The sequence below is a fragment of the Xyrauchen texanus genome, chromosome 6, assembly GCF_025860055.1.
Source record: "Xyrauchen texanus isolate HMW12.3.18 chromosome 6, RBS_HiC_50CHRs, whole genome shotgun sequence".
Classification (NCBI taxonomy): domain Eukaryota; kingdom Metazoa; phylum Chordata; class Actinopteri; order Cypriniformes; family Catostomidae; genus Xyrauchen; species Xyrauchen texanus.
Genome location: NC_068281.1, coordinates 14,005,372 through 14,061,127, shown reverse-complemented (window position 1 = coordinate 14,061,127; position 55,756 = coordinate 14,005,372). Strand labels below are relative to the sequence as shown.

General features: G+C 37.9%; 2 protein-coding genes and 1 pseudogene across 2 annotated transcripts; 2 read left to right on the top strand and 1 right to left on the bottom strand.

Annotated features, from left to right (window-relative positions):
• Window positions 1-3,457: 3,457 nt before the first annotated feature.
• prmt5 (protein arginine methyltransferase 5) lies at window positions 3,458-27,522 on the bottom strand. The gene is made up of 16 exons (XM_052128811.1): window positions 27,402-27,522; window positions 25,472-25,590; window positions 24,762-24,847; window positions 21,322-21,456; window positions 18,264-18,376; window positions 17,990-18,039; window positions 11,004-11,167; window positions 10,762-10,923; window positions 10,568-10,645; window positions 8,419-8,477; window positions 8,185-8,307; window positions 7,907-8,082; window positions 7,602-7,805; window positions 5,024-5,134; window positions 4,869-4,933; window positions 3,458-4,406 (listed from the first exon to the last, which is right to left on the bottom strand). The coding sequence occupies exons 1-16, from the start codon at window positions 27,497-27,499 to the stop codon at window positions 4,254-4,256; spliced, it is 1,896 nt and encodes a 631-aa protein (XP_051984771.1). The 5' UTR covers window positions 27,500-27,522; the 3' UTR covers window positions 3,458-4,253.
• A 2,481-nt stretch (window positions 27,523-30,003) lies between these two features.
• On the top strand, window positions 30,004-31,114 carry LOC127645112 (proteasome subunit beta type-11-like; annotated as a pseudogene).
• A 1,782-nt stretch (window positions 31,115-32,896) lies between these two features.
• LOC127645200 (proteasome subunit beta type-5-like) lies at window positions 32,897-43,205 on the top strand. The gene is made up of 3 exons (XM_052128740.1): window positions 32,897-33,143; window positions 34,765-35,071; window positions 42,441-43,205. Exons 1-3 carry the CDS (start codon window positions 32,928-32,930, stop codon window positions 42,725-42,727), a joined length of 810 nt encoding a protein of 269 aa, XP_051984700.1. The 5' UTR covers window positions 32,897-32,927; the 3' UTR covers window positions 42,728-43,205.
• Window positions 43,206-55,756: the final 12,551 nt, after the last annotated feature.

The following is a 55,756-nucleotide window of genomic DNA, read 5'->3' as shown; positions in this document are numbered from 1 at the left end:
ATTTAGAGTAATTAATAATCTGATACTTAGATTACTTACAAATTTGACCTGTTTTTAAATACAAACAGAATCATGGTTTATATTTAGCAAAATTACAACCAAAGGGATATTGCAAAAAAGAGCATTTATTACTGAAAAACACATCCATTGTCAGCATTGTCAAATTAACATTGCGCAGAACTAGAAATGACTCTCTCTCTCGTGTGTGTGTGTGTGTGTGTGTGTGTCAGGTGTGCACTAAACAGTTTTGGCAGGATGTGTAGGTGTGTGTGTGTGTGTAATACCTGAAAATGTTAACCCTATAAAGCTGTGTGTATCATATTTGATACAAGATTTACCAAAGCCAATTACATCATCAGTAGGACGAACACTTTGCCAGTTGCATGCCTACTGCCACCAGGTGAAAGTTTCTGTGCTCTTCTGGAAGTAGAGGGGCTTGTAATATAATTTATATAATAGCCACCTTCATCATATTGTGATGCACATGTCTTTTAACTGTGAAATGTTTGCTGATTTTGATAAAAAATAACAATAACGTTTATATATTTACTGATATTTCAAAATGAGTATTTAATGAATTGAAGCAGCATTAGCTTGGTTAAAAACTCAAAATAATCTTATAGAAAAATCTTTTGTGTGTGTGTGTGTGTAGAGAGAGAGAGAGAGAGTTAGAGAGATAGTGACACCCTTCACTCAAGATAAGCTTCAGAGCTCTGCAGGTTAATTGGCTCCATTATGTTCAATATTCAATAAAAAGATGCCATACACATGGGAATTAGGAGCACATTCGGCAGTAGGCTGATCCATACTCGATGTGACAAGGAGCATTACAGAAAGTCATTCATGCCTCATAAGAGTATACAGTTAATATAGCATGTGCAAAGAGTGCACTGACATTGTCTTCTGGCATTACTTCTGGTGACCTTTGACCCCACAATATGTGAACTTTGTTATTTTAATTTTAATTACTGTATTTTTGGCTCTGGCTTTCACAAACCCTCTTACCTACTGACAGAATTTCAGCTCTTTGACACAATTGGAAGAAAATATCTAGACAAACATAATTTTAATTGAAAAGGGTCTCTAAAAAAAAGACCAAAATTACTGTATGTTTGAAAATTGATTATTTTGCCACAGAGTAAGTCTTTTCAGTCAGCCAGGAAACAAAGTTTGGGACAAAGAATCATTTTCCAGCAGGTTAATGACTAAATCACATAGCAAAGCAATGATGAAATGGCTTGGAAAATTAAATGCTTTGTAAAGCTTCAGAATATTTATACTTCTGTAAATGTGAAATACCAAGTCTTTTATTCCAAAGAAATGACTGCTCCTGTAGAAATCATTCATAATAAAATACAGCTGTCTAAAGCTATTGATGCTCACACAGGCAAGAACTGGAGCTACACAAATAACTGCGCTTGTGTGAGGCTATTTGTGAATATTCCCAGCATGATTCTAGCAAATAGGTTTAAGATGTCTTAGCAACACACTTGGAGAAATTGTTTACAGGCTGTGCTCTCCTAATAAGTGTGTTCATGAGTAAATGGGAAAAAACAAACAAACCACGTTCTCCAGTTTTTGGTGATTCACATTCTTCGCGCATATCACCCCCCCACTGGTCAGGGAATATCATTTATGATAAAAAATGACTTAAATATTGATCTGTTTCTCACCCACACCTATCATATCGCGTCTGAACACATGGATTTATCTAGAGTCATATAATTACTTTTATGCTCCATTAATGTGGTTTTTGGAGCTTCAAAATTTCAAATCAGAACCAGTGCAAAGTTCACTTCATAATTCCCAGTTAGGCCAAGGTACGTGCACGTGATTTATAACCCACTCCTCCCCAAAATAACCAAATATGGAGCTTACAATGCCTCTTTTTACTATGCATTTCCTAATCTGCATGTAATTTAGATATGCACGTTGCCATCCACACACGATACTACCACGTTTAATAGTACGAGAAACAATGGTATCTTTTCACAGCAGATTTAATGTTTCTCATGCAATCGTTATTGCTGTATAAATGCTTTAATGCCTGCTCTGAGCAGCTTTAACGGTCTATGTAAATGCACCTATATGCCACTTTAGATGCAGTTTCTGTGCCACCTTTGCAGTGTAAAGATGGCTATAGAGAATAGACAATAGTAGACTGTAAATGTCAAATTTGCCATGAAGATAGACTGCTTTTGAAGATAATTTTTTAATCTTTGTCTCGTTTATTAGTAAAAAATACCTAATAATTCTTTAAACAAGATCAATTCACCCAAGTAAGATTATTTAAAAATATATTAAAGACACATTTTCGTAGAATACATCTTGAGTAGACAATAGATATTATTCTCACATTATCAAATTATTTTAGTTTTGTATGCATAAAACAAACCTTAAGCAATTTTGATTAGCAGGTCATTTCAATCGTGTGGCAGTGCAATGCATAAAATCATGCAGATACAGGACAGGAGCTTCAGTTAATATTCACATCAACTATAGAATTGTGCTAAAACCAAGAAACATCCAGTGAGCGGCATTTCTGTGGACGAACACACCTGGTTGACGAGAGGGGTCATCAGAGAATGGCCAGACTGGTTCGAGCTGACAGAAAGGCTACAGTAACTCACATAATGCTCTGTACAATTGTAGTGAGCAGAATAGTATCTTGAGGTAGATGGGCTGCAAAAGTAGAAGACCACGTCAGACACTTTGTTAGGGCCATAGTGTTCCAAAAAAATGATTGGTGAGTGTATTTATCTATATTCAAATGCTGTCCTCAGAATGTGATTTCTGTATTTTCTGTACAACCTTTGGGAACCGAAAATATCAAGAGCCAAGAAGTCCTTGCGGTCAGTAAAAATATATTTGAATTACTCTACAAAGGCTTGTTCTAATTTTTTCCCGTTTATACCCATTTCACACACATTAGTCATTTCATAACATTCCAAGCTCTGAGCCATTCATCTTGGAATAATTACCTTCACTTATAGGGTTAACGTTTGTATTATTTCATTGCCCTTGAAAGTCACTAACTGTGCATGTCATAATACAGTCCACAATTTCTACTGAGACAAGAAGGAACTGTGAAAGAAGTCTTCTAAAAGCAGCGCACCACCAATATTTCCTTGCAACACTTAATATTTGATTGTTTTTTTAATAAGTAATTTACAATAAGGAATTATTGAACAAGTCATTTTGGCACTTGGTTTCAACAAATGCTCTTTTTACAATGAAAAACATTTGAGTCCTGAAGCTTACAGTATTTTTTATAGTGAAGGGACCTCTTCTATGTTAAAAGATCAAGACAAATTAGATTTCTCATGCTATGACCCCTTTAATGCATTCAATAAATCTAATTTCAAAACAAACTAATGGCCTTCAATCAAACAAGCTGCATAATTGTTTTTTATAAACTTCTATTAGAAGTTTTCATGTGATTGTATGACAATAAAAGCGGTCTCTCTGCCGGTTGCAATTTCATGTAATTATTTTAACTGATTCTGCCAAACACTTTATTTTCAGTTACCACCATATATTTTACACTTATGACATGACATTGAGAAGCCTTAAGTCAAGTTTCAACCTCATAAAGGAGCTAAGGGAAACTCAAAAAGGTATCATCACAAACGTTTTGTATACTTTATTCATGTTTTGTGACAATACATTTTCATCAGAAAAAAACAAACAAACAAAAAAACTTATAAAAGTGTGGAATATATTTCCTAACCTGGCCTGACTGGGAAAGTAATACTATGTATGAATGATCTAACCGTGTGGCATTTCAAGGCTCTGGTGGGCTATAGGGTATAGAGCTGATGCTATTGTACAGTGTCAAAAGAGACTACCTGACTCATCAGTTCTATAAAATAAAGTCTCCAAAAACTGACAGCTCTTATGTTACTAATATGAACCAAAAATCCAGAGTTTGTTTTCTGAAATTATATGTGGACTTTGAATAGAGCAAGAGCACCAAACACTACTTTAAAAGTAACTTGCAAGTGCAGTTTTAATTTCCATCCTTATGAAGATAATAGAATACAGCATATGTGTTGCAGATTAATCAAACTTACTTTTAATGTCTGCAAGGAAGTTTGATGTACTTCGATGAGTGTAGTTCTGTAATTAAAAATGGGCCCTGGAAACAAGATACTCAAACCTGCCACTTGACCGGAAATCAGATTGTTATAAAAAAATGTCAGTGTAACCCCATGTATGCAAGTAGACGTGAGTCAGCGAATGTGCGTGTCTTCCTACAGGCCGATGGTGTAAGAACGCCCAGCTGGGTTGTGAATAGCAGAGCATATAGGCTCAGTCACAGCCCATTCATACCACACCTTCTTCCCATTGTTACACCTCCAGAATCTCACACTCACGTTATCGCCACAGGACAGCGGGATTGGCTGCTGCGCAGGGAGAGAGGTAGAGCAAAGGGTGTTAACTCCTGATATAACTATATGCTTCAATGCATAATCTTTGAAGTTGATAATCCAAAAATGCTTTCACAGTGCATAGCTTGTTTCTTTCATTCTAAAAGTGCTGACTACCTTTATATATTTGTCAAACTCATTAACCGAAAGGACGTACATGAAAGTGCTTGTATTGTGCGATTATTCGAGGAGTCAGCCAAGTATACCAAGAGGAAACAAAGTGTCAATGAGAATACACTACCATTGCAACTTGAAATGTTCGATAGAAGTTAATCAAGATAAGCTGACCACTAAGATGAAACAGCATTAGCACGCTTTCATCGAAGTCTGTTCAAAAAATTAGGTAGCAACATTATGCTACCTTTTAAGAGCATCTAAGAAATAAGAAGCTAAAATTTTGTAGTATGCATGTAGTACTGCAGTGCTTGACAAACTTACTTTCAAAGGGAATAGGATGGGGAACCAGGAGAACATTCCAGGTGAGTGCGTTTCAGGTTTTATACCTGCAAATATCAAAAGATCTTCAGTGATCAGAATGCACTATTTAACAGCCATAGTCTCCACCAAAAAAACTGCTACTCCATAAAACTTACTGAGTGTAACATCTTTGTAGAGTGTGGCCTCAAAGTATCCGGCAAAACCATGAAGCACTGAATTACAGCGCACTGGGAAGCGTAGACATTGATACCGGTTGTTATTCATATCTGTGCAGGGATAAGACCAAAGAGTTGATTGCATCAAATATATATCACATCAATATTATAATTAAAATCATTCAAATACATTACATAATATTGTGACAATACTAAAAAGTGTCTTTAAAATGGAAAATATTGTTTGTTATATTTCCATATCATTGAAAATAACCAAATTATTGACCTACTTCCCTCTGCTCTATTTTTAATTGTAGGTACGTACACATGCTTCAGACGGACACCTTAGTTTAAAACTTTAAAAACCAGTCTGGAGATCCATGCATTGTATTGTGCTCGGTCGAGTTGTCATTGAGTGCAAAAGTGAATCTGAAGAAGGTTCATTGGTTTGACAAGACGTGCTGCCGGAGCTCTGACCGCCCCTTACTGTTTAAGTTTGAACTGCTCCGAAGGAAAATGTATTACGGAATTTAGGTTAGGGGCGTAATTAATTGTGTTTTTGTTCATTTTATAACTTATTATTTTTCATATAATTAATCGCACTAAATGAACGTGTTAAATGGACAGCTCTAGTTAAAATACTTTCTCCTATTCTAGCTTAAAGGAACAGTTCACCAAAAAATGAAAACTCTCATTATTTACTCACTCCCATGCCATCCCAGATGTGACATCCTTTCCTTTCTGCTGAATACAAATGAAGATTTTTAGAAGAATCTCTCAGCTCTGTTGGTCCATACAATGCAAGTGAATGGTGACCAAAATCATGTAGCTCCAAAATGCACATAAAGGCATCTTAAAAGATATCCATAAGAGTTCAGTGGTTAAACATATATCTCCAGAAGCAATGTTATAGGTGTGGACAGGGGCAGACTGAGACTATACTCTGGCCCTGGACTTTCTGGTCCAGAGTGGCCCACCAAACCCGGTCCGCACCACACCACAATTTATTACATTTTCTGGCTCAATTTCAAATTTTTGTGTTTTGTGTAATAAACAAATAAAAAAATTCTATTGACTGCTAGTTTTATATGAGCAATACATTTTGCAGAGTAACTGATCCTATTTTCACTCTGTGAGTTTGTTGTCTTTATACTGTATCTGCAGTGTTTTATTTCCTTCCCCAGATTATTCTCGAGAAAAAGTAAAACGCCAATGCTTTGACAAGCACAGTTTCAGCTATCCATTAAACAAAGTTAGTCTCAAAGACTCAAATATTTTTTATGACTTATTTTCTGCAATTTATCAGGCATGTGCATTTTTCAGAGCTCATATTACATGTCATGTTAATATGTTGTTTTTGGTTGTGACCATTATTGTGATTTGTATGTCAAATAATGAGGTCCACACGAGGTACGAGTTGATGCGCTCATACAGATATGTGCTCCGATGAGCAAGCAATTTCAAAATAAAAGCCATTACAACCATTACACCGGCCCAAATTACCCGATGGCCAGTCCGCCCCGGGTGTCAGTGAAAAACAGATCAACTTTTTTTTTTTTACAATAAATTCTCCTCCCTCCCCACTAGGTGGCGATAAGCACAAAGAATGTGAATCACCAAAAACAAAAAAAGAATGAGACAGTGGAGATAGATTGCAAAAAAGGACTTACATTTAGATCTGTTTCTCATCCTCACTTATTGTATCACTTCAGAAGATATGGTTTTAACCACTGGAGTCTCATGGATTACTTTTATGCTGCCTTAATTTGCTTTTGGAGCATAAAAATTTTGGTACCCTTCACTTGCATTGAGGATCTACAGAGCTGAAATATTGTCCTAAAATCTTTGCTTGTCTTCAGCAGAAGTCATACACATAGGGCTGACATGATTATGAAATTTGGCTGACGATTAATTATCAAACAAATAACAGAGATTATGACCATTGTCTGTTTTAGGACAGTGGCGATTAATTGTCATGGTACATAAATATAATGTTCTAAATATCAAAATACTTTAACTTTCAACTCATATTTTATAATTAGTTTACATAATAAAAAAAAAAAATCTATTTTATTATATTATGAAATAGTAAAATATTTCATGTCCTGAAATAGTCCTGTTCATGGCATTTATACAGTATATTTGCTTAAATAATTCCCTTATTTGGGCATTAAAATGTGATTGGAATATGAATACCAAATAATCGCGGATGTTTCAAATATCAAAATAACCGCAATCAAATGGTTATTTAATAATTGCGACAGGCCTACATACACATGTGGGATGGCATGATGGTGAGTCAATAATGTGAGAATTAAAAATTTTGGGTGAACTATTCTTTAATATGCAGAGACAACTGTAAGTAAACCATTTACAGGTTGATTTCCCCAAAAATGGTCAAAATCAAAACAATGCTCTGTTTGTATGAGCATCCTAAACACCCTAACACAGCAACATCAGCTCTACCAAGAATAAGAGTTTAGGGCTGTACTATATGTTTAGTGGTCTAATTTCACAAGGAGTGTTCAGAAAACCTGTTTGATCATTATTTTTTCAATTCTGTTTAATGATCCTTTACCTGACGTGGGGTGTATGAAGGTGAAGCAGGGCTTGGGATCTGCAAGTTGGTGGAAGTTGTGTAGTCTGACAACGTACGGTGTCTCAAAATGGCACTCGGGGTCTTTGTCTCGCTCCCGACAGCCTCTGACTTCATTATATAGTTTAGATGAGGACAGTGGAGCCAGGAAAGACGTGTAGGAGCAGGGAATACTCACCCCATCATCTAAGAGTAAAAAGGAAGACATATGAGATGAATTAACTGTCAAACAGGAGAAAATTATTCATAATGGAATTGCAAAAGAAGAGATGAAGCTGATCTCAAACCTTTGAGGAAGTGCTGTGCTCCATCAAGGCACTCAGGGGAAAGCTCATTGTCCCCAAACGAGCCTAAAAGCTCGCTAACAATGATATCGGCCTTCTCTGGGGCCGCCCATTCCCTCATGTCACATGACACAACAGTCACCTGATCGCCCCACTCCTCAAACTTCCAGTTCTCTAGACTGTGGAAAGAAGGGGAATACCAAACCAGATGATTTCCACAGAGATGTCCTCAAACCTTAAATCATGCATTTGAATTTACACGGCATTCTTGAGTTACTTACGTGACTACAGCATTGGGGTTCTTCTCAACGGCATATACGAGCAGCTTCCTCTTAGCCTGTTTTGCCGCACGAAGTGAGGCATTTACCAGTGGACCACGACCTGCACCTAGTACCATCAATACCCTGAAAAGAAAAGTCAGTACTAATGAAGTCCAACAAGCAAACAAAAGATAACTCTGCATAGATGATTAAGAACAGACAACAGGACACATAAATATGTGAAAAGTAACATACTGTACATTGGTTTCCATCTGTTCTTCAGGAACTCGGTCTAAAAGACATCTATAAACAGCCTGTAAGGAAAGGTTTTTTTTTTTTACTGCATTTACTAGATAAAACAGTGGTGCTAACAACAACAGTTTAAACTGGATGTTAGTGCATTGCTATGTGGTTGCTAGGGTGTTCGCTTACTGGCCCAAGTCAAAAGGACCCATCCCAAGTATCTATGATATTCTGTGCACAGTTACAATAAAACACTTAAATTAAAGCTGAGGTCCAACACTATCATCACCAAACGGAACCGCAAAAATAAAGTTAATTTTTAAAAAAATTATCTATCAGCTTAGAAGGGCTTGTTTGAGTATTTCTGTAACTGCTGATCTCCTGGCATTTTCACTCACAACGGTCTCTAGAATGGTGCCAAAAACAAAAAACATCCAGTGAGTGGCAGTTCTGCAGATGGAAATGCCTTGTTGATGAGAGAGGTCAACAGAGAACGGCCAGACTGGTTCGAACTGATAAAGTCTACGGTAACTCAGATAACCGCTCTGTACAATTGTGGTGAGAAGAATATCATCTAAGAATGCTCTTCTGAGATGCTGGTTGGAGCTGTTTTGGCAGCACGAAGGGGACCTACACAACATTAGGCAGGTGGTTTTCATATTGTGGCTGATTGGCGCATATTTGGTTAAACTATTTTATAGAGATATTTAAGCCATTTTATCACTTGCATGCAAAACAGAAGAAAATATTTCAGTACTCATGTGAGATGTACATTATTTCCACTCTCGCTTTGAGCTGCAGCAGTTGCAGGCATTGTTGTGCGTGTGCTATATGCAGATCACAAAAGGTTTTTGCTTGCCACATACTGTGTAAAATACCATTAAGCACCTGGACGTTCAGTTCCTTCCGGAGTAAAAAAGTAGTAATTTCACATGCGGATATAGCCATTTCTCCCTCAGGTAAGCCAAAGTTTTTTTTATTGCATCTGTGGGGCACAAGACGCGCAGCTGTGTCTTTAACAGCAGACTCACGTTGAGCTTTGACTGACAGCATACAGACAGACCTGCGGTTTTATTCAGTAAATAAAGTTCTCTGGATTCCCACATTGAGTTTTACCTGTATTAATGTAATGGTGACATTTATCGGAAGTGGGGCATTGTGAACTATTTTTTAAACAATCATTACAAAATATAATTTACATGAGGAGAAAGATCACATTTCATTCTAACGGTAATTGATTTACACAGAACAGAACTCAAATTTGCTTAAAATATCCTTCTTAGATCATCTGGATTCAGTCAGATTTATTGAACAGCTTGTGTTTGTGCATCGTAACTGCGTGTGTAACTTTAATCAAGTCTGATGGACATCTTTTTCTGCTCACCTTTCCATGACATTATTTTATGTTGCTTCATAAAAGCCTATAATGCAAAACTACAGTGTAGATAAATAGAGTGCATTTCAGTGTTCAGTGTGTCCCGCGTGGTGATGAATTGCTCAACTTCTCTCGCGCATCTAGACACGTAGCACCACAATAGCATACAGATGAGCTTACCGCGCGTGTGTCCGGCGGGTTTGTGAAAACTGGATGTCATCTTTTCAAGTGCGGTTGCATTGCTGAATTTATGTTTTTAAGGTCCTGCATAGTTTTTCAAATCTAAAGTGAAGCGCTATCACACAGCTGACAACTCTTGTTGTTGTGTTCGCACCCTAGTCCATGAACTGAGTCACTTCCGCTTTATTTTTGATTTGTCGATTCAGCAATTATTTAATCGAGGATTTTTTCTACACGAGTAACAGAATTAAATGGAGTAATTGTGACAGCCCTAATTACCTCCATCATGGGCAACGGAATGCATCATATGAGAGACCGCTTGAACTCCACCCACTCGTGTAGCTTAATGGAAGCGATGATTTAGAGTAAAAAAATACTTAAATACCGTATTTATCTTTTTTCACAACAAGAGTGATTGTATCACTTTAAAAGACATTCATTTAACCACTGGAGTTCATGATCATACACACCTGGGATAACATGAGGGAGTAAATAATGAGATCATTTTCATTTTTGGGTGAACTATCCCTTTATAAGAATAACTAACTGGGTTCTACTTACCAACTAATACATTCTACATTCCATTAGCTAGATATTTCAACTCACCTGCTGGTACTGAGAGTATTTGATGGGATCTTTTTCAAAAACTTCATACGTCTGCGATTCCAAGTTGTCCATCAAAGGCTGACATAAAAAACAATAATATATATATATATATTTTTAAACCGAGGCGTCAAATCAGCGTGATATAAATCAAGAATTAAAGTGAAAGTTCACACACAAATATGTCTTCAACACACCTGTAGTGGTGACTGTAGGTAATCTTCATAGCCTTTGGCAAAGAGTTCGTAGGCATTAGGTGCCGGACTGTTCTGGTTGAGGTACTCTAGATACTGCAGGTATGAGCGCAAGTCTTTCTCACTGTGGCGGTTTGCCCCTGTGAAAATGAACTGAGCCTCCAGCTAGGGAGACCACAGCATGTCAGACAACCGCATAGATTAGAATGAACATGAGATCTAGTTAACTCATCGGGAATATTTACCTTGAAGAGTCGGAAGATGACTCGCTGGTGGGCTTTTGACAGAACAGGAAATCCTTTTTTATTGGTTAGAAATATGTTGGTGGGGAGAACGGCTGCTTTGATTGGCTCCCCAAGCCACTTGTCAATCACAGCATCAGATGGCAGGTCTGCTCCGACCTCAACAGCTTCACACAAAAAGAATGAGTGTAACTATTTGTGCATAAATGATTGCATTTGACCAGCACATCTCGGAGTGAAAGCCTATTAGAATCTGGCAGCTTGAGACATCAATTGCTAATGTAGAAACACAAATGTGTGAAGCCCATCTGGGGGGGGCGGTTTTTAACAGTCACAAATTTTACAGTACGTATGAAATGGTTAAAGAATAGTTCACCTAAAGATGAAAAATCTGTCATTATTTGCTCAAACTCATGTAGCTCTCAAATCATGTTAAATCTGTTAAAACAGACATAACAATATTTTATAAAAAGGCAACTTTCACTACGTGTTTTGTGAATAACAACATGTGAAATTATAAAAATATGACAGCATATAGACATTAGACTCAAAGATTATATACCGTATGTGCATACCCCAATGCCATCATTATTATATTCTATGAATATAATTTTTTTAATTAATGCATTTTGTGATTTATAGACAATTGGAAGAGTTTTTGGGGTAGACATGACCTGCTAAAGGGAGACAGACTCAATCCCTAAAGGGAAGGTGCTGCTCTTCTCTCTAGTAATTTGGCTCATAGTCTTAAATGTGATATTACTTGACTAATTGGGGCCCAGGTCAGCAAGCAGACAAACTGGTTAATCCGCATATCTGCTAGCTGCCTCGAGACATCACATAGGGCACATAAACTACAACACAAAGAGACTGTATCACCTAGATATCATATAGAGATGGTCTGTTCCCCGAAATACCAAACACAACCCCCTCACTAAAAACAATTTAAGATCATATACAGGTAGGGGTACTAAATATTAGATCTCTTTCTACCAAAACACTACCGTAATTGTAAATGAAATTATTACAGATCATAGTTTGAATGCACTCTGTTTTACTGAATCCTGGCTGAAACCGAATGAATATATGAGTTTAAATTAACCTACTCCCTCAGGTTATTGTTATAAACATGAGCCTCATCTGAAGGGACGAGGAGAAGGTGTTACTACAAGTTACAGTGAAGTTTTTGGTGTTACTCAGAGGACAGAATATACTTTAAGTCTTTTGAACGAATAATGCTTAATGTGGCACCGTCAGATATAAACAAAAAAATCGTCTTTTGCCCTTGCTATAGTATATAGATCACTCAGCCCGTACCCAGATTTCCTTGGTGAATTTGCACATTTTCTATCAGATCTAGTAGTTAATGTAGATAGAGCTTTAATTGTTGGTGACTTCAACATTCACATAGATAATGAAAATGGCACATTGGGATTAGCATTTATCAATATTCTCAACTCTCTTGAAGTCAGACAAAATGTAACAGGACCAACTCATCGCCAAAATCAAACTCTAGATTGAATTCTGTCATATGGAGTTGATACTATAGAAATTCTGTCGCAGAGCGATGACATCTCAGATCATCACCTCATCTCTTGTTTGCTGCGATCAGCTAATGTCACTCAATCTACACCATGCTATTGTTCAGGTAGAACAATTATTACGACCACTAAAGATAGCTTCACTAATAATCTTCACATATTCAGCAAGCCAAAAAGTCTAGAAGATCTTGGTGTAATAAAAGAAAATATAAATACAGTCTTCTCTTGCACTCTTGATAGTGTCACCTCCTTTCGATTAAAGAAAATTCAAGAAAAAAGCCCTGCACCATGGTACAATGATCACACTCATGCTCTTAAGAGAGAAGCTCAGAAAATGAAGCGCAAGTGGAAGAACACAAAATTAAAGGTATTTTGCGGTGCATGGAAGGATAGTGTCTGTAGCTACAGACAGGCAAAAAAGCTGCCAGGTCAGCATATTTATGCAAACTCATAGAAAATAACCACAACAATCCTAGGTGTTTATTCAGTACTTAGGAATTGGTTAGGAATAAAGCATCGACTGAACGAGATATTCTGTCGCAGTAATGACTTCGTGAATTTCTTTACTGATAAAATTTAAATAATCAGAAATAAATTCGTAACTATGCAATCAACTATCACAGCACCTCAGGAAACAGTGTCTCATAATTTTCCTAACAAGCAACTTCAATACTTCGCTATCATAGGTCATGAAGAGGTAACAAAACTTCATGTATGTCACAACATGTATGTTAGATCCAAAACCAACTAAGCTGAAGAGGTATTACCTGTAATCTCAGAACCTCTTCTTAATATTATTAACTCCTCGCTATCCATAGGGTATGTCCTAATAAACTTTATTATGGAAGTTATCAAACCGCTTATAAGGAGCTACAGCTTGATCCTGGAGAATTGGCCAATTATAGACCGATTTCAAATCTACCATTTAGGTCGAAAATACTAGAAAAGGTAGTGTGCTCCAAACTCAATTTCTACAGAGAAATGGTATGGTATATGAACAATAAAGACGAGAGAACGATTAGATATTTAGATATTTTTAAACAGGCATACACCTAATTTATCCATCAATTCACAATTAGGCTGCTTTACTAGGTCTGCCAGAACCAGAAACATCTATCATGTTCTAGAACTCTGCATAAAATTTAATGACATCTACGCAAATTTTATTCTATTTGTTTCTGTGTCTCAACCTCTGGATATTAATAAATAATAATAATAATAGAGCCGGCCAGATCCAGTTAAGTTCCTTCTTGGTGTCGGACTACACTGCTATGTGTCTATGAGAATCACAAAGGGCAAGGCATCTATGTGAACTTCTGCAGTTAATCCAGGATGGACTTCAAAGACATTAGTCATTAATCTTACAGTTCAAAAACAGGGCTGAAACTAATGATTATTTTGATATTCGACTAATCTAACAGTTATTAGAACGTATATTCGACTATTCAGTGATTATTGCAACTATTAATTATTAGCCCTCAACCGAATATTCAGCTTGTGCCCCAACTTTAAAGGTTGTACTTAGAAGTCGACCGATTAATCGGCCGATTTTTGGAATTTTTTTAACAATTTGCATCGGCCAATATCCAAGTATATCAAGCCGATTATTAGGCAGGTGCATCTGTGGGCAGCCTAGTGTTGTTGTGGAACACGTGTTCGACGCACGCTGCCCCTAGAGTCATTTTCCAGCAGAGTGAGCAGACCTCATCCAGTGCCTAAGGAAGGAGCTAAGTTCCTTGGAGAAAACAGTAAGGATTAAATTTGTATAACTTCTTTATATTTAATTAAAAACTTTTGATATGTTACTGCCAACTTCAAGAAAAAACGTGACAAACGCGATAGGCGACATGACGTTCGGCTACTTTGGATATTGATAGCATAGTTGAAGTTGCATCATCACAGCAGAAGGGTTGCTATCATGTCACAATAAGTAAGCAAGAATTTTGCAGTTACAGACAGTGAATCTGAGACTTTTATTTGTTCTGTTTGTGTGTCTTATATTTGAGAGGGTTGTCACTCAATGCAGAGAAATAAGTAATAAAAAAAGATACCAACGCACTATAGGCTAGTGAAGGACTGGCTTTGGTAAGCTCAGACGTTATCGGTTCTGCTGTCGGTACTGGAGAAATTAAGAAAATACATTTATTATTGCTATAAAGAGAAAGTTACTTTATCTCGCCAGCCATTTCTATGTATAATAATATGAAACCATTTGTCTGTGATGCAATTTAGCTATTCGCAGTCAGACAGAGAGAGAGAGAGAGAGAGAGAGAGAGAGAGAGAGAGAGAGAGAGAGAGAGAGAGAGAGAGAGAGAGATCGATCGATCTCGCTGGCGCGGTGCCACAGCGAGCACAACATGAGCCCTGCTTAATGAGTGACGACGGAGGACAGAACTAAACATTGAAACGTAGCCTGGTTTAGATCTGTGATATTAGTCTGATTTTATTTTAGATTTTGCCTTCCAAAGATTATAAAAAGAATATTTATACATATACATTCTGTCTAGCACAACTTTCTTTCCTTCACTGCGGTGCACTGACATTTCTCCCTAAAACTCAAACTTAACGTCAGAATCAGCACGATAGGTGATTGTTGTAAAATGCAGTCTAGCTACTGTTGCTAAATTGCAGGATGCGTTTAATAATAAAAAGAGCGCAAGAGATACTGTTCCCAAGGCAGCGCGCACTCCGAAACACAACGCAAAGAGACAAGCAAAGTATAGGCTACTTTGGGTTTCATGTGCGCGTCTAAACGATCAACTATACACAAAAATATGTCAAAACGACCGGCTTGGAGATTCGCTTAAACACAGTTTATGTCTTAAATGGACGTAGTTATGGAAATAGTTGGGAGAAAATATGCTGCATCAGGAGCCTATTAGATCTGAACTCGTTCTTAAAGGGGAAGCAGTCTAATAAACATGCTGACGATTGAGCCATTACTGTGAATCAAACAACAAAAGGCAAAGAGAAAATCACTTACAGCTCTTGAATGAATAACTTCAGCATTAATCTATCTATGATAAACTATGCAGTGTTATTTTACAATTGATTACTTTATTAGATTTCTTTTTAGACCACACCTGAACAGTAATCAGTATGCTAATTTTTTGAGATAGGAATTCTGGGTTTTCATGAGCTGTATGCCAAAATCATCAGTATTAAAACAATAAAAGACCTGAAATATTTCAGTTGGTGTGCAATGAATCTAAAATATATGAAAGTTTAATTTTTATCATTACATTATGGAAAATAATGAACTTTATCACAATATGCTAATTTTTTTGAGAAGGACCTGTACTTGCATTCAAGATCTATTCTCTTCAAGTCAAAATATATTCTATGCTGCTTCTCAGGTGAATGCATCTTTCATTCAACATTCTCGGAAAAAGAAAATTTCAGATTATTCTGCAGTGTAACTGCTGAAGTAAATGTACGTTGTTTTAAATTCGTTTTAAATATTATTTTTGGAAAACAAGCCAAAACATAAACAAATCAAAAACATATTTTGTTGCAGTGTATAATGGGGTGAAGATTACCCTCTCTCACCTTTTTGTTCACTTTAACTATGAAAAAACCTCTCTCTTATTAATAAAGCTGCGTATTGCCAATTTCCTTCACGATAAGAAATGCACAGTGACATATATACTGTATTATAATAAGTTGCGAGCCATCACGTTATAATCTAGCTGCAGCAAGCATGCACGCTTCAGGGATGAGCGTCCCCGCGACAGTGTGTGCCTCAGTCAGGTGCAGTTTCTTTTTTTATCATCCCCTTCTCTCCCCAATTTTGGTATGTCCAAATCCACTACTTAACTAGGTCCTCATGGTGGCACGGTTACTCACCTCAATCTAGGTGGCGGAGGACAAACCTCAGTTGCCTCCACTTCTGAGATAGTCAATCTGTGCATCTTATCATGTGGGTCACTGTGTCTGACACCACGGAGACTCACAGTGGAGGCTCATGCTATTCTCCATGATCCATGCACAACTTACCACGTGCCCCACTGAGAATGAGAACCGCAACCACGAGGAGGTTAGCCCATGTGACTCTAGCCTCCCTAGCAACTGGACCAATTTGGTATTTAGGAGACCTGGCTGGAGTCATTCAGCACAGCCTGGATTCAAACTCGCGACTCCAGGGGTGGTTAGTCTGCATAAATACTCGCTGAGCTACACAGGCCCCCAAAGCAGGGTGGAGATTCAATTTCTCCCCCTTAGATCGGGACACTTCATGCCACTCATAGAAGGTGACTGCACAGAGAAATTACAGTTACTGAGTTTGTAGTTATTTACATGACCTGCTTCCTTATTATTTGAACATTAATAAAGCTATAACGCATTAAATATAACTGCATTAAAGATGTAAAGATGTTTCTTTTAAAGACCCTCGACACGCATCAGAGGAGTGGCGGTTCTGCTTATTACACAACGGGAGTGCTTCTGTATCTACTTATTTTGTATTAGTCCCTCATACTTTGCTATCTACGTCACCTGAAGCCGTTTGGAAATTTTGGAGTGCGTCTGGACTGTGAGCTGTGTAATTCTTCTCAGTCAATTGCTAGCTGCAGTGCTCCTCCCCTCTCATCATTAAGAGTTATGTTAAATGAGATCAAACGACTATTCAACAACGAAAATATTTGTCGACAATTTTTTTTATTGTCGGTGTCCTTTCAGCCCTATTCAAAAATATTTTTTTAAATGTTGGACCTTAACCCTTACTTGCCTTACTAATCTGAAACCATGACCTGCCCTGCACATAAATAACTAATATTGGCATTATATTCATGCTGGTTAACTACAGCGAGCCTGGTTTCTTCCAAGATTATTTTTCTCCATTAACCAACATCTTATGGAGTTTCACCTTCAACTTGCTCACAGGGGTTCTAAATGCAATTATTGAATTTTTATACACAATTTACAATCATATTTAATCAAACTACACAATGATCACTCTAAAACTTTATAGGTATTACGGTTTCATATTTTGGTTAATGCATGATTTTCTGTAAAGCTGCTTTGAAACTGTGTTTGTTGTGAAAAGCACTACACAAATAAAAATTACTTAACAAATATGTGTCATACTTGTTTTTTGTGGGTTAGAGTCCTCAACTACAAAATTACACAAAAATGCCCAGCCCCAGTGCATACCACAATAAAAACCGAAGAAAAAAAACATTACACACAAACATAAATAAATAAATAGAAATATGGCAGATTTGAGAGCTATGTTAAAGGGGAAGCTTAGCAGTTAATAGAGCTGTTTAGTGTGTCACTGGTCACTGACTTTCACTGCATGAAACAGCAGAATGAACATTCTTCAAATACTTCCTTTTGCATTCCATGGAAGAAAAAACGTTTTAGGCTTCGAACAACATGAGGTTGAGTAAATGATGACAGAGTTTTGTAATTTTGTGTGAACTGGACATTTGAGTTTTTCAGTCTTACCGAGGCAAATCCTCTTGTTATAGTCACAAAGTGTTCTAAATGAGTGCCACCTGTAAAGTAAAAAGGAAATTAAATGAACAATGACCATCAATCACAATGCCATTCATAATGCAGCTGAATATTTTAAAATACATGCAGCAACAAATATGGGCAAGGACAGCTCCTGAACAAAATTTTGTCACGTTTAACATCACTTGATGAGATGCTTTTAATTAGATCACTTATTTGATATCTAGATTTAATTAAACAAATGGCTTTGTTACAGATCTCTCACCATGCCCAGGTCTTCTCATCAGTGCTGCCATCATCCATTTGTTTAGAGGGATCGTTCTCGATGAGATCCTCACGCATATCCTCTGGAGCCAGCAGCGGAACTCGTATCCAAAACTACGTATATGAAAACAAATTAACATTGAATTCAGGGGTTTTCAAAGTCTTAAACAGTGAGCCCCCTCCCTCTGACATAATGTACAAGACCGCACCCCCTATACCCCCCTCCCCCCAATTTTTTTGCAGATTTACAATAATGTTCTATATAAGCTTATACAATAGCCATGTAAGTATTAAATAAGATAGCCAATGCTAAATGTCAAATATATCTTTCCTCCACTAAAAACAGCATTATATTCTGGAATATTATCAGGTATTATACTCGTGTTATTATTATTATCAAAATGCATCATATTTCAGGTGTTGGAGCAATTCACCAATGATAATCAACCTTAAATTCAGTCTGACAGACTCAATTGGCATTGAAAATGTCATACACTGTAATGATGGTTAAAAATATATATATTAATTACATGTAACCTTATTCTGCATAATTTTTATAAAAATTCATGTTTGCCCTTAAGACAACGTAATTATTTAACTTTTAGCCTATATTTGTGATAAACTCGCATCATATGAGCCAGTGTCCATCTCTACTTGAAACTGCACTTGTTACAAGCACAAGAAGACACATCGACCCTATATCATGTTGAACTCGTAACAATGGACACATCTTGATGGATGAACAGAGGCAGAACTAAATGGCTTTATAATAGATTTCCAAGTGCACTGGACCCTTTTTGAGCATGCACAGGCACTCTATGAGCGAGAGCAGTTATATTTCATACAGCAGCATATATTTGAGAGCGCGATTTCAGTTGTGCGAAAATGAAGGAAATCCGCATGCGAGCAGAGATATTCGTGATCGCGCAACCGGTACATGGATGCAGACTTGCATGAAATGCATTCGTATTATAACACCATAAATCTACGGTCCATTAAGCTATTAATTTTCATTAATCTTGACAATAAATATTTAGCATTTTTTTGTATCTTTTGATTTTACTTGGTACATTTATCATCAATCTCCACGCCTCCCCTGACAAGCTCTGGCACCCCCCTGGGGAGGCGAAACTCCCAGTTTGAAAACCGTGGAACTAATTAATTCCTAACAAACTGAAGTATTACAAAAAATAATGGATCGATCAACTGCGAACACCACATGATGTTTTCCTTTAACACTGATTAATGCATTATGTGGCTTTCCAGTAAAATTGAGCTGGTGCTGTGTTCTTACTGGCATTGTAAGGTTTTACCTCTGTACTCGTCATTTCAACATATGCACATTCTAGTGAGCATTCTGATAGGTAAATGAAGGAATTGCATACATTTGATGCGGAATTGAAACCCCATGAAATCAAAATGAGAGACTTGGTGCAGTCTATATGTTAAATAATTTTTTTTAGCAGATATACGCATTTAAAAAATATTATGACTCATCATGCACTATATAGATTTTTGTCCAATTATAGCTCTCTAGAAAGACATTGCAAATGACAAGTATTTAATCATATTTGGTCCTCTGTTAGCCCTTATCCACCAAAATTGCGATCGCTCTCATGCCTGTGCTTCGCTGGCAATCTGGAGCATTTTGTAAACTGGCCACGCTTTTCCACTGTTTTGAGAGCCGAACTGTGACGTAATGGGTTAAGGTCTACATGGTAGTTTCATGTGACTGCCTGAAACAAACAAACATGGCATGTCACACTGTGTTTGTATAGTTTATACTCTCATTTTTAAGGACATATTTAAACATACAAATTAATGCAATCCATCGTTATTACATTTCTCAACAAGATTGTCAGAGAAGACATCTAAGCTAAAGATGACAGATAATGTAATTACATTATACTGTATGAATTATGGTTTAACTTGCTATGTTCTATAAACTGTTACAGTGGAAACATTATTTATATTGGTGTAGCAGATGGTTGTATTTGGATTTATGCATATAATATTATTTATTGATAATCCCACCATTTTACATAACAGATTTTCAGCCATGATCTTCCAAACTTAGTCAGTAGCTGGTCAAAAATCCCCTTACAGAACAACATGCACAAAATAAGATAACAACAGTATAAGAAAAGCTAACAAAGTTGGCAAATATAACAACTTGCTTAGATCAGCTGCGATTCACGGTTTATCACGAGCGTTACTGGCTGAATGAAATGCCCCGGTTAGTTAGCAGGTTGGTCGGTGTCCAAGTCTAAAACATCACTGCTCTGTCCACTGCCGCTTTTACTTATTTCCTTCTTACGGTCCCTGTACTCCCTGAAGTGTTTGTTTATGATTTGGACAATTGTCCAATTAAATCTGATGTGCATCATTTCGTGTTGCACCTTTATTCTCGTAGAGTACTTTTTTCTTTGTGATCTCTAGTTTATCTCGGATCTTCGTAAATACCATATCGCAAGTAGAGCACGTCATGTTACATGAATGCTTTTGATGTCTGATAATTTTGTGGGTTTTTTATTGTTGTTATAGCGTGCAGATAGTAGCTACTGTTGTTGTTTGGGAAAACTTTAACATTTTGACGAAACATTACCCGCCCTCCGTCCCCTGACGTAATCTGTTCCTGCGTAGAGACCAGCAAGCTTTTGGGCCCAGGAACCTGCACCCGAACCATGTCGGTGGAAAAGGGTTATGCGAGTCTGTGACATTAATCTTAAAGTAATTTAATGGGGCAAATTTTCATTAAGGCTAATTAGACCATTAAAACGAATAATAAAATAACATCATATGGTAAAGGCGTATGATCATTTGCTTTTTCTTTAAGGATAATTCATACTGCATTCTTATTTTGAATTGCATATGGATAGAAAGTACAAATGACAAACAGTCTATTCACACCATCTAATTAAATTTACATCAGTGAACAGAGGGAAGAAGCTGGAATGAAGATTATGTGTAAATGATAGGCCCAGAGTGTACACAAAAATTAATAATGGTGTGTTCTTCTGAGCATATTTGTTTTCATTCTATAATACAGATTGCATTACCATGCAAGAGTGGTGTCCTGTGTGGATGTGGTTGAGCAGGATTCGAGCCAGGTTGGCACAGTGCGGACCCCTAAGGGGAATCATGAAAGCTGGCAGCCCCAGATAAGCACAGAAATTCAGCTCCTGTACCAGCGCCTGCAGCAAGGGCACAAAATACATTAGAAGTGATCACATCAAAATAAATAACAAACCTACTCAGCTTCTTTGTTGTGCAGATCTCCAAACATGTTCCTTGTTTACCTCAGACTCTTAATTAAAGATACGATAACACTGAAGTTTGAATGGATCTCATCCTAAATTATTCCAGGTCAACAAATTGTCCACATGAAGACTTGCATAACTACAATCTTTTTTAAAGTTGACTACGGAAGATTTTTTTTCAAAATCCAGTATTGATTCAGTACATTCAAAAACGGTGTCATCATGTCCGTAAACACAGAAAAGTACCACCGGCTGTCACGTGTTCCGGCTGTGGAAACTATGCTGTTCAGTTCAGTTAGACAGTCACTGTCACAGTTCAGGACAGCATTGCTGCAATCTGGTTGAATGTTTACAGTGCTGTGGAAATGTATTTGCCTCCATCCTGAAGTCTTCTGTTTTTGTGTATATCTCTTATTAAATTGATAATTTTAAAACTAAATCTAACATAAACAACGGCAAAGGTAAACACAAAATACAGTTTTAAAATGATAGTAATTTATTGAAGCAAAAAAGTTATCCAATACCAACTGAGGCTTTGTGAATAAATTAGTAACTAAATTCCCAAATCTATGTAACCGCATTCATAATGGGGTTCAGCTGGACTACACACACCCAGGCCTGATTACTGCCAGCCCTGTTCAATCAAATCAACACCTAAATATAACTTTTTCAGCAGCATGAAGTTGGCGAAAAGGTCTCACCCAGTAGCACACTATGCCAAGGTCGTTTGAAATTACAGAAATGATGAGGAAAAAGGTGACTGAAATACATCAATCTGGGGAGGCTTACAAAGCTATTTCAAAGACTCTGGGACTCCAAAGAACCACAGTGAGAGACATTATCTCCAAATGGAGAAAACTTGGCACAGTAGTGAACCTTCCCAGAAGTGGCCAACCTTCCAAAATTGCTCCAAGACCACAGCGACAACTCATCGAGGAAATCACAAAAAAGCTTAAGAAAACATCCAAGGAACTGCAGGCCTCTCTTCGCATCAATAAAGGTCACCGTTTATGACTCCACTATCAGAAACAGGACTATTGAGTCAAAAGTGGAGCTGTTTGGAAGACAGGGGTCCCGTTACATCTGGCATAGATCACACACAGAATTCCACAAAAAGAACATCATACCTACGGTCAAGCATGGTGGTGGTAGTGTGATGGTGTTGGGGATGTTTTGCTGCTCCAGGGCCAGGGTGACTTGCAATAATTGAGGGAAACAAGAATTCTGCTCTCTACAAGAACATCCTAAAGGAGAACATCTGGTCACAAGTTTGTGAGTTGAAGTGCAACTGGATTATGCAGCAAGACAAAGATCCAAAGCATAGGAGTAAGTCCACTTCTGCGTGGCACAAAAGAAGCAAAGTTAAAGTTCTGGAGTGGCCTAGACAAGGTCCAGACTTGAACCCGATTGAGATGCTGTGGCAGGACTTTAATCTGGCAGTTCATGCTCGAAAACCCTCCAATGTGGCTGAACTAAAGCAGTTCTGCAAAAAGGAGAGGGGCAAAATTCCTGCACAGCATTGTGAAAGACTGATCTCTAGTTATCGATAGCAACTGGTGTGAGTTGTTGCTGCTAAAGGTGGCACAAACAGCTTTTCAGTTTAAGGGGGCAGTTAGTTTTTCACATGGGTGATATAGGTGTTGGATAACATTTGCTCCAATAAAAAAAATATATATTTGAAAACAGTATTTTGTGTTTACTCAGGTTGCCTTTGTTTTACGTTAATGTATGAAGATCTAAATCAGTTTAGTATGACAAATTCACAAAAACAGAAGAAATCAGGATGGGGGCAAATATTTTCCACAGCATGCTGTATCGGTTAACTATTTGGTAAATTTCTTTACTTGCTATGATGCTTGGACATGTTGTCTGATAGGGAGGTTGAAGCTTATATTGCTTGTCATGCTCGTATGTATTGAACAATCCTTTAGTGTTAACCAATTGCGATGTGTCTACATGGTCCTGTGTAGTTACTAGAGCTCGGTGACATATTTGCTGATGACCAATATTGTGAATATCACGATGATTTTAATGAGCTTTCATTTGGTCATTAAGTTTCATACAGAACACTTCAGTAAACTAATTTCACGATCTTTCAGGGCTGCACAATTCATCAAAATAACATCAAAATGGCGAGCTGGTCATATATGCTTATTAATCAACAAAAGGCTGTGATTTAAAGTCACATAAACAAGGTCTGTTTGTGATTCAGAATAAACCAGTGATGCGCAGATCTGTGTGCACGTGCATGGCGTCGCTCTCAGATCAGTTCACGTGCATTGTGAAATCAAAGTAATTCAGGTTCAAGCATTTGCACAATTACAAACATCAGTAACAGATACAAGTTGTTATACAATTCTACAAATGTGGCACAGAATAACAGAAGAGGAGGAGATTACAGCATTTCAGGAAATAAGGAATTGTAAACTGTCAAATACACATTGCATTTTCTGTATCACAATAAAAGCTCCTTGTGAAGTAAATATGTCTGCACTTTCCATAAAAAATAAAAGCCTGTTCTTATGGATCTCTCGCCCGCAGATTTGCGTGCACACACACATACTCAGACAAAGAGTGAAGCCACATTTTTAACAGTCAAAATGTTGCTGACGCCAGCGTACCAGTATATTTTCTGCCGCTATCCAAAAGAGAGAAGTGATTGTGAAGATTTAACTATATCTAATATTAAGCCAAAAGACTATATCCACGTTTTGATGAGCTGACCTATGAAATTCTTCTGCATCCAGGTGGTCTCAAACCGATTGTTTGGATTCGGATCAGAGTGCGATCGCTGTGAAAGTGCACCAGGTTCCGAAACAAATGCTGCAAACAAGCCAGGTGTGCAAATGCCCTCAGAAAGCAATGCATGGAATAACTTTACCTTGTGAATGTGCGTGATTGTGTTTATCACGTCGTAGAACACATATGTCCATATGCAGATTTCAGTGAGTAAAGAAATTGTGTTCAATAAAAACAGACTGTTGTGCCTCTGCCTTCTACTGTAATTTTAGTGTAGGAACAAAAGGCAGGAAAAATGCATAGTGACAGAATCACTAAGAATTACAATCAGTGATTGTCATAAGCAGCTGAGTGCAATGTAAAATTTCAGATGCAATTTTTTATGCCAAATGCATAAAAATGTAAATGGCTTTGGGGTCTCTGGAACCAAAAGCATCAAGTCAATCTCAAAACAACATAAGGGTTAAATAACAAACATATATGGAGGAGTATGAACGTACAGCCTCTGAATTCCTGCGTTCTGTTGTCAACTCTGAGTCCGTCTCAATCCAGGGTGACAGCTTTCCTACAATAAGAGTGTTCCAGTCTAGTGATGAATGAAGGAATGAAGAATGTTATTACAATGATAAAATATAACATAAGTTATATACTAAGATAATATATGTAAAACTCCATAGCTGTAACTAGCAATGCAGAACAAGTTAGTTTGAATTTTTCACAATTTTTTATTTTATTTTGACTCTCTGGTCCACTTATATTTCATGCAAAGTTTTGGGGTAAATGGATTTTGGTGTAAATAAGTCATAATTTAGTTTTTCCATAATTTTCCAAGCTCTCTAAGACCCTTAGAAATAAAATGAACTATTGATCCTACTTCCTCTGTATTACCTCACTTTGTCATGTAAATGTGGGCGGCCCTAAAGTTGGTAAAGTTCACAACGAGCCGTTTTCACAGTAAAATTTCAAGAAACTTGCTTTTTTGGAAAAGGGAGGGAAAATTTGAGATCTGAAAGTTTCCTTCCGCTTTCCTAGAACATCTAATTCTTATTTGAAAGGATCAAAGAAAATTTGATTTCTCATGAAATTACCGTTTGTAAAGAGCTTGTCTGAAAACTCTTAACAATGGATAACACACTGGAGTTTTCCATAATCTGAAAGCATTATTTCAGTGAATAATTTTTGGAAAGACATACAGGTTAGTTTAACTCACCTCTGCCACATAACAGCAGGTCAGAGCGGGTTTGGGCTCCAGGTCGTGACTTAGCAGGGCCCAGTTCATGCTCCCTTCGAAACCGTGGATGGAACAATGGCATGCACAGAAAATCGAAGCTATGAAGCAAATTGACATATATCTTAGACACACAGAACACAAACTGATACCTTTCAGAACTTCAGACCTACTCAGCATGCAACCGAAAGGAATATTCTGGGTTCAATACAAGTTAAAGTCAAATGACAGCATTTGTGGCATAATGTTGATTACCAGTAAAAATAATAATAAATAACTTGTTTTAAAAAAGCAAAATCAAGGTTAAAAAGAAGCACTTACAATGGAAGTGATTTTGGCCAATATTGGAGGGTTTAAAAAGCAGAAATGTGACACTTATAATAAAAAAAAAAAGCCCATTAATGAATTGTTCTGTTCAAACTTGTGTATTAATTGAGCTGTAAAGTTGTTAAAATTTTCATTTTTATGGTCGTTTAAGGGTTTACATCATTATGACAATGCAATTGTAAAATCACACACACTAAAAATCATGTTAACACGCACATTGTCTTGTGGCTATACATTTAAATCAGTGAGCATTTTAACTTTACAGATCGGCCCCATTCACTTCCATTGTAAGTGTTTCACTGTAACCCTGATTTTTGCTTTTTTTTCCTCCCCCTTTCGCCCCAATTTGGAATGTCCAATTCCAAATGCGCTCTAAGTCCTCGTGGTGTCATAGTGACTCGCCTCAATCTGGGTGGTAGAGGATGAATCCCAGTTGCCTCCGTGTCCGAGAACGTCAACCCGTGCATCTTATAACTCAGCTTTTTGAGCGCATTACTGCGCTCTACGTAGCGTGTGTGGAGGCTTCATGCTATTCTCAGAGGCATCCACGCACAACTCACCACTGAGAACCACAAATTATTGTGACATCGATGAGGTTACCCCATGTGACCTGGCTGGTGTCACTCATCATATCCTTGATTCGAACTCATGACTCAAGGGGTGGTAGTCAGCATCTTTACTCTTTCCTTTTTTTTTTTTTTTTAAACAAAGAAAAAGGAATGGCAAGTCTAAATTATATTTTGTGGTAATCAACATTGTCACATAATGCTGACAATTGAGCTTAATTTGTATTGAACCCAGAACATTTATTTCATGAGTAAATCACTACAGAGAAATGCATATAGTCAACTAAAGCCTATATATATTAATAAAACAAAATGGAAATGATTGTGAAATAACAGACAGCTAAATGTAAAACACTACAATTCTTCTTAAAGAACAATAAATTGCATCTAGCCAAATTAACAATATTGTTTGTTCATCTTCTGTAATGCAGTAATGTAATTTATGTATGCTGAATTTTTGCATTCATGATAATAACTGCATAGGCTATATATATTCATCATGCATTACAGCTCCTCACCATCATGCTGCACTTAATTACAATAAAAGTCAATGAATGAGGCCAGATCTTTAAATATCATGATCTTTAGATATCATGGCCCCATGGATTAATCGATACAGTACCCCATTCTAAACACAACATGCACATTTTGCATTTATTGAGAAGTTCTGGGTTAGGAAAAGAATAGGTTGCATCAACAAGATTGAGTGAATCCATTCAAAAACGAGCATTTTATCATTTATAAGCGAACCAATAAGCAAATACATATAAACAACACATATTCTGACAGTACGCAGACTTCCAAAGAGTCACACGCTGTGGCATAAAAACTTTGGAGATGCATGTATGAATTAGCAGCAGATCAGAAGAAGCCGCTAACAGCTAACTAGCAAACGCTCATGTGCATCACGTGCAGCGACCTGGCTGAGGCAACTTTAAACTGGACTCATTTTACTTCATTTAGCCACAATGCTGAAATTCGTTGACTTATTTACTGCGCAAATAGCTCCGCTTGCTCACCCTAATTTGGCTACCGCGGAGAGGGTATCAGCCACTTCGGGAACACAACTTAAATCTCTCCCGCAGGAGACCCTGCTACCTGCACCGCCGGACGCCATCGTGAGGAGAAGAGATGGGAGGGAAAATGAAACCGATTCAGAGCTATGGAGAAACTGACGCCATGTTGGCTCAATACAAGTGTGCCCGCACGGCAGAAACAAATATGTTTGATCCAAAATGGCGGTAGGTCGCAATGCAGTTTCTCTTTCTCGTAAAAATCTTGCGAGACTTCAGAGCGAGATCAGACCGTGGACCAGACAAGATGCAGATGCAGACAAGAGATAATATTCTGAAATGAGGTTGCATTTACTCCAATCATTTTCAGAGAACATTTAATTAGTTCTCTCAAACTAATTAAATATTTGAGAGATTGGATATGTAATAATCAGGTTGTTTTAATACAATAAGACCATTCATTAGAAACTGTGTGGGGATAACTGTAATAAACAGCTACTTAAATAAAACTGAATGTGAAGAGATTTCTGCATATCCAGATTAAATTTGTTTGCCAAACGGACCCTGGAATTTGACAAATGAAAGAAGATTCATAGAATGGGACACAGAATATAAAACAAGGTAAGAGTGTAAATAGACATACATATAATAGGACATATAACTTAGAATGGAGTATATACATGTGCAAGTGGTAACATATGTGCAAGGTAGGGGTATGCATGGTTATTTACATGTAATTTACATATGTACATGAGATATTTATTTACATTATTGCACTATGGGGGTGTCCTGAAGGCTGTTTAATTTTTCATGTGGAAAATGGCCTGAGGGTCAAATCTGTTCTTGTGTCTGAAAGTCATGGCGCTCTGTAGCGCCGACCAGAGGGCAACAGTTCAAAGAGGGAGTGGGCAGGGTGTGTGGGGTCCAGAGTGATTCTCCTCAAGTCCACTATCATCTCCACTGTTTTGAGCATGTTCAGTTCTAGGTTGTTGTGACCACACCAGACAGCCAGCCTCCCGTCTGAATGCAGACTCGTCACTGCCGCAGATGAGGCCAATGAGCGTAGTGTCATCTGCAAACTTCAGGCGCTTGACAGAGGGGTCCTTTGCAGTGCAGTCATTTTTGTTCAGAAAGAAGAGCAGTGGAGAGACTACACCTCCCTGAGGAGCACCAGTGCTAATAGTGAGAGTCGTTGATGTGAGTTTCCCCAGTCTCACTAGCTGCTGCCTGTCTGTCAGAAAGCTGATGATCTATAGTTGAACACTGAACATGGGGAACATGGTAATCATTCATTACCATAGTATTTTTCAAGGTACATAAAGTAAATTAAGGGCCTTGTCCTGCAGACCTGGTGAAACAACATTTTGCTCCACTGTTTACCAGTGTATGGCTGAAATAACAATAAACTTGAAACTTAAACGTATTACAATCTGAAACTTTAAAACATATTACAATCTGACACCAAATATTTGTAAATGATAACTAGTAAATACTTTTTTGATTATTAAATAGTAGTCAAAAATTATTCAGCTACTTAAAATAGTTAATTGCCACAATACGTTCAACATGCATTCATATTTGACTATACATGTTAAAGTAATATTCTGAATTCAATACAAATTAAGCTCAATCGAGAGCATTTTGTGGCATAATGTATTAAAATTTATAATAATACCACAAATATTAATTCCCAATCATCTCTGACTTTCTTTTAAAAACAAAAATCAAGGGTATGTTCAGGCTATTGCAGCAGAAGTGAATGGGGGACAATCTTTGAAGGATATAAAGGCAGAAATTTGAAGCTTATAGTTTAATTAAAGATCTTCTTCTGTTAAAAATGGTGTATTTAGGTTTAAACTTTTTGCGCGATTACAGGGTTTATAGTGTTATGTTGTCATGGCAACAAAGTTGTACAATTTGATATAACTTTAAAAATAAAAGGTTAGTAAGCAATTTTACCACACTAAAATCAAGTTTACACACAAATAGCTTACATCTCGTGGCTATGCTTTTGAAACAGTGAGTTTTTTAACGTTTACAGATTGACCCCATTCACGTTCATTAGCACTGTCGATTGAGATTAACTTATTGAACCTGGAATATTTCTTGAAGCTATGAAGATTTTAACTGCATTTATTTCTGTAATCCACAGCATGGTTCATTTGCTCATAAATATATTATGATACAGATTTAATTGCAGTGTAACAGAAAGTAGAGTGCATATCAAAGTGAAACTCTTTGTATGTGTGAGTACGTGAGTGAATGTAGCAAACTTAGCTCATATGAGATACACTCTCAGCACTTTCATAAGTTATGTTTGAAGAGTTGCTTCACTGTTGTGCGTCAATGGCAAGAACAAAAGCATGGTATCAGATATTAAAAATAGCTCTGATTCTTGCTGAAACAACATATTCTCAGCGTATGTCTGTAAATATGTACCTGCATACATGGGGATATGTGTACTGTATGGGTGTGAATTTTTGTGTTCACCACCTCCTATATAAATCGCCACTTTCAGAGGGGACCTTTCTTTTAGAACGACTTCTCAGACTCGGTGTTGCACCAGTGTACAGTTATTATCTCACTAAAAGCAAAATGGCTCTGCAGGATGTCTGTGATTCCTGAGATCTCTGGGCACATCGGCATGTGTGCTTGCCTTCCAAACGAGATAGCATCTATTTGGAGGACACCGTTTGAGTTTGACAGATTCAATTATCTTCATTTTCTTTCCCCCACCCCCCTCAACAGAGCAGCAGAAAAAACAGAGCTCCAACAACCTTTTCCTGCATGTCACCCCATTCACAACCCTTTCAGCTAGCACATGGTACCACCACTCTTGGTTTTACATTTCAGGGTGGCGTGATAACTACTGCAGATACGCGTGCCAGCTGCAAAGGTCTAATCTGCTGCCCAAATAGTCAGAAGATTTTGCCCATCCACTCACACCTGGTGGTCACCACCTCAGGCAGTGGTGCAGATTGCATGCTGTGGGAGCGGATACTCACCCAGGAAATGAGGCTCTACCAGCTTCGGCACCGCAAGAGACTTACTATCAGTGGAGCTGCAAAGCTGCTTTCCATGATGTTTCATCCATTCAAAGGCACTGAAGTGTGTATAGCAGCTACTCTTTATGGATGGGATGGAGAAGTTATTTGGATAACAAGGGCAACCCAACAGTCCAGTGTGAAAATGGGAGAAGCTATGAAAACAATGGAACAGGATACCCTTTATCTGCAAATAATGGTGCACTATCAGATCTAGACAGTGTGAAAATTGCCTCAATAAATGCTCAGAAGGAGCTCTTGAAGGTTTCCAATGTTCCAAGTCTAACAAAAAGTACTCCGTCTACAATTGGAGGACAGTCTGGTCCCAAGGTGTGCTATGTGTGCAGTGATGGCCTGCAACTGAAAGGAGATATAATCTCAGTGGGCTCAGGGTCGCCGTATGCATACACTGTGGTTGATGATGGCTGGAGATGGGGAATGACTGTGAATGAGGCCCGAGAGGCAGTTTTTAGAGCCACTCACAGGGATACCTATTCTGGGAATAATGTCAACCTTTTCCAAATCACTGCCCATGGCTGCAGACGCAGAGCCACAGAGGATCTTAAAGAGGATTACTACAGAGAGTGGGAAAGAGAGAAGGAGAAAATTAAAGACAGGGAGAAAGAGACAAAGAAAAGAGAGGTGGATAAGCTGAAGAAAGATGTTGATAGATAATCAGTAGCCTACTCTGAGGATACGGAGACAAAAGGTGGAAAAACAAAAAGACTGCATGCATTTAATGTGAGTGATGGGGACATATAGCATTTGTTAGTGAGGGAAAATATAAGGTGACATATTTCACAGGATAGATCTAAATTTAAAGGTGCTATATGTAATTAAAAATATTACTTGTACTAAATCATTAATGACATATTATGGTCATTTTGAGAATTAGGAAACATGCTAAGTTGAAATACTGGCTTCTCCGATAACAATGCTACAGCCAATATATTCTACTTCGATTCTACTAAAAGCCTCGCCATCCGTCAAAAACCACCATGACCAAAGGTTTTTATGCTAGTAAAACTAGCATAAATATTGAAGATGACTTTGGAAGATGGAGAAAGCTTAAAGCCCAGAAATCCTTTAAAACGGATGCTGAGTGCTAATTTTCTCCTTAACAGGTAAGTATTGAGCATCTTTCTGGCAACCCGCATGAGCTTCGAGTCTGAGGCGGGGCAGACAACTCTCCAATATTTTCAATTTGGACTGCAGTACCCATTTCAAACGCTTGTTGTCAATCTTACAAATAGCACCCTTAATTTTATTTTATTTAAAGAGCTAAATTCTTCTTCTTTCGGCTGCTCCCATTAGGGGTCAACACAGTGGACCATCCTTGATCCACGTCTTTGACTTGGCACAGGTTTTACGCCGGATGCCCTTCCTGACGCAACCCCCAGTGGCTAGTGGACTCTCATTCACACCAACAGGGCAATTTAGAGTCTCCAATTCACTTAACCTGCATGCTTTTTTGGACTTGTGGGGGAAACCGGAGCACCCGGAGGAAAAACAGAGCTCCAACAACCTTTTCCTGCATGTCACCACATCCACAACCCTTTCAGCTAGCACATGGTACCACCACTCTTGGTTTCACATTTCAGGGTGGCGTGATATCCGCTGCAGATACATGCGAACACGGGGAGAACATGCAAACTCAACACAGAAAGGCCCAGTTGAGACGGGACTTATTTAAAGAGCTAAATTAAATTGGTAAAAACAATAATATAAGACACTCTGTTGGCTGTTTTTGTTTTACCCAAATTAATACAATTTGAGTATGCCTAAATTGTGAGAGAATTTTCATTTTTTGGTGAGCTATTACCGTATATACCCGAATATAAGACGACACTGAATATAAGACGACCCCCCCATTTTTCAGCCTATTTTTAGGACAAAAACCTCGTCTTATATTCGGGTATATACGGTACTTTGAGTAGATTTGACTGGTCGTGTCATGGCAGCCTCCATGAGGGGACCCTTCACGTGTAGAATAAAACACATTTCATAAGGTTACTAATATGACTGGAGCCCTCACCTCATTGAGTGCTCATGCTTTTATACATATGTTTTAAAAGTGCAATTAATTTCTTGAGGAAAAAAAAAACTGTTTCAAAGAAAAAAAATTACCGAGTGCACCTTTAAAGGTTTGAGCTGTCAAAAAAAGCTCAGTTCCTGTGCAAGAAGTTAAATAAAAAACATCGAGACACGGCACAACGGTCAAATTCTAGTTCAAGTTTACACAAAAGACGGAAAAAAAACCAACAACATCTGGAATACAGTGCAGACGGACGAAAACAATTTATTCGGTGTGATTCGTGTTGTTCGCTCCTCAAACTTGTGTCCGCTTACTTGGACCAGAGCCATAGAGACTAAGTTCGGCACGCGTCATCCAGGCCTTTCGATGGCGCTATAGCAACACAAACTTCACATTCTCCACCATTATGTGCATGAAGCAGATGAACGCTGCCGCTGGTTAATAATCGGAAACATGGCGCTGTCTAGTGTGTTGAGGAGTGAGTCTGCGGATTTTTGTGATCGCTTTAACCGGCCTTTTGCGCCCGACTGTGGTCTTGATCAAACGGATCTGGGCTTCGGAGCCGCACAGGGAGACAGTCTGAACTTCGCCGTGACACCTCTAGTTGAAGGGGGTGAACCGGAGAGAAAAATCGAGTTTCTTCACGGCACAACCACCCTAGCATTTAAAGTGAGTGCATTTAGCCAGCAGCTATTAGCATCAGACCAGTTTGAAACCGATCTACTCATCGTTTAACATTCATAACTCCATAACACTTATGATACATCTGAAACAAGTTTCTTTAAAAATTATGATTAAACAGTGTGTGTAATAAATAGAATGGAGGCTGCATGTGACAATGACTAGAGCATAAGCCTATTCCATATTCACTGTTGCCATGCATTTCAGTGTTTGCTCTTTTAACTGGTTTATTTGACTTGTTTAGTACTTTTGAGTTTTTTATAGCATGAAAAGTGTCACGTATAGATGGAATGGCACATTTAAACTTTCAGTCACAATAACAGCAATCACATGCGTCACAAAAACAGCATTTAAACTTTACTATTGTACTGCGAAGTCCAGATGAAAGTTGGTGCTGATTACAGTTTTAAGGCATACAGATTGACTGCTGCTTTTCTCCAGTATGTTTAAGCAGTCATAATGACAGCACTTAATTTGCTTTTTCACCGTGACCTACATTTGACTTCCATCGGTACAGTTATGGTGGTTCAAAAGTACATTTTATAATTACTAGGTTTTGTTATGATCTTTACAGACAAAAAAAAAAAAAGTAATTTTATGTAGGTTCACTATAGCTTAAAGGTATAGTTCACCCAAAAATGAAAATTCTACGGTCATTTACTCACCATGTGTATTCCAGATTTGTATGACATTCTTCTGCTGAACACAAATATTTTTAGAAGAATATCTCTGCTCTGTTAGTCCTCACAATGAAAATGAAAGGTGGCCAGAACTTTGAAGCTCCAAAAATCACAAAAATGCAACATACAAGTTATCCATATGACTCCAGTGGTTAAATTCATATCTTTAGAAACAATGTTATAGGTGTGGGTGAAAAACAGATACGTTCTTTTTATATATATATATTTGTTTTATATTCTACTCCCTGCCCAGTTAGTAGGGATACGCACGAAGAATGCAAATCACCAAAAACATCAGAAGAACTTGTAGGAGAGAAGAGCGCTTGGAGGGCTGTTTGAAAGTGGAGATTTATAGTAAAATAATAACTTCAGTTTTTTCCCCTAGGATTTTTTTTTCAGCAGAGGTGCTCTTGTGAGTCCGTAATGCCGGACCCATATTTATGCATGTCTGTGAAGTAATAGCATAAAATGTCCGGGTATCTTTAGATTCTTTATAGATGGGTTACTCATGTTCTCTTTGTCATGTGTGTGTTTATTTACTTAGGGGAGAAATTAAAATATATTAAAACATCTGAAAATTTATAACAATTTCACAGGGGGCTACTTTCTCAATTTTTACCACTAGTTTTATTCAGATAGAATAATTTTTTTAAAGTATATAGTCTAGTTATTGTCCTTCTCTTCAGTCACTTGTTTCTCAGCAAGACGTGATGCAACATATGCTGAATTACCTTTGTTGTTTTTGGCATAAGTTTTTAAATACGTTAAAGGCAAAATGATTTTCAGAAGTTAACATAAATCAACATTTTGCTATTTAATTTTGTAGTGTCTGACCACGATAAATACATTTTGAACATTTGTATTAAATATGCAAATATTTCACACGTAATTCACACGCAGCACACATTTTCATTCCTTTCATCTCTCAGTTTCAGCATGGTGTCATTGTGGCTGTGGATTCCAGAGCTACAGCGGGCTCCTACATCGCTTCCCAGACAGTGAAGAAGGTGATTGAGATCAACCCCTACTTGCTAGGCACCATGGCAGGAGGTGCTGCAGACTGCAGCTTCTGGGAGCGCCTGCTGGCCAGGCAGTGCCGCATCTATGAGCTGCGCAACAAAGAGCGCATTTCTGTAGCGGCTGCCTCCAAGCTCCTGGCTAACATGGTGTATCAGTACAAAGGCATGGGCCTCAGTATGGGGACAATGGTCTGTGGCTGGGACAAGAGAGGACCAGGTAAATTATCACATGCAGATCAAATTGTAATGTCTTGTTGATTACAACTTGATCACACAATCTTTTGGTTATTTGTATACATTAAAAGCATGTACAGTCCATTAAAATGTTTTTTTTTTATGTTTGTGTTCAAAAATCTGTATAAATATGTATATTATAAATATACAGAAATTATATATTCTGAGTATTTTTAGGTAAGATTTATACTAATTGTTGTGTTCAATAACACATTACATTAGATTTCATGTTACCATGTATTAACACAAATAGCCTAATACAAAAGAACATGTCCTTAATATGTATCTTTTTTTGCAAAATAGTCAGAACACTGCAATGCTTCTAGTGACCGCAAACATTTTCTAGTTAATCTCGTAAATGTTAAAGAGTTAGTTCACCCAAAAATTATATATATTTTGCCAATTACTCATGATGTTGAGTAAATGATGACGGAATATAATTTTAGAGTGAAATATACCTTGAATTGATCTGCAGCTATTCATACATCCAACAATTCAAATGTTTTAGTTATGGACTGATACTTTGTCCAGGCCAGTTATGTGGAGAAATTTGGCTGATTTGAGATTTTCTGCATCGGTCAATATAACTGCCTGCTTGGATAAAAGTGGTCATTCCATCTAGATTCAGTTCCAAAATTTACAAACAAAAACAGCAGTGGATAATTTCTTATATAGTGAATGTTGTGTAAAATAAGTGATCATAGAATTTCAGCAACTTCAGTGTAAATCTTTATCAATTTATTGTAAACTAAAAGTTGCTAAAATTAAATCAACACTTATTTTACACAAAATAATATACCAAAATGTATATATATCAGCATCATAATTGTGTGTGTTTATGTATATATATATATATCATTATCATATAATCAGCTGCTTCAGCCTTTTAAGAAAACATATTGTTGACTGTGAGCTAGGGCTGGGCGATATGGAGCAAAAAATATATCTCGATATATTTTGCTATATCTCGATATACGATATATATCTCGATATCTTTACAGGAAAAATAACCCACCCCCCAAAAACTACTGCAAAAACAAATATGCCAAATACCACAGTCCTTTTTTATTAAAGTGCAAAGAGGTAGGCAGTTCACGTAAGAACAAAGTGCTTCTTATTATTTAACTGTAAAATAAAGGAAGAAATACATATAGCCTTTTCATTCAAAAATGAAACAACTCAAGGTAGGCAGTGCATATATAAGAACAAAGTGCTTCTGCGACATTTAAGAAAAAAAATCCCTGATTACATAAATAATAATAATTTAACTGTAAATGAAAACAAATAATACATATTGCCTTTTCATTCAAAAATAAAACAACTCAAGCTCATCTTTGCATTAACTCTGTTGTAGCCATCAACAAATAGCCAAAAAACAAGTTTGCTATAAGCTTTGGTTGGCACCAACTTTCGGCATTCACGGCAGTAGACATCTGTCTGCTGTTCATCCGACGCCTTAAAACCGAAGTATCTCCATATAATGGAGCCAGTTGTCCTTTTTTTTAGACGAGTTCTGCCTCCGGGCTGGTTGCGGGCGACACCATGTTGAATGAGACAACACGCGAAGGGAGGGGGAGCAAAAGCAAAGAGGCGGGGGCGAGCGGAGGCGGGAGCGAGCACAGCACAGAGAAAGCAAACGAGCAGTGGCGAAATCAGAATTGAATATAAACAATATATCGATATATACGATATGTCAAAATTCATATCGTGTTTAAAAAATATCTCGATATATTTTAAATATCGAGATATCGCCCACCCCTACTGTGAGCAATGGGAGGATCGATGAAACCACATATCTCATAATGCTATTTACAATAATGTATGTTTTAATTAAATAATAAAAATTCCTTATATTTATACAGCACTTTTCTAGGCACTCAAAGCGTTTACATAGTATAGGGGAATCTCCTCAACCACCACCATTGTGCTGCATCCACCTGGATGATGCAACAGCAGCCATAGTGCGCCATTACGCTCACCAAACGCCAGCTATTGGTGGAGAGAGTAGAGTTATAGAGCCAATTAATGGATGGGGACTATTAGGAGGCCATGATTGATAAGGGCCAAAGGGGGGAATTTGGCCAGAACACCGGGGTTACACCCCTACACTTTACGAGATGTGTCCTGGGATTTTTAATGACCACTGAGTGTAAGTGGTCATCTGTTTAACATCTCATCCAAAAGACATTTTTACAGTATAGTGTCCCCACCACTATACTGGGGCATGATGACCCACACAGACCACAGGGTGAGAACCCCCGATGGCCTCCCTAATATCTCTTCCAGCAGCAACCTTCGTTTTCCCCAGTTCGTCTCCCATCCAGGTACTGGCCAGGCTCAGCCCTTCTTAGCTATAGTGGGCAACCAGGCTAGGGTTGCAGGGTGATATGGCTGCTGACAAGCAGCTTGATTGCTGCGGTTGGCATGGGGATAAGTTATACAGTTATGTTCTCTGTTCTCTGTTTGTAAAAATAGCTCTTATCACCATAATTTCCTGCCAATCTCCAGCGGTAGTCCAATTCTTTTTTTAATATGCAGCACCATGGCTTTGTTTTAGAGATGAATAACAAACTGCACATTAATGGACTTGCAAGACCTTTGCTTTTCCAGACAATGATTGTTGTCAATTTTTGTTAATTAGACAATGCGTGCAGTTCTCGAAGAGGCTTTTAATCTAATGGTTTTAATGGTGAGCTCTGCCCATTTTCAGTTCATTTTGTATGTTCCCAACATGAAGATTGTAAACCTGAAAACCAAGAAACACAAAGATAAATTGCTGCTGTTAATTTGGTTTGTAACCACCAAGTGGTTTAACCAAAAACCAAGTGTTTAAAGATGGGGAGTCATATTGTCTCTTACCACCAGATGGCGACCTTATTACTATCTATGGTAGTGCTACATCCCTCAATTTCAGACACTAAGGTGCTGTAACTGGCTCTATCTACATCACGGCCGATGTGTTTAAAGAAGCCCTGCACAGTGACACAGTAATGGGGAATCAATATCCCCATGGCTGTGGGCCTGGAGGGTGCAACACTATGATGGGGACTGCTCTCAGCCATTGCAATCAGGTCGCATGCAAAATCCCATCAGCTCGATAAATTGGGTTTTCAAAGAAAGTGACAAAGGCAAGTATGGCCCCAAAAACAACTTTGCCTAGCAGGATTACAAAATGACATTGTAATAATTACAATCAAATTGCAAGTAGTGATTGCCGTTTAAAGCTCGATAGCAGCGCTGGCTGTTACAATGCAATGTGCTACAATATGTTAAATGTTGTGCAAATTACATTTACCAATTTTACAATGTCTGGCACATTTTTCCTGTGTTAACTGTAGTTTGCATTAAAGAATAAATTTGATAAAGAACTATAAGAAGGTTCTGACAAAGATGATGAAAATAAAATTGAATGCAGTGTCAGTCATGTTTAGGAGACTGTAGAAGCCTCAGTGTTTTACTCTTTGTGTAATTAGTGCCGTTCTATGAATGTGTTCTTTTCACTGCTGGTTTTGAACTGATTAGATTATGAGTTTATGGGCCCTGTTAGTAAAGTAATTCAAGAAGTGTTGTGGATCTCAGTTTCTGATACCCCTTTCCACTGACAATTTTGTGCCAATGTTTAAAAAAAGTAATTTTTAAAACTCAAAACAAGACTTGATGGTTGATTGTTCCCTATACAGTCAACAAATCTGTGAACCGTTCAAGCGAAGCAAAATTTGTACCAATATCCAATTATTTACAACACCATCTGCTGAAATCGATAGTTCTGCTCTTTGTTTGCAACCTTGTTTCAAATCACTGATGATTAATTACACAACTTAGAATTTAAAGAAAAAAGTATATATATATTTTTTATTTTAAATAAATGCAAATAACATTTAACTGTATGTTTGAACACATCTTCCATGTTTCAGAGGAACAAAACACTGAAACAAAATGCGTATTAACATACTTGACTCGCATTAGCTGAGAGAGCGTTGACTGCACTGACTCATAAACAATAGCACCAAATGGATGCAAAAGGGCTATGAATTTGATATATGATATATGCCCTCTTTCTTTATCTCTAGGCTATGCTTTCATTGCGTATCAACTTAATTTGTTGATACAATGCTGTCTGTGAACATGTTTTAATCAATGCTGTCTGTGAATGTGTGGTAGACTTCTGTGCTGCCATGACCTGCAAATGTCAGCAGCACTGTTGGGCTACCAATTTTAAGACATATGATGCTGGATCTTTCAGCTGCCATCTTATATTCTGTGCAAACATGCATAGAAGACTCACACAAAGTCTGTACACAGAGTTGCTTTGCTTTCTAAGCAGCTGCTCATCATCTGCACACTTAACCAACCATAGCTGTGTGACAATCAGCAGAGCAGTCAGCCAATCACCTTTCCCTTTTTTTCCCTGTTCTGTAGTAGTTGCCATCCATATACAGTAAGCATGTCACACTTTAAGCCTGCCACGTCTCACTGCTGTCAACTTTGTGATGGAGTGCAAAGAGCCGCGCTGATGTAACATTCCGAAATCGTTCCCGCTCTTCTGCCACGGCTTTACGATGTCTCACAAATTGCCTCTTGTTTCCTTTTCCGCATCACTTTACTTCCCCACCCTTTTCCGTGCATTTCTATTATGTCCTCTCCTTGAGATGCAGGTAGCTTGCATTGAAAAACGATCCCAGGTGTTGTATGTAAAAATTCTCAGTGCGCTCAAGTACCTTCGCACTCCACTACTAATGAAAACCAGTGCGGGTGAAAGAGACCTCTGTTTTTAGTTGTCACACTTGGCTCTACAAAATGGGAATTTATCCTACATATTTAGGGAGCCTCAACGATTATCAGGTCGAGCTAACGATGCGCTCCGATGCACTCAAAAGCGATTGTGAGTTCTGAGCCTAGCTTCTAAGACTGTCTCTTATAGACTGTCCTTAAAATGTCTCTGAGCCAATTTGGAGTGCTTGAGCTTCTTAAAGTTTCCAAAGCAATCTGACAAAAAAAAAGACTGTTTCAGGTTGTCGGTTTTCAGTAGAGTCTGCTGGAAGTAGGACTGGGTATTGATAAGGATTTCCTGATTCAATTCTGATTTGATTATATTCCAATTAATTTGGGTATGTTTCAGTTATAATGTTTGTTTTACTTGCATTTTAAAGTAATTTGATGATTCTCAAAAATACTAACTTAACCTGAGTAAACATTCTTTCATGTTCTCAAGACATAATTCAAGACAAGTATACAGTAATAAAATGAGAACCAAATAATACATTACAAGCAATAGAACAAGGACACCAATTAAGAAAATGGTGCTTTTAAGTTTTTAACAGCAGTATCAAGTATTCAAGTAAACTTTCAGAAATTGAAAAAGTAATGAAATGTAACAAAATAACTTAAATTGCCGGTACTAGACAGCGTCAGGTCTATTAGGTTGCATTTACACTTCATGTCCAATATTTTGATACAAATCCCCCCACTGTTTACGTTCAGTTTAGACGTACTTGGCCTCTTTTCCACCATCAGACCAAACAGGTCTTGTTGCAAAACTGTACTGATCCGATCCGGGTCAGTTGGTGCAGTTACTCTTTCTTTTTTCCACTGTGGTGAGGGGAAAAAGGTCAAATGTAAGGAACAGATATTACTTTTGGCGACGGCGTGAGAGAAAAACATTAGAGCGAGTGCGCTTTTGAGGATGATCACATCCTCAGCAGGACTGCTTTTTTTCCTTTACTAATTAATACACAGAAAAGACATGGCCCATGTAGCAAAAAGAAAATCAAAGAGATAAAGGCGAGAGGTTTACTATCATGTCCTGATGACACGAACACGCAAAGGCAAAAGTTCCCAGACTAACTATAAAAAGGATATTTATTGACAAATTATAATAGTAGTTTATGAAAATAGTATATTAGAATATATTAATACATTTTGAGTTTTAATGAGCAATTTATTTACTTCCCTAACAAAAAAAGCGTGTAGAAAAATAAATGTAGGCTACTATACTAGTTAAACCATTATCATTAAATCATAAAGTTATGGTAAACATACAGTTTTTTTGTGTAACTTTTATTAAATCCGGGCAAATATTAGCTAACTTGGAAAGCTGGAACCAACTAAAAGCTGCATTGGCAAATTGAAACTCACAAGTCGCCACTTACTAAAGCAATTCCTTCAGCACGATTGAGGTCAGTTAGCTAACCGTGCAGAGAATTACGGACTGAGAATGGTTTATAATTGTGCCGTGCAAAACCATGCTCCAGTGGAATTGCTACTGTTACCATTCTGTACTATGCTCAGGACCATTAAGTCCTATGGGGAAAAAAATCAGCTTTTAATATGTCACATAAATGGGCATTTTCACTGAATTGTTGTGCATTTTACCATTTAGACATACATTTGCATAATCGCATTACCATCAGCACTCTTGTGTAAGCCACCTGTCAGTCAGTACCGAAATTAGGAAATAAAAAGTGATCTTTTAAGATTCTTGTTTTCGGTTAGTTTCTTTTACTTTTGGCCTGTTAATCAGATCAACCTTTGTGGCTGTCTAATGATCGACTGGTTGATCATGATCAATGTAATAAAAGATCGATCTTGTGATTTTAAGAATCAAAATCGGAATGGTTAAAATGAAGATCGCATTAATCAGATATTTTATTTATTTATTTTTTACAAGTGATTTTCCTCGTGACTTGATTTTGGACCCTCTCCTCTGTGTAGCTTGGTTTTGCTGGAGTACAGATGGGTCCTAGTCACCATTATTGGGCTTCTGTGGGTTTCATCATACCACAGCCTGTAGAACACACTGTTGATCTTGTCTTGGCCAGCAAAGGTGATTTGCTTCCAGACCAGACAGTGATCCACTAGTTCACTGAGTGTGATCCACATCGTCCATCAAGTTTAGGTGAGAGGTCATGTCTTCAGGAATAGATCAATAATTCATTAGGTGTTTTTTGAGCGATCAATAGCACCTCAGGCAGCGCCCCAGGCCAGATGGGAGGATGCTATGTTTGCCTATACCCGGTCAGCAGCTTGTACTTGGCTTGCCTTAATATGGGCATGATGTAACAGCTCACAATTTTTTACTCTTCTTTCTCCTTTCAAATCTCTTGCGCTCAGTTACAGTTTTTCTCCCCCCACATCTGATTGACAAAAAAAAAGTGTCAGCAGACTGTTTCCCATGAAATCGCATGTATCCGCAGGATTTGACCTTGTATTGTTCAGTACATTATTTACAACCTTGTGTTCATAACATAACATTACATTGATATCATAAATTACATTGAAATATCCTTTTTATCACAGCAGGCATTACTGATACTCTATCTCACTCTATCCTTCTCTCTTTCCTCTGATCACAGGGCTGTACTACGTGGACTCTGAGGGCAACCGCGTATGTGGAGACCTGTTCGCAGTGGGGTCTGGCTCAATGTACGCCTACGGTGTAGTTGACAGTGGCCTTCACCATGACCTGACCATAGAGGAGGCATGCGACCTTGGCCGCCGTGCCATCTACCAAGCCACCTACCGTGATGCCTACAGCGGAGGCCAAGTCAACCTCTACCGCATCCATAGTGAGGGTTGGGAGAGGGTCTCTCAAGAAGATGTTCTTCAGCTACACCAGAAGTACCAGAGCGAGAAAGCATAGAGGGACGTGTTGAGGATAAAGAGGGTATGAGATAGGGGAAAGAGTAGAGAGGAATCAAAGGCACTTCTGGTAAAAAACTGAAATCAAAACAGCAGAATGACTCTCTCCAGTTTAAGTTTTTTACCAGAGCTGGTTTGTCTGTACATGAGAACATAAATTCTCTCTCGCTCTTTTTCTTTCCAATCTCTCTTTCAGTGAAGTTAGATCACTTTCCGTTATTTTTCTCATGTTACTTATTGAATTTTCAGCCAGTTTTAGTAGTATTACAATCCCAGCCATTGATCTTCAATTCCACTTGCTGTTTGTGATTAAAAATATGGGGGTGCTTTATCCCAGTGGACAACGTGACAAGCCAAACCTCCTGCTGGCCTGCTCTTCCTGAGTGGGAGTGGGCTTCTGTTGTTCTTCTCATATATTAGCACTACCACAGTTACTAAACCTACTTTCAATAAACCTTGGATTTGTTTTTGCTATCTGAGTGATTCGTTCGTTTCTTGATCCTGATCTATCAGATGAGAATTGCTTTCACACATGTTCTAGGTATACTGATTTTGTTTGTATTTCCAGGTGAGCATTTTAATATGTGATGTTAAACGTTTTTAATTCTACTACTTTTCTTAATGGGGTTCAGGATAAGAAATCAGATTTTTGTCTTTTTCAGTTATGCCAGAGGCCTTGGAATGAGCATTTAGTTTTTCTCCCTCCAATTGCCCTTGCTGCTTCATAATAGTGTTTTAGAGATGCAAATAGTGCATTGAATCTTTGTCTGTGCCAGTCTTGTGAGCTATTAGTGCTTGTGCTTGCTGAACCGAACAGAACAACAATATATAACACCTTACGCTGGCAAGGAAACTTGTGATAGTATTTTGTTGTTTTGCAATTTTCCTCAGGCTTCCTCTGTACATAGACACAGTCCCTTAGACTCAGACTTGAAGAGAAAATGTATTTCTTATTTCCCTTTTTAGCATGCCTAGTGTCCCAATACCAAATGTGATGCACCATTCTATCACTTTGGTTTACAATGTAAGGCCCCCTCAGTATTTTTATAGCTGGGAATAAACACTAATAAAGGCTATGGGATGATATGGTGGCCCTGAGCCCCAATGCTTGTTAAAAACTAGTTTCACAGGTGGCTAGTTAGCAGATGGAAAGCTAATGGGATTTCAATAAATGTAAATGAGGAGTTCTTTACCATTACTTTGTTTGGAGAAAATAAAGAGATGAGAAGTCCTAACATCATGACTACAAATCAAATATGCTAATCAGTTTCAGAGGTAATTTGGTACAAAACATCTGCAGCAGTGAATAAATATTTGATTTGAGTGGTGAAATTAGATGTTGGCCAGGTCATTCTTGAAAGCACTTTGAAAACTCATCAACTTTACCTTAATTATCTGAAATTATTAGCTTTTAGAGAATGCAATCCATGACATTATGCAATATATCATAGCAAAATACATTTGTGTTGTAATGGAAGAATAACTGGTTTGCATTGACGCCCCAGTCACTGTTTTCTCGTGAGTAATTTGTATAAACCTACACTTCAATGTCTAAAAATGTAACAAGAGCTACTTGAAATTTTAAAACCTGGGGGATGCTTGCCCACGATATTTCTGGATCATCTTCGCACTGTTTGTCCTGTGATTCAACACAGTGTTATACAATCCTTGTAAGTCTGCAGTCATTTAGATAGTGAAACTGTATCTTCACCAAAGTCAAACAAATAGGATTGTGTGAGAGACCCAGCTGGTTAGTTTTTTAGGTGCCAAGGAGATGATTTTTCACAGTGTCAAAAAAATAACCCTTATGCACCCACGTGCCACCATCTGTCAGGTGACCATAGCAAATATGATAAATCGTTTGCTTTAGTAGTGTTATTTTAAATCTTTTACATTTCACACTACAGTTGGGCTCAACTGCAAATAATTTGTGTTTCTCTGTGAAGAAAATAAGCCTATTATTACTTCTGAATGATGTAAGTACAGATCAAAGAGGAAAACAGGCTCGTGGTGTAAGCCTGTGTTTGCGATTGACTATAGGAGAATAAAACGTTTGAGAATAAAATCACTAATGGTGATGGTGTTCCTGTGTTGAAATAAATTAATCAGTATGGCAGAGAGGAAATCATTTCCGGCGCCTTGCATGTCCACCTAAAAGACTCTCGAGGCGTTGTGTAATTAGCGTGCTTCAGTCCTTAAACGTGCGCGTCCGCTCGCACCCGGGCATTTGTTTCCTCTCGTGCATGCTTCTCTACTTTGCGCGCGCAAAGACTGTTTTTTTTTTTTTTTTATGAAGATAAATCAGTAGCAAAAGTCAAGAGCTTGAATGTTTGGATTTGAGAACTTGTACGATAAATATTTGTACTCGAAATTTGAAATTTGCACTCATATCACCGATATGAAAACTTGTAATTTTGTAAAAAAAATAAAATTAAAAAAATTAAAAAAAAAAGTTAAATGTTGCAATCTGCACAAATCAATTCAAAGCTTGTGTTCTGAATTCACAATTGCAGACAAGTTGTCACATAAAGGCAACTACTGACACAAACTTGTAATACTTCCCAGGATACGTTTTTAAAAATAAATAATTAAATAGTTTTACATTAAAAAAAAAAAAAAACATCCCACATAATACGTTTTCATTCACTGACATACTAACATATATTATTGATGAAGGCTACTTTCCACTGGACAATGTAAAGTTTTACCTGGTATCCAAGTATTGAGCAGGTAGTTGTCCATTATTGTGATGTCTAAATAACCAAAATTCATTATTCTTTTAGCTGGAGCAAGTTTGCCTATGATGATCAATAATTAAGGAAAATGTACAGTCAGCCGGTCATTAATTACTTAATTATTAAAAATGTACCCTCAGATTGTTAGATCCCTCCTTCGCGATGCCCGGCTTTGCTTTGCCTTAACAAAAAGGTGTGGGATGGCACTGTGGCGTGACATCATTGCATACAAAAATGTCCCATTTCAGCTTATAAGGTCAAATTTTTATTGAACAAATCAGAATATGCAAGCTCTCGAATGTTGCTACTGATTTAACTTCACAGTATTTCATCCTTATGCCCACGTCACACTCTTTTCATTCCTGTGTCACGTGTCCTATGCGCCCTCCTCCTTGTGCTCTCTCCTTCTGCTGAATAATAATGTTTCGTTAATTATTTTGTGGTCATTAATTTCACTGAACTTGTGTTTAAAGAATGCATCTTTAAAACGTAACAAGATCAGATGACCTTGTGCTAAAAAGTCTTCTGGAAATTTGTCAGTTGTTATCTTCTTGCTGTTGTCAGGCGTTGGTATTACACTACAATGCTACAGTGATTTCTGACTACCTCTGAATGTGGTCTGAGTGATCTGATATCACAAAATGTTGTGATCGGATCACCCATGTTCATACCATGTGTAAACGGGGCCTTTGAATTTGTGTTAGATGATCAAATGTTAAATATCATGAAGGTGGTAAAAGACCCATTATTAGTATAACCTGTCTCCCAAGGTGCTACTGTGACACAAGCTATTTACCTGTGGCAATGACATATGACTGTATAACACATCTTTTAGTTTTATTGTTAGTGTCTCTCTTTCATGTGTGCAGAAACCTGGGAGGGACTCTTGTCATAGGAGCAGCATTTAAGACTGATGTCTGTGGCTGTGGTCACTCTGCTTTTGTGTTTTTGTTCCTTTTCCTTCTGTGTCCTTTTGAGCATGCCCGATGGACACTAACAGAAAAAAAAAATCCCTTTATTGCTTTTCACAGCGGCATGTCAAGTATGTCCAGCCTAATAGTATGGGCTGGTGGGACAGGAATAGTTTGGTGTGCTGTTGTCAACTATAGTAAGTTGCCCAATCTGCCAGAACAGTGCAAAGTATTCTTACCATATACTCACTGTGCTACCTGTCTAGAGAGAATACATGCACTTTATTTTATCTGTACATGTTTAGCATATGTGAAGAGTTAAAATAATTGTGGATTTGGTTGGTGTAAGATACTGTATGTAAAATATTTCTCATTAGTAAAGCTTGCTAAATTGAATTCATGAAAACTCATATCGTTCATCTTGTTGGGGAGAGATGTAACTTACCATTATTGCCTGGCAGACAATAAAATGTGCCAGAAGGATTTGTATTGAAAAGGGGCCCAACATAGGGACCCTACTTTTTTCTCAAATTCGATTTTTTTTTTACATTGACTGTTCAAACTGCAAGTTATATGTGGCCAGATCGGAATCATTTTTGTTCAGAATGTTTTCAGAATTCAGTCGACTTGGCTAGCAAGTCCACATTAGTAGTCACAGTAATGATGCAAATTTGCATAGGTTCACTATGCATGAGAGTTTAGTAAAGGATGTTTTTGACTTTCTGTAAAACCTGACTTTATTTGTAGTGCACAACGAATTATGAAAAAAGCAATTGAAATCCAAATTAACCGCTTAGACACCGCAGCTGAATTTGGCCCAAATCAGATTTTATTTTCATATACATGTGACACAGATCTGTTAGTTGAATCTGACATTTTCAAATCTGATCTGGGCCACTTTCATATGTGGAAATAAGTCAGATCATGTTCAATTTTCCAATGTGCCTTCAGTGTGAACAGCAAAGTCATATTTAATGTGATTTGTACATCAATCTAGCTCAAAATTTGTCATTTGGGTACTTGATTTCTTGCATATATAGGCGTGCTATTTAAAATTTTAATTGCAAGTTGCAAGTCACATGTTTTCTAGTTAACGCGTTCAGCTTCTTTTTTACTACTATGAAAATGAATGTTGACTGAACACTCTGCCTAACATCTTTTGTGTTCCATGAAAGAAATGAATTAATACGAGTTTGGAATAACGTAATGTGAGTAAATGACATCATGCCATTCATCTCGGTGGGTGCTGAGATAGGGATTTTAGATATGCAAAACCAGCCTCCTGCTCACCAAGGGCCAGAGTCTCTGAGGTGTGAAGTCCGCTCTTTTCCTGTAGTTGCCTACTTAATCTCCCCCAGAGCACCCTGTATCACCGCCCATCTCCCCTCTGCTCCTGTTCAGGCTAATCAATGCCTCCACCCTCCTCACTGCTGTGGAGGTCCAGCCTTAATTAAGGCCCTCCAGCTCGTTACTCAAGCCATTCCCTTCTGCTGCAGGCCACTCCATTGGCACAGCAATTATAATTCTCTTGGACGGCTACACAAGGGTAATGAGAAGGGATGCGCTTTTCCTGTCACTACTGATGGATGATCCAGTGAGCTGGACGTCAGGGCAGTGATTGACAGCCACTGTATAGCATTGGGCATAACTGACAGTTCTAGTAGTGGGTTGTGTGAGGGTTGTAATTGACACCTGTGATGGGATGGGTGGAGGATTTGAGTAAAGTTAAAGGTCAATGGAAGACGGGTGAGGAGATTGGATTGCAGTAGGTGTCCTATCAGTCTTATTCTGTGTTGGATGGCATGGAAATGAATAGATCATGTTATGGAAATGAATTGACTTTATATGGGACTCAATGAGCTGGGGTACGGTTACGACAGGAATGTGTTATGCAAATTTCAGTCGTATGTTTTGCTCGTCTTTTACCTTGAGAGCTCATGTCACCGTCCTTTGCTTTCAAGCATCCGGCTCTGTTTACCTAGCTGTGGTGTCCATACCTTTCACACTCTAAAATTCTTGCTTAAAAACAACCCAATCTGGTTAGTTTTTAAACACACTGCTTGTTAAATGGACAAAACACTTGCTGGATTAAATTAACCCAGCAAATTGGATTACTCAATTATCAAAGCAGGCTAATCCAAAGGGTAAATTTTAATGGTAAGAATGTTGGGTTAATTTGACAGTAAATGCAAATAGGCTATTTGTATAATCACAAAATTACACTTTGGTATTAAATAATCTAATATGGTGACATTGCTTGCTTTTAGAGTAGGTACTTTGCATATCTGTATTTGTGGAAAACAAGCGACCCTAGTGGAAATAAGAAAATAATGTAAATTGGCTGCTTAGCTAGCTAATGTTACAAAGCAAACAACAGTAAAGTTAAACAAAAATTTGTGTCTCCACAATAATGACTTTAAAGGAATATTAGTGAATTTTCATTTTTCTTAAAGCAAAATCTATAAAATGTGACCATTTTAATGGGTTCAATGAAATGAAGAAGCAGGAGACAGTGATTCCAACCATTCAGACTGCCGACCCCCGGAGAAGAAGTCCGTGACAGCCATCTAGGCCCCTGGCCTGTGGATCACATTGAATGGCTGGAGTGCCATATACCAACGGGTGATCCAGGCGTTGGAATTTTTCATGCGGTGGAGCCACTGGAGTGGGGCATGGTCAACATGGTATAACAAATAGTAGCGGAGAGTGAGGACCACCCACTTGATGGCCAAGCACTCCTTCTCTATGGTGCTGTACTTAGGCTCTTTCATAGAGATCTTCCTACTAATGTACAGCACCAGGCTCTCCTCCCCCTCCACCACCTGGGAAAGTACATCACCCAGCCCCCTGTTCGGTGCATTCGTCTGCAAAACAAAAGGGAGAGAGAAGCCAGCGGAATGCAGAAGCGGCCCACCACAAATGCGGCTTTTACCTGCGTGAATGCTTGTTGGCCAGCCCCAAGAACTGTCTCACCTTCTTTTTGGTCTTGGGCAGGTCGCAATTGCAGCGGTTTTATCAATTTGGGACCGCACCTGCCCATGTCCCAAGTGGAACCCCAGATACTGTACCTCCACCCACCCAATTGCGCACTTCTCCTGTGTCACTCGAATCAACCGATATTTTATAATAGAAAAATATGGATATGCGAGTGCGATGCCTGGCTGAAGACTTTGACCATCAATCACTATCATTTGGTCAAACCTATGCTTCAGCGTTTTGTCTCGTGACTGCTCTAGAGGAAGATCCTCTGTTCCTGTGGCCATTTCAGGGCTCAAATGAGGTAGGCCTCCGGATCATCTTGGGACCCCATTTACATGAGCAACACATGAGGGTTCACTGCTGCAGAGTTTGTCGGTGGCCACCCCCTCCTGCGGGACTAAGCTCCGCAGCACCTGCATGTCATCCTCTTGGGCCTGAAGGAGAGCATCAAAGCACTGCTGCTGCTCCAGGCGTAGGTCCACGAGGGCCTGGTGTTGTGCCTGGTGGATGCTGGCAAGGGACCTGTAGACTACCTCCAGCAGCGATGACTCCATGGCAGCATATCCTTCTTCCTCTTTGTCCCTGGTTTATACACCAGTGTAATGGGTTCAATTAAATGAGGAAGCAGGAGACAGCAGTTCCAACTCAGGAATGTCACTTTTATTGATACACAAAATAAAACACGTTCGCTGAAGTGTAACGGTGCAGCTTCAAATCAAAGGCAGCGACCAACACACAAACAGCTTCTCAGCTGGGCTCTCCCTCTCTCACACTCTGAGGACAGGCCCTTTTATTTTCCCCGTCTCTCACTGTGAACACAGAAACAAGCAATTACCAGCAATTACCGCTCATACCGTCTTTCCATAGGAACACTCGACCACGCCCTTGCCTCCACAACCATAAATAGATTAACTGTGAACTTTGTCCAGCTAATTAGACCTACCCAAAATGACACTTAAAATTTTATATGAAATACTGTTTGGTAGCATCACATTACTTGCTTTCAGTATGTACACTTTATATGTCTGCATTTGTACTAAAAAGTGACCAGTGGAACAAGTAAATAAAATAATTAAATGCAGTAAGTTAGCTAGCTTGGATAGTGTATTAATGAACAGTGTTATATTATTATAATGTGAGACTACAGAAGTCTTTTTGTCTCTACAAAGATGCCTTGTTAGGGACACAATTGTTAGGAATACAGAAAGTTTTATTTCATTCAGAAATATTGCCCTCTGCATGCTTTTTCTCATGGCAAATGCCTAATTACCACTGCAAACCAACCAAGTTTTATCTAGTTTGGCGCTAATAAACCACCCATATAGCTATGAGATCTTTATTTTATAGTCAGTCTCAGTCATCAATACATTTTCAATGTTGAACCAACATTCCTGGTCAGTACATCAGAACACTATCCGGTCAAAAATAAAACATCTCTTATATGTCCACATGGTCAAATTAGCCTGATTAGCCTATTTTGGTTTGTTTAATGTTGAAACAAACAGATCTCTAGATAAATTAGAGATCTGTGAATGGACATAATTTAGATCTGTAGCATCCAACTAGAGGTGAACATTCAAAAGAAATGCAAATATAAATATATTTTTATTCCAAGTTTTACACAGTGGTTTCTCCAACTATCATTAAATATTAGGGCTACAACAGTACACAAAATTCATGGTTCAGTACATACCTCGGTTTTGGGGTCACAGTTTGGTACAGTTTCGGTACAGCAGGGAAAGTGAATCAAAAATGAAAATTATTTTAGTTTTATTTGTATTTTGAAAACAGTGGCTGATGGAGATTAATTCTTATTGTTAGGGCTTGTTTATACATGACTGCAATATGCATATTTATTCAACAAAATTACAATACAAAACTTAAGAGGCTCTTATATGCACATTGTATAAAAACATAATAATAAAAGTTAAAAAAGTGCAGTTATAAGCATTTAAACAAAATGTAGACATTAGCAGTGCAGATGTCTTATGCCTTTCAGCTCACCACTTGTACATACAGTATCACTCAATTTAAATTCCCCCCCCAAGAAAATCAGAATATCCCTGAGCATATTACCAGAGGACAGAACAATAAAATTTTCCTAAAAATTATTTTTTATTTTATTTAGTACCACCCTGAAGAAGCTATTTGATATAAGTCATCACATACTGTATATTTCACAAGACAAAATAGTAACTGAATATACACAAATTATCCTGTTCAAAAGTTTACATTCCATTGGTCTTACATTCCGTTAGTTTCTCGAAGATCAAACTTGTTGTTGAGTCCCTGGTTTGTCCTGAAGCTGCTCAATTTCCTTAAGAAAAATCCCCCAACTACCATACATTCTTTGGTTTCCCAGCATCTTCTGCAAACTTGAGTTCTTCCCAACCGTGGCTATATGACATTGACAGCTTTTGACACTTAGAACAATTGATGGACTCATACACATCTATTACACAAGGTGCAAACATTCATTGATGCTCAAGAAGGCAGCACATGATGAACCAAGAGGATACAAACTTTTGAACAGGATTATTTTGTATATTAGAGTTAATTTTGTGCATTGTATCTTTTGTAGGGCAGTACTACATTAAAAATATGATTTTTTTAATATAATATATTTTTAAACGTGCTGAAAGGGGGGTGAAAACTTATTAAACAAAAGCAGTATCCAAATTCTGTACTTAATTGTAATAATATAGTTTGTGAAAATGTATATTTTATTTTATATTAGTTTTTCACGATTTAACCACACACTTTTGTTAGTGAAAACATGAAGTCTATTCTATCCAGTGCTGGGCAGATTACTTGTGATTTGTAATCAGGTACTGATTACAAATTACATGACAAAAATGCAATCAGTAATGTAATTTCAAAGATTACATTTTAGGGATAATCGAATCCGAATACTGTTGGATTACTTTTAGATTACTTTCAACTGAATTCTGCATGTTTTAATTGTTTGAGTGGTGCTTATGTCCACAATTTCAGAAAAATAAAAAAATATGAGGGATGTTTTCAAATTTTCCCCCGTGATGCTGATAGAGGTCAAGGTGCTCCATCAATGACAAACAAATTTGTTTGAGTTTAACAGGCATTTCTTATTGGAGTTTCTAAAAGTATGGACATGTTAACACAAATGTGGTCATGCAATTTCACCATTTTACAAACGCCATCTACGTGTGGTTAGAAATCAAACCAGTTATATTTGTGAATCGTGTCACAAAAATATCTCAGTTATCACTACAAAAGTGCATTCGTATACATTTTTTAAGGAGACTACAAAAGCAATTTAAGAAACTATAAGTAACTTTACAGTGCCTTTGATGGACAAAACCCTTCCAAAGACATTGGGACTTTCACAGAGAGTGATAATTCAAGTAATAATTGAACAGAAATGTGTCTGAGTTGGTTAGATATTTGTAAACTTGCAAACATACCTTCAAATGCTTCTTTAGATTTGATGTAGAATCCTTCGTTTGCTGGATATGAACTTTTGGAAGGCAGAGTTTACATTGCACAGAGATGCTTTTGCCCAGTGTCTCTTTAAAAAATTAATTATCTATAGATCCAGTGGTTAAGGTAGACTGCTCAATCTTCACCTGGCTGGCTAGCAAGTATCAGTTCCGAGTGCAATAGACCTTATTCACAGCAGTGCCATCTTTGATTTTTGATGGGAATGACAACGAGGATGTGAGGGATAGACTTTATATCTCATCAATGGGCTATACTGCATTTTAAAGCGTTTTTGGAATGGTCCACAGACTAAACATTGATAAAATATCTGTCAAGAACATTCAGTATTCAAAGAACTCCACACAACATGAGTTGTGTAAAAACAGATGTGATCTAGGAGCTTTCTACTGCTTTCTACCGTGTGTGCCATTGAAGAGATAGTAAGTCTATCATTCACAGTTGATTAACAATTGACATTCCCATTACAAATCAAAGATGGCACCGCTGTGATTTAAGGTCTATACACACAAACTTCCCACTCTTCCGAAACACCCAAAGACTTATCGAACGTATATCAGCATTTAAGTGCTTGTACTATGTAAAAAGTTCAGTGTAGCTGTCTGATTGTGATATTGTCTGATTAACATCGGTGCTCGTGAGGAAATTAACATCATCACTCATATTTTCACGTGTTACGTGGAGAAATGGATCGCTTCTTTCAGCTTGTTGTTGAAAACACATTTTTATTTGGGCACTTCAATCTTGCACTGAATGACAGAACGACAAATAGTGCAAGTGCCAAGCGAATGACGTCATTGCCATGGTAACCAGATACTGTAAATTTCAGATTTGCTGAAGACTAGAATGAAAGTATCGTCAAATCAATGTGCAATGTAAGGAAATTGCTTCTCTTCTCTGCAAGCAATACCAGAGACAATAGCGAAAAGGACGATGAGGATATTTAATTTAAGAAGAAAAAAAAAATCTGTGAGCTTACCAGCTGAAACCGGGACATAATTAAATTTTTTAGAGAATTGTTAGCACACCGGGACACACCTCTTAAAACCTACTGTAGTTTACTGCAAAAACATAATGCTATCAAACAACAGATTTTAGAGATGGCTGAATCTTCGATCTCTGGCTTATTTATGTCTGACCTATTTATATTTAGTTTAGTTCCATCACAGCTGGGAAAAATAGTGAGCTAGCTTGTATAATTCACATGCATTTATCTGATCCTCAGATTCTAGTGTCCCTTTTCATTTTAGTGCTAAGCAGTTGTTATATGTTGTTTTAATATTGGTTTCACACATGCTAATATATGTAATAATTTGTGTGCCTAGGTGTACCGTACCGAAGGTCCTGCATCCTTTCGGTTCGGCACGGATACCGTTTCAGCCTTATTAAATATCACTTAAGAGTTGAAATATTTCAACTTTAAATGTATTTAAAAATGTCCCGCTTCATAATTTTTAAATAAATACCCTGTTTGCACATGGGCAGTTTTCTGTGAGGTCACTGGGTTATAGTAAGCCAGAAGCAGGATTATACACCTATACTACAGTACCTACCATTGGTGGGAAAACCCCAGACTGATCTTACAGTGAAATCAAAAATAGTAGGTTGACATTTCTTTAGCTTAAATAGGTAAATGCTATGCGCTCACTGGTCCGCTGAGGCCCACTTCTAGTTTTTGAGTGGGGAACTGCTGTGCATTGAACAAGCACTTCAAGGACTCCTTTGACGGTTGCGCACTGTCATCATGTCAACAACTGCATCTCCCGCTGAAGCGTTTAAACGCGCTCCTCCCGCTGGGCCCCATGGGAGTTGTAGGTCCCTGGGCTCAGCCCGTATAAGCCAGTGCATTAATGCACCCCTAATCTCTTGTATTATACACTCTCCACACACGGAGTGCATGCCCACCCTTTCTCACCTCTCTCTCTTTATGATTTCTCTGTCTTCTCTCTCCTGCCTGCTCTTTCTCTCTCTCAGAGAGAACAGATCTCATCTCATTATGGTGATGGTGATGATTCAGTTCATTGGTGTTCTTATCCCCAGTGCTTTTCATAGGCCTTTTTCAGCAGTCTCCTCATGAACTGTTTTGTGTTCAAGGGCACATTGGCTCTGTGACGTCTGGTCCGCAAATTTGCCGCCTGCACACAAATACACACACACAAACGCCTACACACAGCTTAGCTGTAGACATACTTTGATTCTATTGGCATCTTTGCCCATGACCTCTGTAGTGCTCTACAAATCATTGACATTTGACCGTGTTGTCAGCTCTTTGATCATGCACTTCGCTCTTGAGAATGAACCCTGGCCTTTACTTCCCCCTTGGTACAAAATGGTGCATTTCTTCGTAGGAGTATAGTTGCCATGGCAATGTACGTTTAGGACCATATCTTCACATTTTAGTTTCATTAAGAATGATTCAAATTCTTAATGGAGCCTCTTAAAGGATTTGAAGCTTGACTCACATTTATATAATTTAGCCCTGCTATTTGTCACTGTGTATACGATTTCAGTATAGTGTAATTTATTCATTTCAGAAGTGCTCTTGACTTTTTTATGCTCTCTGCCTTATTGCTTCTACTTTTAAACTAGCTCTGATGTAAGTATAAAGAGTAGTATAGATTTTTACAAAGGTCAGAGGCATACAGTACATACTTTATATTGTGCATTAGACAAACCATTAAGCAGTTTCTTTGTCAGCAAATGTACCTCTTTTAATCATATGGCTCTTTCTTATGTGAATATGTCTATTCAGGTATCAAAGAATATTATATAGGGGCCCTAAAAAGTATTTGGACACTTAACGGTGCACCCTTGTAATTTTTAATACATGCCATCTTGGACTTACATTGACACCTAGGGGCGTGGATGCAGCATCATTCAAATGCAATAATTGTCAGTTACCAATGCCATTGTAGAAACTACACTATT

Coding starts and splice junctions, on each gene's coding strand:
- prmt5 (XM_052128811.1), bottom strand. CDS start 27,499: ATGGCGTCCGGCGGTGCAGGTAGCAGGGTCTCCTGCGGGAGAGATTTA. Junction 18,040..18,263: donor GATGAGAAGACCTGGGCATG/GTGAGAGATCTG, acceptor TTTACTTTACAG/GTGGCACTCATTTAGAACAC. Junction 10,924..11,003: donor TCATCTTCCGACTCTTCAAG/GTAAATATTCCC, acceptor TGGTCTCCCTAG/CTGGAGGCTCAGTTCATTTT.
- LOC127645200 (XM_052128740.1), top strand. CDS start 32,928: ATGGCGCTGTCTAGTGTGTTGAGGAGTGAGTCTGCGGATTTTTGTGAT. Junction 33,144..34,764: donor CAACCACCCTAGCATTTAAA/GTGAGTGCATTT, acceptor TTCATCTCTCAG/TTTCAGCATGGTGTCATTGT. Junction 35,072..42,440: donor CTGGGACAAGAGAGGACCAG/GTAAATTATCAC, acceptor CTCTGATCACAG/GGCTGTACTACGTGGACTCT.